The sequence below is a fragment of the Macaca nemestrina genome, chromosome 9 (genome assembly GCF_043159975.1).
Source record: "Macaca nemestrina isolate mMacNem1 chromosome 9, mMacNem.hap1, whole genome shotgun sequence".
NCBI lineage: Eukaryota > Metazoa > Chordata > Mammalia > Primates > Cercopithecidae > Macaca > Macaca nemestrina.
Window position 1 is genome coordinate 76,262 of NC_092133.1, and position 63,058 is coordinate 139,319.

General features: G+C 46.6%; 1 protein-coding gene and 1 pseudogene across 1 annotated transcript; both read left to right on the plus strand.

Moving 5' to 3' along the window:
- Positions 1 to 40,274: 40,274 nt before the first annotated feature.
- LOC105471377 (shadow of prion protein-like) lies at positions 40,275 to 42,641 on the plus strand (annotated as a pseudogene).
- Positions 42,642 to 43,317: 676 nt separating this feature from the next.
- Positions 43,318 to 54,076, plus strand: LOC105471364 (synaptonemal complex central element protein 1). The gene is made up of 13 exons (XM_011723818.3): positions 43,318 to 43,475; positions 48,762 to 48,824; positions 49,557 to 49,616; positions 49,970 to 50,044; positions 50,709 to 50,756; positions 51,005 to 51,059; positions 51,759 to 51,848; positions 52,095 to 52,158; positions 52,862 to 52,928; positions 53,006 to 53,129; positions 53,202 to 53,312; positions 53,467 to 53,554; positions 53,776 to 54,076. Exons 1-13 carry the CDS (start codon positions 43,403 to 43,405, stop codon positions 53,851 to 53,853), a joined length of 996 nt encoding a protein of 331 aa, XP_011722120.2. The 5' UTR covers positions 43,318 to 43,402; the 3' UTR covers positions 53,854 to 54,076.
- Positions 54,077 to 63,058: the final 8,982 nt, after the last annotated feature.

A 63,058-nucleotide genomic window follows, 5' to 3' on the forward strand; every position in this document is an offset into this window, starting at 1 on the left:
GTTCTTCCAACTCAAGATACAATCAATTTATGATCCTGGGAAAGCAAGAAGCAAGGAGCCAGCAAGTCTGGACACACTCCAGAGGCCACGAGAGGTTTGACGCCCTGAGTCCTGGGTTCCATCCAAGTCATGAGGGTGCCACGAGGGGGTTTAGACCCTGGACCCAGGACATTTCCAAGATTCTTTTACATCATGACAGACAAGCTAGTCCTGTCTCGGCTCTTCTACCAACACCATCCTACTGGAATGAAGGGAAAAATAAAGATATTCTCAGATGAAGGAGAACTAACAGAATGTGTTGCTAGCAGACTTACCCCTTAAGAATGGCTAAAGAAATCCCCCCAAACAGAAATAAAATGAAAACAGAAAGAACATGAAAACAGCAAGATGGAGTTTTCATAAAGGAAAATAATGAAATCAGTAAAAGGAGAAGTATAAATGATAGAATATTCTTCACTTTATGAGTTTCTTTAACCATGTTTTATGTTTGAAGCTAAAGTTCTAATACTACCTTACATGATATTCAATGTATACAGAGGAAATACCCAGAACAATTACATTTTTTCTAAGTGGGAAGGTAAAGGAAGCTGTATTAGTCAGAGTTCTCCAGAGGGACAGACTGATAGGATCTATGTATATATGAAAGGGGGTTTATTAGGGAAAATTGGCTCAAATGATCAAAAGGAAAAGTCCCATGACCGGCCCTCTGCAAGCTAAGGAAATAAGAAGCCAGCAATCGCTCAGTTCAAGTCCAAAAGCCTCAAAAGCAGGGAAGATGAAAGTGCAGCCTTCAGTCTGTGGCCAAAGGCCCAACAGGCCCCTGCAAACCACTGGTGTTTAAGTCCAAGAGTCCAAATGCCAAAGAACCTGGAGGCTGATGTCCAAGGGCAGGAGGAATAGAAGGAAGTATCCAGCATGAGAGAAAGATGAAAGCCAGAAGACTCAGCAAGCCAGCTTATCCTACCTTCTACTGCCTGCTTTGTTCTAGCTGCACTAGCAGCCGATTGGATGGTATCCACCCATATTGAGGGTGGGTCTTCCACTCCCAGTCCACTGACTCCAATGTCAATCTCCTCTGGGAACGCCCTCACAGACACACCCAGAAACAATATTTTACCAGCTATCTAGGCATCCTTCAATCCAATCAAGCTGACACCTGATTTTAACCATCAGAGAACCTAAATGTGATTAATATTTCTATACTTCATTCAAACTGGTAAAACATCAATAGCAGTAAGCTGTGAAAGTTACATTTGTATATAGTAATAGCTACAGCAATCAATAAAATTATGAAAAATAATATACTTGAATATGTAAAAAATGCATCAAAATTGAACTCTATGTCCACATAACCCACAGGCTGATAAGAGAGAAAAGAAAAAGAGGCATAAGAAATAATGCAAACAGATAGAAAACAAAAAGTAAAATGGCAGTCTTAAGCCCTAACATATCAATGATTACTTTTTTTTTAACACGATCTCACTGTGTTGCCCAGTCTGGAGTACAGTGGCACAATCATGGCTCACTACAACTTTGAACTCCTGGGCTCAAGCAATCCTCCCACATCAGCGTCTCAAGTAGCTGGGTCAACAAGGCTCATGCCACCCTGCCTGGCTAATTTTTTTCATTTTTTGTAGAGACAGGGTCTCGTTATGTCTCTACAAAAGGGTGGTAGTTTGAGACTGGTCTCAAACTCCTGGCCTCAAGCAATCCTCCTGCCTCAGCCTCCTAAAGTGCTGGGATTACAGGCATTAGCCACTATGTCTGGCCTCAATAATTTAAATATAAGTGGTCTAAATACACAAATTAAAAGGGAGATATTGGCAGCATGAATTTTTAAAACAGCAAAATATGTGTTGTTTACAAGAAACTCTCTGCCAACATGACATAGGTATGTTGAAAGTAAAAGGATGTAAAAAAAAAAAAAAATGCTAACACAAAAAGCACAAGTGGATATATTAATATGAGAAAAGATTTCAGACAGAAGAAAAGCAGTAGAGAGAAAAAGACATTACACAATGATAAAAGTTGCAATCCACCAAAAATGTAAAGCCATCCTAAAGGTGTATGCACCAAAACACAGAGCTTTAATGTAAATGAAGCAAAAACTGAGAGAACTAAACGGAGAAATAGACATATATGCAATTTTAGTTGGAGATTTCAACATCCCACTCACAGTAATTGATAGACCTACTAGACAAAAAGTCAGCAAGGATTTAGAAGGATTAAACACACCATCTTCAGCCAGTAAGACCTAACTAAGGTTTATAAAACTCCTCATACAACAAGAGCATAATACACATTCATTTCACGCATACATGGTTCATCAAAATGACTTTCTATATCTTAGGTCTTAAAACAGTTAAAAAAAAAAAAGAAATCATACAGAGTGTGTTTTCTGATTATAAAGGAATGAAACAAGAAATCAGTAACAGAAACACAGAAAAAAAATCTCCAAACACTTGGAAATTAAACACCCTTCTAAATAATCTACAAGTCAAAGGAAATAATCCGTGGTCTCAAATGAAACTTTAAAATCACAGAACTGAATGAAAATGAAAACATAGCGCATCAAAATTTGTGGGGTGCAGTTACAGTAACACTGAGAGGAAATTTACAGCACTACAAGTTTACCAAGAGGAAAGACCTCACATCAATCATCCAAATTCCTATCTCAAAAAGCACTAAAAAATAAATAGCTACAGAAAGTCAGAGTATACATAAGGAAGGAAAAATTAAGATTAAGTTATAAATTAATGAAATTGAAAACAGAAAAACAAAATTAAAAAGCCAATTCTTTGAAAAAAATAAAAAATAATAATAAAGCTCAATCAAGACCGACAAACATTAAAAAAAAGAACACACAAATTATCAATATCAAGAACAAAAAAGTGACATCATAACAAATCCTTAAGCCATTAAAATAAGAAAATATTAACAAATTTAAACTAATAAATTCAACAACTTCGAAGAAATGGATCAATTACTTGAAAGCCACAAACTACCAAAGCTCAGTCAAAGTGAAACACATAACCTATGAAATTTGGTAATTAAAATGCTTCTGAGTCCAGGGTCTCACTGTTGGGGTGAGGATTTACAGATGACAAACAGGAGGAGGTTAGTATGATCCAAGTGCTAGTGGGTTCAAGTTGGAGAATCAGTATTAACTCATGTTTTGCTTAAAACAGGCGAAGGGGGCCTCCCCTTCCACACCTGTGGGTATTTCCCATCAGGTGGAGACGAGATACTGAGAAAAGAAATAAGACGCATAAATAATAATAAGATGCATAAATAATAATAAGACGCATAAATAAGTTCAAGGAAAGGTACTGTGCCCGGATGTGCACGTGGGCTAGATTTATGTTTCTCTTTACCCAAACATCTCAGTGTAGCAAAGAGTAACAAAGCAGTATCACTGCTGGCATATCTCGCCTCCAGCCATAGGGCAGTTTTCTCCTATCTCAGAATAGAATGAATGGTCGACTTTACACCAAGACATTCCATTCCCAGGGACATGCAGGAAACAGAGGCCTTCCTCTTATCTCAACCACAAAGAGGCCTTCCTCTTTTACTAATCCTCCTCAGCACAAACCCTTTATAGGCGTTGGGCTGGGGGACAGTAAGATCTTTCCCTTCCCACAAGGACATATCTCAGGCTGTCTCAGTGGGGGGAAACCTTGCACAACACCCAGGTTTTCTCAGGCAGAGGTCCCTGGGGTTTTCCTCAGTGCATCGTGTTAATAGAGAATGGAGAATGGTGATGACTTTTACCAAGCATACTGCCTGCAAACATATTGTTATATTGCAGACCCTGCACACCCCTAAATGCCTTAAACCTTGATTCAATACAGCACATGTTTCTGTGAGCACAGGGCTGGGGCTAAAGTTACAGGTTAACAGCATCTCAAAGCAGAACAATTTTTCTCAGTACAGATCAAAAGGAGTTTCTTATGGCTTCCTTTTCTCCTTTCAGTAACAGTCTGATCTCTCTTCCTTTCCCCTACATTTCCCCATTTGCTTTTTGACAAAACCGCCATCATCCTTATGGCCCATTCTTGATGGTCGCTGTCTCTTCGAAGCTCCTGGGTACACCTGTAGACTTAACAACAGACAGAGCAGGCACACAAGGATTAACACGAAATTTACAATAGTGGAACTTGGAGGGGTGGCCTGCCCCTCCACACTTGTGGGCGTTTCTTGTTAGGTGGAACGAGAGACTTGAGAAAAGAAATGAGACACAGAGACAAAGTACAGAGAAAGAAAAAGTGGGCCCAGGGGACCAGGGCTCAGCATGCAGAGAACCCACGCCAGCACCGGTCTCTGAGTTCCCTCAGTGTTTATTGATCATTATCTTTATCATCTTAGAAAAAGGGAAGTGGCAGGATGATAGGATCATCGTAGGGAGAAGGTCAGCAGTAAGACATGAATAAAGATCTCTGTGACATGAATAAGTTTAAGGAAAAGTGCTGTGCCTTGATATGCATATGCAAACATCTCCATAAACCTTTTTGGTGCGTAAAGAGCAGCCTTACACTAGCAAGTCCCACCTTCAGCCCTAAGGCGGTTTTTTCCTTTCTCAGTAAACAGTACAATCGGGTTTTACACTGAGATGTTCCATTGCCCAGGGGCGGGCGGGAAACAGATGCTTTTCTCTATCTCAACTGCCAAGAGGCCTTCTTTCCTCTTATACTAGTCCTCCTCAGCAGAGACCCTTCACGGGTGTCAGGCTGGGGGATGATCAGGTCTTTCCCTTCCCACGAGCCCATATTTCAGACTATCACATGGGGAGAAACCTTGGACAATACCTAGCTTTCCTAGGCAGAGGTCCCTGCGACCTTTGGCAGTGTACGTGTCCCTGGGTACTTGAGATTAAGAGAATGGTGATGACTTTTCACAAGCATACTGCCTTCAGGCACTTGTTTAACAAAGCACACCCTGCACAGCCCAAAATCCGTTAAACCTTGAGTTACCACAGCACATGTCTCTTGCAAGGACAAGGGTGGGGGTGGGGTCACAGATTAACAGCATCTCAAATACAGAACAAAATGGAGTCTCTTATGTGTACTTCTTTCTATATAGACAGTGGCAGTTACATCTTTCTTTTCTCCACAGAACTTCCAATGGTTTTAATCCAAGTGACCGGGTTAAGATTTGCGAGACCATCAGCAGCTTCTGCAATTGCCTCTGTTCCTGGCACCAAATTGAAATGGGCTTTTGATGCCTCAAAAACTTGTTCTTTTAATTTTGAAATGTCTAAAGTAAGATTATCTTCTCTTCCTCATAGATGGCATCGAACCATGTCCCAGTGATGCTCAGACTCCTTATAGGCTTGGGGTGTAAGGAAAAATTCTGATGTATTTCAGTCACACTGTAACTGAAGACGATGTTCCAAGCTCATGAGCCTGTCTCCCATCCAAATGACAGTTTCTCTAAGATCATTTATTTAGTTTGCCAAGTTTTGATCTATTTGGGTCTGAGAGTTTCACAATTTTGAGGAATTATTTTGCCAATTATTTACATATTCTGCAGTTTGAACAGAGGAGTATAATGCAACTCCTGCCACAGCTGCCATAGCTGTGACTGCAATTAATCCCATAATCACCACAATCAAAGTAAAAATGAATCTTTTGGATCTATTTAGAACTCCTTTTAGTACTTCAGTTAAAATACGGACGGATGGCAAAACCTCCCACGGTCAGTCCATGAACACAGGGATCCACATACCCTCTCTTGCTCTCACTAGTAGAATACGGTGCTGCCAATTAAAAGTTGAATCAATGCAAGTAAACAATCTACAATTTTCACAGGTTATAGTTTGGGAATCTGGGTTAATAACTATGTTTCCTACAACTAGCATATAAGGGGGTTTTACACAACTTTGCAAAGGAATCGTCAGACTGGAATTTAGGTCGATAGTGTAAGATAGCTTATGGTCTCTTGTTCTTATAGCTTGATTTCCAGACCAAATTCTAATGCAGTGCGAGACCACAGTAAGCTTCCAAAGTTCCAGGTGCTCAGGACCAGTAACAGGACTAGCTAACTTTGGTCGAGGTGATGAGATTCCCTTTTCACCCCATTCCCAAGGGTAGAGACTCTAACCTTTAGTACATATTTTTATCTAAACCTTCTGTTAAGTCACTGTTCACAGCCAGACTCACATGTGCACTGGGACACACTTGAGTTTGTCCTGTGCAATTGCGGTAGAATTGACCTTGAGGTGACCAACCTGCAATAGTTCCAAATTCATTGTTTTGTGATATCACCTCACAATCAGCCACACATCCTTCCCAAAGTAAAACTTCTGGGCCTTTTGATCCTTTGGGAATTTCCTTGGGGCAAGTCTTCCCCTTAGGCCTCCTAGATTTTAATGATCTTTGAAAAGAAGGGTCCTGCAAATAATTTACGTGTGGCCTAAGTGACATTCCACTTACGATGTGATGAGTAAACCTACTGGGGGCACTGACAGTAGGTACTCCTACCAACCAATTCTGGGTTGCAGGCATTAAGCATCCTGGTGCCCTCCCTAGGCAAACAGGAGGATAATGATACCCAGTGGAAATATTCATCATTTCTTCTTCCTCGGGTTGGGCAGGGCAATGATCATCTGTGGGGTCAGGCACCCACGGACTATTATTCACATATATTTCAATGGGATTATCCACCCATGTAACTGCCCGAATTAAGGACGGGGAAAGCACATAGGCCCAGTAAGTATAATTAGCTGCAGCTGCTCCTGCAGACATGAGGAGACTTATTACCGTTGATACAATCATCAAAGCTGCAAGCAGCCTATTCTCTGGAGTTCGTGTCACATTTACATTCCCAGGCTTTTTTCAGCTGTGTCCGCTTCTTTAATTGTGCCCAAGTCGGCGGCTCCAACTTCTTGGTGGATGGCAACTTCATCTGTTCTTCTGATATCACCATTTTGTTAACCTGGCAAGTCGATGGTGCTCGATTGCGGTGTTTCGGTCTCCACGGAGGTGTTTTCTTTGCATCTCTGATGGGTTCATTACAGAACTTTAAATGTCTAGTGGGTATCCAAACAGGAACTGATTTTCCCCTGGTGAAACGCAAGCAAAACCTCTCCCCCACGTTATCACCTTCCCTATTTCCCATGTTTTATTTTTGTTGTCTTTCCACAAAATCAGTTTTCCTTCATGTGGGCTGTTCTTTTTACCAGTAAGATGTTGTTCTGCTGAGGTAGTGGTCTGATTTCTGTTTTAAAAAATTTAAAGTATTGAATGCTAGATTAAGTTGCATCTGGGGAGTGTTATACTCCTTACTGTCTCCCCCTTTTCTTTGTTTAACCAATTGAGTTTTGCATGTTCTATTAGTTCTTTCAACTATGGCCTGTCCTTGGGAATTATAGGGAATTCCTGTTGTATGTGTAATTTTCCACTGATTTAAGAATTTTTGGAATGCTTTACTACAGTACCCTGGCCCATTGTCCGTTTTAATTTTTTCTGGAATTCCCATGACAGCAAAACAAGATAATAAACGTCTTTTAACATGGGAAGTACTTTCTCCTCTCTGGCAGGTTGCCCATATGAAATGTGAGTATCAACTGTCACATGGACAAATGACAATTTTCCAAATGAAGGTACATGCATGACATCCATTTGCCATAATGCATTAGGACATAGGCCTCTGGGATTAACTCCTGCCTCTTGAGTGGGCAGGTGTAGAACTTGACACTGGGTGCAATGCTGTACAATATTTTTTGCCTATTTCCATGTAATATCAAATTTATTTTTTAATCATGTTACATTTACATGAGTCAAGGCATGAAGTTCTCGTGCTTTTACGAATGCAGAGGATACCAGCAAGTCGGCCTGTTCATGTGCTTTAACGGCCCTGGTAAATTAGTATGTGCTCGAATATGAGAAATATAAAATGGGAAACTTCTTTTTCTTATAGTTTGTTGTAATAAGTTGAATAGCTGGTTTAACTGATCATCCATACTGTATTTGATTAGGGCTGTCTCAACATCCTTTGTAGCCTGTACTACATATGCAGAATCTGATACAATGTTAATAGCTAATTAAAATCATGTAACACTGTAATGATGGCAACCAACTATGCTCTTTGAGCTGAGTGATATTGAGTTTCGATAACTCAGTCTTTTGGCCTGGTGTAAGCCACTTTTCCATTGCTGGAACCATCAGTAAACACCATCAGCATTTTCTAAAGCTTCATGTTTGTTAATTTTAGGTAAAATCCATGTAGTCAATTTTAAAAACTGGAAGATTTTTGTTTTTAGGTAATGATTGTCAATAGTTCCCACAAAATCAGCAAGACCAATCTGCCATGTACCAGAATTGATAAAGGCTTGTCTAAACTGTTCCTTGTTTAAAGGAACAATGATTTTGTCTGTGTCACTCCCACACAATTTTATTATTCGTAATCTTGCCCGACCAATTAATGTAGCCATTTGATCCATGTACAATGTAAAAGTCTTGTACTGTGAGGAAGGAATGACCACTCCACAAGATCTTTATTTTGAACAATGATGCCTGTTGGAGAATGTGCAGTAGCAAAAATCAAAAATCAAAAGTTGGAGTGGGGCCAAGGGATCTATTATATTTACTTGTGCTGACCAAATTTTTTCTTCAACTAATTCAATTTCTTTGGTTGCCTCTGGAGTTAATGTTCTTTTACTATTTAAGTCTGCATCCCCTCTTTAGAGAAAAAATTTGACATGGCATAAGTAGGAATGCCTAGAGTTGGTCGAATCCAATTAATATCTCCTAGCAACTTTTGAACGTCATTTAATGTTTGTAATGTGTCTCTTCTTATTTCTATTTTTTGTGGTTTAATTTTCCTTTCCTCTACCTGCATTCCCAAGTAATGAAAAGGAGTAGAGGCTTGAATCTTATCAGATGCTACTGTCAGTCCTGCGTTGGCAACTTCGTTTGCAGAAATGTGTGACAGTCAATTAATTTGTCTCTCGTTTCTGCAGCACACAAAATATCATCAACATAATGAATAACAGTCTGAAAACTTGTCTCTAACTGAAGAGCTTGACCTACAAAAGTCTGACAAATAGTTGGACTATTAAGCATTCCCTGAGGCAACACTTTCCACTGAAACCTGGTGGCTGGTTATTATTTATGGCTGGTATAGTAAAAGCAAATCCTGTTTCGCCAGAGGAATGGTAAAAAAGCAATCCTTCAGATCAATTATAATTAAAGGCCAATCCTTGAGGATCATGGGCAACCTGGGCTGGAGAGCCCCCATGGGTGAATTATGGCATTAACAGCTCTGAAGTCAGTTAGCATACACCATCTGCCAGATTTCTTCTGCATTACAAACACAGGAGAATTCCAAGGCAAAAATGAAGGTTCAATATGTCCCTTTTCTAATTGTTCCTTTGCTAATAAGTGTAAAGCCTCCAGTTTTTGTTTTGGTAGCGGCCACTGATTCACCCACACAGGTTTTTCTGTTTTCCAAGTTAATGGAATGGATTTTGGAGGCTCTACAATGGCTGCCCCTAAAAAGGATACCTTATTTCTTTTCTTTCTTGATTTCCCTCAGCCTCAGTTGGGACTTTCATGCTGTCTTCACTCTTTCATAGTCCCTTTCCAGGGAGATATCCCATTTTAGTCATGATTTTTTGACTCGTGGGGCTGTATGGGGAGGCTGGGATAGTAATCTCCGCACGTCATTGTTGTAACAAGGCTCAGCCCCACAAATAGACTGGAATAGAAGTGATCATAGGTTGAACTGTACTTTCTTATCAGGTCCTAGACAATGTAAAATCACGGCACTTTGATACACTTCTGAGGCAGTGCCTAGCCAACAAGTCCTGTAACAGGCTTCTGTTTAGGCCAATATTTTGGCCATTGATTTAAGGTAATGATAGAAACATCAGCCCCAGTATCCACTAATCCTTCAAACTGCTTTCCCTGAATAGTAACTGTACACACAGATCTATCCTCTGAGACCTGACTAGCCCAATAAGTGGCTTTTCCAGCAGGGCTGATACTTCCAAACCCTCCTGTTCTGTTTTGCTTTCCCCAATTCTAATGTAAGGCAAAAGCAGTAATTGAGCAATTCTATCACCTGGATTGGCACTCCAGGGAACAGTGGAGCTGATCACTAACTGAATTTCCCCTTTACAATCTGAATCAATTACCCCCGTATGAATTTGGACTCCCTTCGAATTTAGACTTGATCTCCCTAAAATAAGGCCTACCATCCCTTCTGGCAGCGGGCCACATACCCCTGGTAGGAATCTTTTGTGCGGGCTCTCCGGGGAGTAAAGAGACCATTTGAGTGGAACATAAATCTGCTGCATAGCCTGCTGTGACAGGGGGCAGTTGTTTTATTGCTGTCTCCCTGAAGTGGTGGTATTTGCTGCAGGGGTTGTCATCCCTGAAAACCCTGAGGAACAAACGACTGAATTGGGAATGCCCCAGTTTGTTATGGGGCCTGAGGCTGGCCCTTCTTCCCATTTCCCGACAATCACTGCCCATTTTTATCGAATTTAGAATGACATTAATTAGTCCAATGTTTTCCTTTTTCAAATCTTGGACACAGGCCAGGTGGCTCTTTATTTTTCGCCATAATAGCTTGATTTGTCATATTCTGTTTGAGACTGGGCAATTATTTTTTAGATGACCGATTTGAGCACAATTATAACATTTTCCCCAAGGTGTTCTAATTTGTCCTCCTAAAGCGACCTATCATTGCTTGAGCCACTAGCATTGCCTTACACATAGCTCCTCCATCCCATCACTAGCCTTCACATATTCTGTAATTACATCAACTCCTGCTGGAACTTTTCCTTTTAATGGCTTTATGGCTGATTGACATTCTGGATTTGCATTTTCAATAGCCATTAATTATGCTGTAACTTTTCGGGTGTTATCATCTGTAATAGATTTTTGAGTGGCATCTTGCAATATTGCCACAAAGTCAAGATATGGCTCTTTAGAGCCTTGTCTAATTAAATTAAAAGAAGGGCAGGCGGTTCCTGGGTCCTGAATTTTTTCCCAGGCCCTGAGGCAAATAGCCCTTACTTGTTCAATAGCCTCATTCTGCATTACTGATTGTTGGTTAATGGTGCTCCAGTTTGGACCTGTTCCTAACAATTGGTCTGCATCTATATTAACAGTGGAATTAGCAGCCCGATTTTTTCACACCTGTTCTTTTACCCCCTCAATCCACTAGGTTTTAAACTGTAAAAACTGAGAAGGTGAAAGGGAAGATTTGACCAAAATTTCCCAATCATAAGGAACAAGTCTATTTCCATGAGCAATGGAATCTAACAATGTTCTCATATAAGGGGAGTTGGGTAAATATTGTTTAACTCCTTCCTTCATGTCTTTTAAAATTTTCATGGTGAAAGGTTCATATCTAGCCTCAGCTCGGGTAGGCGCTCCTGCTTGGGTCCATTTCTCGGCCTTTACCAGTTGTAAAATCACTGGGAACTGCCACGCCTCAAGATCTCCCCGTTTTCTGGCTTCATCAATGACCACATGCAGTGTACTACCTTGTCCACTAGGTGGTAGTGGTGTGTAATACGCCACCGCCGTGGGTTGCCGGTATGGTGCCATGCTATTTGGTGCAGGACACACAGCTTGAAGTCTCTATTGAACCTCTGGAAGCGGCTGATGTTGATAAGCAACAGATAGTTGAATTTTATTTTCCATCGAAATAGGGTGATATTGTGGATGCTGTATTTGTGGCACACTGGTGGAGTAGTAGTTGTTCCCCTTTCTTTTTCTCTCTGATATGCCCATGAAGCCTGTGTTAACAATTGCCTATTCTGCGATGGGGGTGGAAGTACTGGAGTATCTATCGGTCTAGATGAAACAAGTATCGGCACTGTGGGGGGAGGAGCTGACCATCTTGCTTTAGATCTGACAGCCCCAATTATTTTGGACCTTCCCTCCCCCTTCCATTTTGATGATTCAGGATATATTACCTCCTGTAATTGATTGTAGTCAACATTTTGCATTGACCAGGCCATTACAGACTCTGCTACATTTTTACAATGTGAACTTTCCATTCCTTTCTTGAATTCTGTCTCTGACTCTTCTTTACAATCTATTACACAGCTTTCAAGGGCATCAGAAACTGAAACACTATATTCTCCTGTTTGAAATGGTTCTAAAGTTGCTTTAATAATGGCCCAATCATTCCATACTGTAAGTGGGATGATTTTACCTTCCCTATTTGCTTGTTTTATTTGCCAATTTATCTTTATTTTTATTTTTATTTTTTACCAATCTTTTAGATCTAAAGTTCCCTGTTCTGGAAACCACAGGCAGAATTGTTCTATTGTTTGAAATAGCATAATTAGATTTTCTGTAGAGGCTCTAACTCCCCCTCTTCTTAAAATAATTTCAATAAAGCCGAGATAAGAAGCATATTTGCTTTCAGTTTGACCCACTGTTACCCTGGGTTCCTCCGAGTGCACAAGCTTACCACAAGGCTGACCGTGGACATGCCCAAGAATCTCTCACTGACTTGTCCTCGATGACCACACTCTAGCGTATCTTCACCTTAGAGAAAGGAACCCATGTTGGGCGCCAGATGAAGGGGGCCTGCCCCTCCACATCTGTGGGTATTTCTCGTCAGGTGGAAATGAGAGACTGAGAAAAGAAGTAAGACACAGAGACAAAGTATAGAGAAAGAACAGTAGGCCCAGGGGACTGGCACACTCAGCATGCAAGGACCTGCACTGGCGCTGGTCTCCGAGTTCCCTCAGTATTTACTGATTATAATTTTCACTATCTCGGCAGGAGAACAGGGTGATGATGGGGAGAAGGTCAGCAAGAAAACATGTGAGCAAAGGAATCTGTGTCATAAATAAGTTCAAGGAAAGGTACTGTGCCCAGATGTGCAACTAGGCCAGCTTTATGCTTCCCTCCACCCGAACATCTCAGTGTAGCAAAGAGTAACAGAGCGGCATTGCCACCAGCATATCTCACCTCCAGCCACAGGGCAGTCTTCTCCTGTCTCAGAATAAAATGAATGGTCGGCTTTACACTGAGACATTCCATTCCCAGGGCCATGCAGGAAACAGAGGCCTTCCTCCTATCTCAACCACAAAAAGGCCTTCCTCTTTTACTAATCCTCCTCAGCACAGACCATTTACGGGTGTCAGGCTGGGGGACAGTAAGGTCTTTCCCTTTCCACGAGGCCATATTTCAGACTCGTTTGTACCTGGGAGGCAGAGATTGTAGTGAGCCAAGATCGCGCCATTGCACTCCAGTCTGAGCCACAAGACCGAAACTCTATCTCAAAAACAAAAAAAAAGTGATGGGGATATGTCAAAGGTAACTGAAAGATTTGCAAGTGGCAAAAAACTGAATTAATTTGAGCAACAAAATAATAAAATAGTACTGGATTATAACCAAAAATATGAAATATTTGTGAGCCACATAATGTAAGTAAATGATTGAATGAACAAATAAATATAAATAAATGGGGAGAAAAGACAAATCTTTTGAATTCCAAATAATTTGTTCTCCACTCTCAGGAGGCAGAGATTGCAGTGAGCCAAGATCGTGCCATTGCACTCCAGCCTGAGCAACAAGAGTGAAATTCTGTCTCAAAAAAAAGAAAAAAGAAAGCAGTCTGAGAGAGAGGGTTAGGGTTTGCCACCAGAGATCTCGCCCCATAGTCTTTAACAGTGTGTTCATGTTGCTTCCAATATTCTCTTCATGATGATACGGGTATTCTCTGAGATGGCACAGGCTTTCTCCACAGCTCTTATCTTTTATTTATGAGCCCTCACCAGAATTGCCTTTAATGTCCACGTACCTACCAATAGTCCCTTCATGGAAATCTAGGCTTTTTCCACCATGTATCTCAAAATTCATCCAGCCTCTGCTCACTGCCCAGTTCAGCTGGTCCTTACCATTAGGTATGTTTCACAGCAGAACTCCAGTGTAACAAAATCTGCATTAGTCAGGCATTAGTCAGGGTTCTCCAGAGAAACAGAACCAATAGAGAGGGGTGTGTGTGTGTGTGTGTGTGTGTGTGTGTGTGTGTGTGTAAACATTATAAGGAATTGGCTCATGCACTTATGGAGACTGATAAGCTGAAGACCCAAGAGAGCTGATGGTGTGGTTTGATCCACAAGCCTGAAAACCAGGTGAGCTAATGGTGTGGTTTCTACATGAAGGTCAGCAGGTCCAGGACCCAGGAGGAGCTGATATTTCTGTTCAAGTCTCAAGGCAGGAAAAAAAACAATGTCTCAGCTCAAAGGCAGGCAGGAGGAATTCCCTCCAATTTGGGAAAGGGTACGTTTTTGTTCTATTTAGACCCTTGTCTGATTGGATGAGGCCCACCTTCAGTGGGGAGGGCAATCTGCTTCACTCAGTCTATCAATTTAGATGTTACGCTCATCCAAAAACACCTTCATAGAAACACTCAGAATAGTGTTTGACCAAGTATCTGATACCCCATGGGCTAGTGAAATTGACACATGAAATTAACCATCACAGCAGAACTGTTAGAAAGACTTTTAAAAAATAGTGGTAAGATCAAATGCTGGCAAGGAGGCTGAGAATCGCTAAGTCATTCACTCATCGCTGGTGGGAATGCAAAATGGTACAGCCATATTCACTCCTGAAAACAGTTTGGCTATTCTTTTTAAAGCTAAAACTAGACTCACCCTATGACCCAGGTATTGCACAATTGGGCTTTTATTCCAATGAAATGAAAACTTGTTTTCATGCAAAAACTCTGCCTAGCAGCTTTATGCACAGTGCCCAGAAACTGGAAACTACTTAAATGTTCTTCAGTGGGTACAGGAGTAAATAAACTATGGTACATCCTCACCATGGAACACTACTCAGCAATAAAAGGGAATAAACTGTTAATACATGTGACAATTTGAATGAAGCTAACGAAACTATGTTGAACGGGCGGGAAAGCCCATTTTAAAAGGATGCGTACTTCATGAATCCATTTATATAACATTTTTAAATAACACAATTACAGAGATGGAGAACATATTAGTGGTTTCCTTGGATTAGGTGTGAATGTAAAGAGGTAGCATGAGGAGAGGTCCGAACATGATGATATAGTTAAATAACTTGATTCTCATGCTGATTATATGAAGCTATACATGTTAAAATCACAAGTTATACCCACATACAGAATGCATACATAAATAGAGAAACCTGAAAAAGCTCCATGGGTGGTATCAATGTTGATTTCCTGGTTTTCCATTGCATATAGTTATACAAGATGCTAAGACTGGAGAAGGATAGGTAAAATATACCTAGGAATTCCCTCTGTATTTCATTGCAACTTCCAATGACTCTACAATCTTCCAAAATATATTAAAAAACAAAAAAGAGGACCCAACTATATGCTGTCTAAAGACATCCACTTTAAGTATAATGACATACATCAAAATGTAAGAATAAAAAAAGATAAACCATGAGATACTAACAAAAAATGTGGGCTAGTTGTATTAAGTCAAATAAAGCAGAACTTAGAAAATATTACAAGAGATAAAAAACACTACGAGATAAAAGAGAGCATTACATATAATAAAAGAGCCAATTTACCAAGAAGATATCACAACCCTTAAATGTGTAGGCACCTGTCATTAACAGAGTTTCAAAATACATGAAAAAAAAAAAAAAAAAAAAAAAAAAAACTGGCTGGGCGCCGTGGCTCACGCCTGTAATCCCAGAACTTTGGGAGGCCAAGGTGGGTGGATCATTTGAGGTCAGAAGTTCAAGATCAGCCTGGCCAACATGGTGAAACCCTGTCTCTACTAAAAATATAAAAATTAGCCTGGCGTGGTGGTGCATGCCTGTAATCCCAGCTACTCAGGAGGCTGAGGCAGGAGAATCGCTTGAACCCAGGAGGTGGAGGTTGCAGTGAGCCGAGATGGGGCCACTGCACTCCAGCCTGTGCCACAGAAAGAGACTCTGTCTCAAAAAAACAAAACAAAACTGATAACTCAAAGGAGAAATATTCAAAACCACAATTACATTCGGGGAATTTAACAGTTCTGCCTCAGTAACCAATAGAACAAGTGTATAGAGAAACAGCTAGAATATGGAAGACCTGACCAACACAATCACTCATTTGGACTTAATTGGTCAAATCTTTAATTAACAACATCAGACTATGCTTTATTTCAAGTGTACATGAAACATTCACCAGTATAGAACATACTCTAGGTCACAAAACAAATCTTAACAAAAGTTAAAAAACAAATAGAAATATAAATTGTATAAAGTGCATTCTCCAGTCCTATCAGAATTAAACTCAATAACAGAAAGATGTCTGATGAATCCCCCAAATATTTGAAAATTAAACCACTCACCTCTAAATAATCCATGGGTCAAAAGTGAAATGTCAGGGAAAATCAGAAAACCTTTTGAACTAAGTAAAAATGGAAACACAGTATATCAAAATGTGTGTGATACAGATTAAGCAGGATTAGAAAATTTATAGCATAAAAGAATTACATTCAAAACCAAGAAAATTCTCAAATCAATAATTTAAGTTCTTCCTTTAAACAACTAGAGAAACAAGAGAAAGTAGAAGGAAGTAGATAATAAATATAAGAGTAGAGATTTGCAAAATTGAAAACGGTAGAATAGAAAAAATTGATGAAACTGATAATCAGTTCTTAAGGAAGATCAACAAAGTGGATATACCTTTAGCAAGAATGTTGAACAGAGGAAAAAAAAAGAGAGAAGACACAAGTTACCAACATCAGGAATTAAGGAGATGAAATCATTTTAAAGTCTATAGACACTTAAAGATAATAAGGAAATACTAGGAACAACTCTATGCCCATAAATTTGACAACTTGGAAGAAATAGACCAATTTCTTAAAAGACACAAACTACCGGTCAGGTGCGGTGGCTCAAGCCTGTAATCCCAGCACTCTGGGAGGCCGAGACGGGCGGATCACGAGGTCAGGAGATCGAGACCGTCCTGGCTAACACAGTGAAACCCCCTCTCTACTAAAAAACACAAAAAACTAGCCGGGCGATGTGGCGGGCGCCTGTAGTCCCAGCTACTCGGGAGGCTGAGGCCGGAGAATGGCATAAACCCGGGAGGCGGAGCTTGCAGTGAGCTGAGATCCGGCCACTGCACTCCAGCCTGGGCAACAGAGCGAGACTCCGTCTCAAAAAAAAAAAAAAAGACACAAACTACCAAAAGGCACAAAGAAAAACCATATTTCCTGAATAGTCCTATAGCTATTACAAAATTTGAATTCTTAGCTAAAATCCTTCCAAAAATAAAAACTCCCAGCCCATATTGTTTCACTGGTTAATTCTAATCACATATTTAAGAAAGAAACACCCGGCCGGGCGCGGTGGCTCAAGCCTGTAATCCCAGCACTTTGGGAGGCCGAGACCGGCGGATCACGAGGTCAGGAGATCGAGACCATCCTGGCTAACACGGTGAAACCCCGACTCTACTAAAAAATACAAAAAAAACTAGCCGGGCGAGGTGGCGGGCGCCTGTAGTCCCAGCTACTCGGGAGGCTGAGGCAGGAGAATGGCGGGAACCCGGGAGGCGGAGCTTGCAGTGAGCCGAGATCGCGCCACTGCACTCCAGCCTGGGTGACAGAGCCAGACTCCGTCTCAAAAAAAAAAAAAAAAAAAAAAAGAAAGAAACACCAATTTCATACAATCTCTTCCAGGAAATATGAAAAGATACAATAATTCTTACCTCATTTTATGAGCCATCATTAATACTAAAACCAGACAAAAATATTACAAGAAAAAAATTACAAATATTATCCCTGATGAACAAAGATGTAAGAATCTGACAAAATATTAGCAAATGAAGTCCAGTAGTATCTTAAGAAATAACACAGGAATGATGGCAACGTTCTAAAACTGGATTGAGGTAATAGACACATAACTCAATAAATTTACTTTAAAAATCATTGAACTGGACACTAAAAATGGATGAGTTTTATTGCATGTAACTTATACTGCAGTAAGTCTGCTTTCAAATAAATAAACAAGATGATACAATACTACCAAGTGGGACTTATCCCAGGAATGAAAGGCCATGCGACAATTGAAAATGAATAAATATAATTCACTACACACTAGCACAGTAAAAAAGAAAAGCCATGTGACCATCTCAAGAGATGTGGGGAAAGCATTTGACAAAGTTCACCAATTGACTTACGATAAAAAAAACCGTCAGCAACCTAGGAACAGAAGGGAACTAACTTAATCTGACAAAGAGCAACTACAAAAATCTGCAGCCAACATCCCACCTGATGGTGGAAGATTAAATGTTTCCTACCTAAAATAAGGAACAAGGCAAGGAGAGCCACTCTCATCTCTCATTTTCAAAATTGTAATGGAAGTCCTAAACAGTACCAAAGAGGGAGAAAAAAATTAAAACTTAACAGATTGGAAAGGAAGGAATAAAACATTTTATTCCCAGACCAAATAATTAAGTAGGAAATCTCAAGGAATCTACAGAAAAACTCCCAGAATAAGTGAGTTTAGTAAGCTCACAGAATACAAGACCAAAACACAAAAAGCCATTTTATTTCTATATACCAGCAATGAACAATTGCTTTAAGTGCCATTTACAATAGCACTTAAACACGAACTACTGAGGGATAACTCTAACAACATATGTGCAAGATCTGTATGTGGAAATCTATAAAGCCCTGATAAAATAAATTTTAAAAATCCAAATAAATAAGATACACCAGGTTCATTGATTGGACAACTATAGAAGACACAGATAGTTCAGATGCTTATTGTCCCCAAACTTCTCTGCAGACATAATGCAATCCCAACCAAAATTCTAGTAGGATTTTTCACAGATACCAATGACTGATTCTAAAATTTCTATGGAATGGCAAAGAAACTAGGATATCCTAAATAAATTTGAATAAGAATAGCAAAGTTAAAGAGCTTGCACTGCCTGATTTCGAGACTTACCATAAAACTGCAGCACTGAGGCCTGTCTACCGGCAAATGAATGAACATGTAAGTGAATGAAACATGCAAAGTCCAGAAATAGACCCACACAACTATAGTATATTGATTTTTTTTTAAGATGCAAAACTGGTTCACTGGAAAAATGATAGTCTTTTCAACAAATGGTGTTGGAAAAACTGTATGTCTGTATGCAAATAAAACTTGATTCATAAATCACATTTTACACAAAAATTAACACAAAAAATGATTGAACTTTTAGAAGAAAATACTAGAGAAATATCTGTGACCATGCATTAGGCAAACACTTGTTAGGTAAGACACCAAAGCATAATCTATAAGAAAAAATTGACAAATTATGGTATGTAATTTATACTGCAATAAATCTATTTTAAAATAAATAAATAAATAAATAAATAATACATTATGACCAAGTGGGATTTATCCCAAGAATAAAAGTCTGTACAACAATTAAAAATGAGTCAAAAAAATCAGCCAGGCGCAGTGGCTCACACTTGTAATCCCAGCACTTTGGGAGGCTGGGGCGGGCAGATCACTTAGGCCAGGAGTTCGAGACCAGCTTGGCCAACATGGCAAAATCCCATCTCCACTAAAAATACAAAATTAGCTGGGTGTGGTGGCATATACCTGTAATCCCAGCTACTCGGGAGGCCGAGGCAGGAGATCATTTGAACCAGGGAGGCAGAGGTTGCAGTAAGTGGAGATCACAACACTGCACTCCAGCCTGGGTGACCAAGTGAGACTCTGTCCCAAAAAAAAAAAAAAAAAAAAAAGGAAAGAAAAGAAAATGAATCCAAATCCAAATTAACTGTATCAAAATCTAAAACTTTTGTTCTACAAAGGAAGCTCTCAATGTGAATGAAAAGACAAACCGGCCAGGCGCAGTGGCTCACGCCTGTAATCTCAGCTCTTTGGGAGGCCAAGGTGGGCAGATAACGAAGTCAAGAGTTCAAGACTAGCCTCATCAACACAGTGAAACCCCATCTCTACTAAAAATACAAAAAAATTAGCCGGGTGCGGTGGCACACGCCTATAATCCCAGCTACTCAAGAGGCTGAGACAGGAGAATCGCCTGAACTCTGGAGGCAGAGGTTGCAGTGAGCCGAGGTCACGCCACTGTACTCCACCCTGGGCAACAGAACGAGACTCCATCTCAAAAAAAAAGGCAAACCACAGAGAGAAAACATCTGGAAATTACACATCTGACAAAATACTGCCTAAAGAACCCTCAACACTCAATGAGAAAACAAACCCAAAAGAAAAATGGGCAAAAAATTTAAACAGACACTTGACCGAAGAAGACACACAGACAGCAAATAAACACATGAAAAGATGTCCAACATTGTTAGCCTTTGGGGAAATGCCAATTAAAACAACTACACATCTATTCAAACGCAAAACAAAAAAACCTGATGATACCAAGTGGTAACATGCACACAGAACAACTGGAACACTCATATATTAACAGTGGAAATGAAAAACTTGTCCAGCCACTGTGGAAAACAGCTTGGCAGTGTCTCAGAACATTGAAAGTCCACCACCATATGTCCCAGGAATCCCATACCTCAAGACAAATGAAAACTTACATTCACACAGAAACTTGTACGCAAATGTTTATAACAGCTTTATCCATAATCACCAAAAACTGAAACAAAACACTCCAAATGTCCTTCACTGGTGAGTCAGTAAACAAAGGGCATGCATTTAATGGCAATTTTTCCATTAGACATAAAAGGAGCCAGTCTCAAAAGGCTATGTGCAGAACAAGTCCATGCATGCGACTTCTGGCAAAGGCAGACCGCCAGGATGCAGAACAGAGCTGAGGCTGCCAGTGTGGCGGCAGGGAGCAGGCGGTGAGGTTGGTCTGCATCTTGATTGGGAGAAGATTACACGACTCTGCCTTTGTCAAAAGTCCTACAACTGGACACCAAAAAGAGTGAATTTTACTGACTCTAAGTTTTAAAAATATTTTTAAACACCCAAAAAAGTTATTAACACAACTTTGTCAACACTGGTTTTTATCTTCACTTTAGATGAGTGGCACGGCTTTGCACGGTTCTTGGCTCTCTTTGCTGATCACGGACGAGTATTTCTGTGGGGGCGAGCAGCTGGGTCCTTCTCTCCCTCTGCTCAGATGTCATGAGCACACATCCCCTGCCTCTGGCACCTGGACCACCTATAACCAAGTTTTTACTAGCATCGTCTTTCTATTTTGGCTTTAGTTGTGTACTTTTTTCATCACTGAACATTTTTGAAGTTTTTCTCTAGTCAAAGGTGTTGACATTTTTGTGGCTTTCATAATTTTGAAATTAAGAAAATCATCATTCCTCTACATAAGTTTTATATTTTCTACTGACTTTTCTAATATTTTCTTTTCGTATCCAGACATTTGATTCACTAGGCACTTTTCTGCAGTAAGGTATAGGATCAGAGTAGTTTCTTCCAAATGTAAACCCACTAACAACAGTGTTTATCAACCTCCATGCCTCTCTGTCTTGGGCTCATGTTGTCATGGCAGAAATAACTGTGCACATTTCTGGTCTCTGTGCTCAGGGCTAATACTGTGCCAGACACATGGAGCAGGCCACCAAGAAACTCGCTGGCTCACTCAGCCCAGTGTGACAGCACAACTCCAGCATTTAATGCAGAACTGAGTGGCAGATAACTGCAGCCAGGCAGGAAAGGTGCCTTTGCGAATTCTGGGTCCAGCTAGTTCTGGACTGATGTCTTGCACACACACACACACACAGACACACACACACACGGCAGGCAGGTATGTATCATGCCTGGAGTCACCACCACTCCAGGATGGTTTCCCTTGAGCCCCTGAGACCAGAGCCCTCTCAGAGCCACTGTTCCCTTCGCTGAGGTCTGCATCGCTGGGTCCGTACTCATCGGGAGAACCCCTAGACCCACTTTCCCTGGAGCTGTGGGGGTGCTGCAGAAAGATGTTACCAAAATGCCAAGGGTTTGGTCTAGGACCTGTTGCTTGCTGCACAGAAAGCCAGTCAGTGAGACAACGGGCTTTAATCAGGGGCTGCAGCCGAGGGGATGGGAGGTCAGTGTCAAATCCATCTCCTCAACCAACCAAAATGAGGAACTTCTCTAGCAGGGAAGAGATGTAACGACGTGTAAGAAAACAGGAATGAAGGGAGGGGTGAGGAAGAGGAGTCGGTCAGCAGGCAGCCAGTGGTCAGTTAGGCAATCATGAGGGGCGAGGGGCCCAGAGTCTCACTGTCCAAGTGCAGTGATCTGGGGAACTTCAGCTCCTTGATGCTATCTAGGGGCCTGACGGTCGGTTTCCTGAGAAAGGAACTCAGATGAGACAAATGTAAGTTTCTCAAGTTTAAGACTAGGAGGGTCAGTTTCTATGTGTATTCAAAAGAAACCGTAAACGTCAATTCTATGGGACAATGAGGCCAGTTTCAAAGTGACTCCACACTGGCCCCAACAATGTGCTGTCTTGTGTTGCTGAGAGACACACAGGACACTCCCGGAAAACAAGTGCTGCCTAAGCCTCCAGGGCCTCTGAGGTGGCCAAGCCACTGCCTTACCCCGACTGTCCCTGCACCTTGTGGGCAGGTGGCCTTTGGGCCACCTCTGTCATTGACGGTCCCGACTCAGCAAGCCCGTTCCCCTCGCATCTCACAGAGGCTGTTCCTCCCGTGGCCAAGAAGGTTTTAAGTGAGCACTGACTCTTGCAGCATACAAGGGTGAGCTTTCTTTCTGTCAGGGTGAATAGAGATGAACGGGAAGGCAGGTGGCCAGGAGTCACCCAAGCATCCCCTTTCACCGTACATAACACAATGGCTAGGTGGGGGTGTCCTCCTGCAGCCAGGGTGTGAGCCCCTTGACCCCTCCAAGGCAGCAGCGTCCAGCTACGTGGAGCAGAGGATGCAGGAAGGGCCCTTGTCTGTCTAGTCCCATGCAGTAGGGAAGAGGCTCCAAACCTGGAGGAAACTAGTTCCTGGGCCTCTGGACACTTCCATCAGAGCCAGGCCAGACCAGGGCCCACATGGCCCCAGCTCCAGGATGCCACAGACACGCTTGCCCAGCAGCTTCCACGCACTGCAGAGGTGCAGCTGTCACACAGCAGGGCTGGGTGAGACTGGAATAAACCTACAGTGTCCAAGGACAGCCCTGGTGCCCTCTGGGCAGCCCCAGTGCAACCCACCAGGCAGGGCAGCCACCGGGAGCATGTGGGGCGCCGTCCACCCCAGGGGCAACCACTGAGGCCCTGCCCAGGAGAGGGCCAGGCCTTGGGGCTGGAAGCAGGAGGCTCAGAGGGATCTCTCCCTGGGGCTGCTTCTTGCCTGTGAAAGTGAGAGCAGGCCCCCCAGCAGGCTCAGGGAAGATATGGGCCCTTTGGGTGTCCAGGAGGCAGGGTCCTTGCCCAGTACCTACTGTGAACATTCTCCAGTCTGTCTCACCCTCAGGGTTTCAGGGTGCTGCATTTTAGAACAGCGTTCCCTTTTCCTGCAGTAGATGAGTAAGCAAATCACAGTGAACAAGGGCCGTCTAAAACAATAATACTTATGTATTGCGGGGTTTCAAATACCTAGAGCATGAAAATGTGTGATTTAAAAATATGTGATAAAATAGCTAGAAAAGAAGAACCGTAATGTTCCCAACACAAAAAAAAGATGAACGGTTGAGGGGATGGATACCCCATTGCCCTGATTTGATAACGGCACACTGGATACATGGACCAAAATATCACATGTGGCCTCCAAGTGTATACAACTGTGATATATCAATAAATATAAACACATTTAAAATTTTTAACTGTGGTAACAGTGGAATGTAAGTCAGGGCCGAGTAATGGAGGGAATGTGTCCCAGGAGAGCAGAGAGGCGGCCATGGAGAAGGCGATGAAGACGGACCCTCACCCAGCACAGCAGCAACTTCGTTAACATCAGACTAGCTAGATGCTCCAATTAGATACAGCTTGGGTAGCTGGTAATTTGTATCAACACTAATACGCAAAGTAATTTAAAAGCATTACTAGGGATAAAAGAATTATTTTATAATAATAAAATGGTTCAATTCTCCAAGAGATAATTATATTGTTACAAGCACATAAGAGAATGACCTAAAAACATGTTTGTGTGCTTGTGTGTGTGCTTGTGTGTGTTTGTGGGTGTGTTTATGTTTGGGTGTGTTTGTGTGTTCATGTGTATGTGTGTGTGTTTGTGTGTGTGTTAAAAACTGACAGAAACACGAGGTGTTACTAGTGGGAGATTTTAACACATCTATCAGCAAGTTACACAGCAAGCACAGAAAAATCAGCAGCTACTCAAAAGATTTGAACAAAGCAATTACGAACAAGTAATGTTTGTGGACACTGGATCCAGCACCTGCAGATACACATTCATTTCAAATTCATGCAGACGTTAATAAAGCACCACAGCAATGCGTCATCACGCCAGAGTCTCAAACTGTCAGGCTTTGAAATCATACAGAATATAGGCTCTGACTACAATGCAATTAAGTGAGAAATCAACAACAGATAACAAGAAAACTCCCATGTGCCTGGAAATACAGAAACATAAATACCTCACAAAGCGTTTCTTAAATTGAGGTATAATTTATCTTAAACCCAATGCACAATAAGTATACAATTTGTCAATTGCTTTCATCTTTTCTTTAAGCAAACTTGGCCTTCCTGAGGTTGTGAGGGTATTCTCCCACATTTTCTGCTAGATACTCTCTCGTTTCAGCCTGTCCATTAAGGTCCAGGATCCATCTCAAATCATTTTTGTGCACGGTGTGAGGTGGATGCCAGGGTTTTTGCTTTTCGCAAGTGGATATCTAACACAGTGTGCCTGAGTGTTTCCTTTCCCCTGCTCTCTAGCTGAAGTCCAGCTGGGTCTTTCCTTTCCCCTGCTAAGACGCCTTTGCTCTCTGGCTGAAGATCAGCTGGGTGTCCTGCACGCGTTTATCGACGGACCTCTGTTTGCTCCATTCGTGCACTTGTCCATCTTTACACATACACATTGTCATTGCTTGTGTAGCTGTATGATAAATGTTAAAATTAAATATTCTAAGTCTTGACATTTTGTTCTTTTTCAAGATTTTTCTGTGGCCATTCTAGGTTCCTTGTATGTCCACGTAAATCTTAGATTCAACATGAATAAGTATTGAATTTTGTCACATGGATTTCCTGCATCGATTGTGATGATCTTGAATTCTTTCCTGGGCAAAGCCAAGAACCCTCCTGGGCTAAGCCCCAGTTTTGGGGCTTGCCTGTCCTGCATCAATACCACCAAAAATACGAAATACTTAGAGATACATGAACAAAACATACGAAAGATCTATCTATACACCAAAAGCTACAGATACCTGCTGAGACTAAGATGCACCATGTTCACGGACCAGAAGAACTGGTATTGTTAATGGGTCAGTTCTCGTAAGACTGATCTACAGATTAAATTCAGTGACAATCAAAACCCCACAAGTTTTTTGTGGAAGTTGACAAACTTATTCTAAAATTCATGTGGAAATTCAAAAGATCTAAAATAGCCAAAGCAACTTTGAAAAAGAATAGCAAATTTGGAGGATTGATACCACAAGATTTAAAGACTTATAAAGCCACAGTTATAAAGAAAATGTGGCACTGGTATCAAGATAAACAAATAGAATAATGGAACTATATAGAGAGACCAGAAATTGACTCAGAAAAATATGGACAACTGATTTTTGTGAAAGGGACAAAGACAATTCAATAGAGAAAAAAGAACTTGTGAGCCGTACCTCATACCATAAGCAAAAATGAACTCAAAATACATCATGGACCTAAATAAAAACTCTTAAAATTATACAACTTCTAGAAGAAAATATGGGAAAAAAAATCTTGGATTATGCAAAGATTTTTTGAATATAACTTGAATATAAAATACAAACTATAGATGGATTGTACTTCATCAAAATGAAAACCTCCTCCTAAAATACATTAAGAAAACAAAAAGATAAGCCATAGACTGGGAAAAAAATGCACATTATGTATCTAATAAAGGACTTATATTCAGAAAATAAAATGAAAGCTCATGCTCAAGAATAAGGAAACAAATAACCCAATAAAATAACAGGCAAAATATTTGAGCTTCAACAAAGATGATACATGAATGGCAACTAGGCAAGGATCATTAGGCTTTAGGGAAATGCAAATTAAAACCACTGCACTTCTAGTACAGTGGTTAAATTAAAACATGGACCACACCAGTTGTTGGAGAGGATGTGGAGAATCTCGAACTCAAAATCATAAATCCACTTTGGAAAATGGTTTGGAGGTTTCCTAAGTAGCTACACATGCACCTACCATATGATCTAGCCATTGTACTCCTAGGAATTCACCCAAGGAAATTAAGACAACTGCATGTAAAAAGACTTGTACATGAAGATTCACAACGGCATTATTGACAACAGCTCCCAACTGAAACAACCCACAAGCCCACCAGCAGGCAAATGGATTATACACACTGTGGGGCATCCATATGATGGAACGCACCTCAGGAATGGCAAGGAACGAGCAAGCAATACAACAGGAACATGGATGAGTCTCAAAACACTGTGTCGTGAAACCAGAAGAAAGAGGGTGCAGGCCACAATTCTGTGACTATAAATTCCAGACAGCGCAGACTGACCTGTGGTGACAGAGGCACATCAGCGGTTGCGGGAGATGGGGTGTGGGGAGGGGCAGGAAGGAGGGTAAAAGTGGGGCAGGAAGTGGAAGCTGTGATGAGACATTCACTGCCTGGATTGTGTGATGGCTTCACTGGCGTGTGCATGTCAGAACTTATCAGATGGTCCACTTTAAATACACCAGTTTATTGTACATTGATCATACCTCAATAAAGCTCTTTTTATTACTTTTTATTTTCTTTCAATAAAGCTGTTTCTAAAGAAAGAAAAGGTTCCCACAGAGAAAACTCCAGACACAGGACCCACAGAATCAGCAATGCGTGCAAAGCACACCACTGATGCCAAAGCTGGTTTTTTCCAGGACTGCAAAGTTGCATTTAGAAAAAAAGTTAACACTAGAAAATCAGTCACTGTAAATTGCCACACTGAAACGCTAAGGGAGAACAATCATATTGTCATCTGAAGAGACGTAAAATTTTTAATATACAATTCAGGATCCATTTCTGATAATAAAGTGTTTGCAAACTAGAAATAGGAAGGAACTTCCTTAATCTGATAACAACAGCATAGAAACGCAGCTCACAGCAGCGTCCCCGTCCCAGCTCTCACCGCCCCACCCGCGGCCCACTTTGCCCTGGGGGCCAAACCCAGTGCAGAAAGATGAAAAGGAGAAGGCAGGATGCTTGGAGAATGAAAGTGAAGACCAGCAGGACTCACAGACACGCCGCTGGGAATGCCAAGACCCACGGGAACCGCAGATCACTTAGCCACACGGGACAGTAGCGAGTTCACTGAACATAGACAAAAGTCACTTGTTTTTCTACATATAAGCAATGAACAGAAAATGACTTTTTAAAAATAGCTACCACGTATAAAGGCAACAAAACTACCAACGATCTAGGAATTAATCTAGTGAAAGACGTGGAAGGCGTTAATGCAGAAAGCTGAGAGGCGTCACAGGAAGATCTAAGTAAACGCGGAAACGCACCACGTTTCTGGGTTGGAAGCTTTCCTGTTGCAAAGATGTGAAATTTCCCCCAGAGTAAACTCTGGGAGGGAGACAGGACTTGACGAACTGACTTAAGATTTCCCTGGAAACCCAGCCCACAGCGCAGGGCGGAGAAGGCCGTGGGTTTCCCAGCCAGGCGGCCGCGGGTTCTCCCTGGGCGGTGCTGAGGAGTGGGGGCGTCCGGGGGCCGCGGTGGGCGTGGGCTCCTCCCTGCCAGCCCGGCGTGGGAGGGAGGGGACCGCGTGGATGGGACCCCAAACGCGCACGGACACAGCCAGGAGGCTGCCCGGGGCGGGGGGGGGATGCGGGCGCTGCGCGGGGCGGGGTCCCCGGGGCGGGGAGGGGGTGGGGGTCGCTGAGGCGGTGGCGCCCCTGTCTTGGGCTCTCAGTGAGGCGGACCCGGAGCCCTGGGAGAGACCCCGAGAAACGGGCGGGACCTGGAGTCCGCACCCGCCCGAGGCAGGGGGCGCGGTGGGGCTGCAGGGCTGGGTGGGCGGCGCCGCCACGCTGTGCGCTGCGTCCAGGAAGAGCCTCCGGCGCGTGCACAGGCCTCAGCCCGGGGCCTCCAGGCGGGGGGCTCTGCCTGTGGGTGGGTGGTCGCCCCGAAAGCTGCCCCGGGAGAAGCGGCCGCGCCAGGGCAGGGCTGGCGGGACTGGGCAGGGCCAGAGCCGCGAGTCTGCGGTGTTCGTGCCCTCAGGGGTCCTGGCCGCCCCGGCAGAGCCTCCTGGTGGGCACCGCAGGGCGGAGCGGGGCTGCGCGGCGGACACAGACCCAGTGAAGCTCCCGGGCTGCCCCCGGCACAAAACTAGAGGAGATGAGAATGGCACCTTCACCGATGGACACCCAGCCTCCGCTCTCCCCCAGCCCACAGCGCCGGCCTTTGGAGCCCCGGCTCCGTCCCGACGCACCCAATGCCCACCTCCAGCCCTGGCCCCTGCTCCACACGCCTGTGTCCACGCCTCTGCCCAACTGTTCCTCCATCTCTGAACTTGCACCCCAAAACCTTACTTCCGACTTCCCCCAGCCCCCAAAACCACGCTGACCCCAGAGCCTTCCGCTTTTCTCTGTTCCACACCCACATCCGATCCATCAGCAAATCCATCGGACTGCACCCCGGCAGGGTCTGCATGATTTCAGCCGCAAGGGCTGCCCCCAACTGGGCCCTGCCCCACGCATGCTCCTCCAGCGTCCACAGGTCGAGGGGGATCCATGAAAACAAAGTCATATCAGTCCCCACTCTGCTCACCACCCGCAGCCGCTCAGTCGGTGACAGTCAAGGACCCACCACAGGCCTGTGTGCTGCCCCCCACCGCTGAGCTCAGCCCTTCCTGCCCACTGCTGGGTCCCCCACCACACACGGCCCATGCCCACCTTCGCCTCTGCAGGAACCGTCCCCTTTCCCAGCACTCTTTTCTCTGACCCCTCCAGGGTGGAACCTGGCCTTGGGTCTTCTGTCCAAGCAGTGGCCCTGATCCCACTCCTTTTCGTGCCTGCCTCTCCATGCCACGCTCCACCCCCACGTGTGGCAGAGTTGACCGCCATTAGCTGTTGTCTGTCCCCCTCCAAGACCTGATCCCCCAGGCAAAAACTCATCCGTCCACTGCTGGGTCGGGAGCCAGTGCAGAGACCCAGGAAGGACCCGCAGACATGACTGAATGTGAATAGATGTGACATTTATGAATGTGGCTTTGGGGCACGAGAACACAGACCAATACATCTGCCTCCAGCAGCCCTGGAGGTCTGTGGCCTGCGTGGATCAGGACCCCAGGCCAGGCTGTATGGACTGATCTGCTGTCCCCAGGGCCAACAAAGTCCCTTCTCCAAGCACACACAGAAGGCGGGGACCAAAGACCCCTCACAGTGGGTCCTGGACACCTTCTCCTCACCTCCCACTGCCCTCTGCCAGCTTGAGCTGTCCAGCCTGGACCGCCCCTCTGTGGAGCATCAGCCAGGCTCAGCCAACCAGGCGGGGAGCAGTCAGTGGACCTTGGTGTCCAGGGAGAGGGCTCTGTCCCAGGGCCATGGTCCTCACGGGTCTAGGTGACGAGGGCAGAGGGTTCAGGTGCCTTTGCCTTAACAGCCCATGAAAAGGTTTCCTCAATTAACCCTGTGCCCCTCACAGTGGCCTGGCCAGAGATCAGGAGGTGAGGGACAGACAATGAGTCAAACCCCAGTCTTAGCCCCGAATGCTCTGAGCAGGCAGGCGGAGTCCACCTGTGGGAGGCCCTGGGGGACTGGCACCCTCTGCTCTGAGTGGACAGGCGGAGCCCTCCTGTGGGAGGCCCTGGGGGACTGGCGCCCTCTGCTCTGGGATGTAGGGGTTGGGAGGCATGCAAGGATCCCCAGGTGGGTTCTTCCTGGTCCCCCTCTGTTCCTCTGGCTGCTGCTGGGGTGTGCAGGTATGTCCGTCAGTACCCCACATCCTGCTCAGGCCAGATCACACCTGCCCTGTCCCACAGAGGCAGCTGGGGTGGGGCCGGTGGGCAGGTTTCCCTTCGGCCTCCAGTTCTGATTCCAGCCACTCTGGCTGATGGGCCTGGTCACAGGGGAGGCAGGTCCCTTGGGCAGGTGAGAGGGACCTATGTGAGCCACCCCCCGGACAGGTGGGAAGAGCCTCTGCTCCCTCGCCCATCCCCAGCCCTCTGAGAGAAGCCCCATCTGAACAGCTTCTCTCTTCTGTGAGTTCTTCTGAGATAAGTGTCAGTGAGGGTGGAGGACAGTTGACTCTGGCCTTGTCCAGACGGGCCTCAGCTCCCAGGCTGCCCAGTACATGGCCACATTCCCTGCATCAAGGGTACAGGACCTGCGTGGACCTGCCCAGGCAGGTAGGCTTCCCCCACACCCTGACTCCTACCCTCTGAAGAACAGGGAGGAGGCCTGCTCGGCCCTGGCAGTTGCACCACAGCACATCTGCACATGCCTGTGCCTGTAACTACATCGGGCAGCGAGCTGTCTGGGGTGGGCTGGTCAACAAGCTTCCCTGAAGCAGGCAGCCATGAGGAGGGGCAGCATGTCTGTGGTTTCACATTTGTCCCTGTTTCATGGCCTTGTTTATCCACTCGTTTCTGTGGGAAGCACGGTGCCCCAGAGGCTGGGGTGAGTGATGCCTGCCTGTCTCCTGGGCAGGGGCAGCATGTCTGCATGGATGTCTGTGTGCCGGGTCTGGATCTGCTGTGTGCATGTTTTTGTCTGCCTGCTGGGAGCCTCTGTCTGCATGGGGGCCTGTGCTGGGGACACATGTGTCCGGGTGGGGATGGGTATAGTTCTGATGCAGGTACCTGGGTGCCCTGTGAGTGAAGCCAAGTGTGGGGTAGGGGATGCGATTCTGCACTTACGGCAGGTGTGGGGGGCATATGGGCTGTGTGAGAGCATCTCTGCAGGGCCTGCATGCCAGGCTGTCCGTGGGCACCTCTGTGTATAGGGCATGAAGCTCTCCGGCTCCACACTCGGCAGCAGAGCACAGGGTGCTCCACATACCTAAATGACGAGAACTCAAGGTCTCCGCTGCAGATTCCGCCTCAGATTCTATCAGATAAGGCAACGCTGGCTGCATCTTTCGAGAGGGAACCTGAGACCAGAAGAGACAGATGTGCACCTCAAGCCCCACGGCTGCTGAATGGCAGCTTTTAGAGGAAGCTGGTGGTCACAAGTCACAGGAGCCGTGGGCAGTGAGAGGCCTAGATCACCAGGGAGATGGCAGCATCAAGGATGGCGGCTGTGCAAAGGTGAGGGCTTTGGCCACACTGGGTCTGACCTCGCTAAGATCTGACCCAAAACCTCCTGGTGCACAGCTTCACGCCACCCCCGACGGACACCCGAAGCCCCGGAGCGAGCTCGTCCATGGGGGACCAGCACAGGGGCTGCACCGCAGAGACTCCTGACCCCTCCCAATCCACAGGTCCAAGGTCACAAAGCAAGGGTGGGTCTGGAATTTGAATTCCAGCCCCTGTCCCAGAGCCCACACTCTGAAGAGCTCTGCTGCCTCCCATAGTCTTTTCAGGACAAAAGTGCACATTTCTGCTGGCCTCACATAGGCACTGAGCCGGCTGGGGAGGTAAAGGCACAGAGGGTCTGGGCAGCCCAGGCGCAGAGGCAGGAGACGCAGTGGACGAGCAGTGCAGGGTGAGGGTGGGGGCCGAGGCTGGGGGCTGCCCTCCCAAGTCCATCCTGCAGGGTTCTTGGTCCAGGGACCTCCTTGGGGAGTGGCAGGGTGGGCAGAGCTGCTCCCCCTCATAGCATCTACTAGCTGGCCAGCCTCAGAGGCTGCTATGGCCCAGGACTGGAGGAGCCCTCCACACACACCACCCGCCATGCCTCAAGCTCAGCTCTGTGGTGCTTCGTTGTCAGCCATTCCTGGCCCAAATGCGTTCACAAAATTACGCAGCTTGTTTATCAAACTGGCTGAGCTTCACCTTGAGGTTAAGTGGAGGATGCATGGAGAGCTTACCAGAGGCACATACGGTGCAGATAAGCAGGAAAAGCCCAACCACACTACACACAAACAGATTTACTTTAAAACGGGGTGGGGAGAGAGGAGAAACAGGAAAACAGGATATAGGACTCAGGTGGCCAAGAATGTTACCAAACAAAAACCAAGCTGCTGGGTCACCCACTGCCCACCCATGACCCAGTCTCCATGGACGGCTGGCCCCCGGCTCTGTTGGGAGCCAGTGGGTAAGGGAGGCTGGAATCTGAGCTCATAGCCCCAATGGAGCCTGACCCAGACCCCGACGGACGCTGACGCAGACACCTATAGACCCCGACCCAGACCTCGATGGACGCTGACCCAGACCCCGATGGACGCTGACGCAGACACCTATAGACCCCGACCCAGACCTCGATGGACGCCAACCAAGACCCCAAAGGACCCTGACCTAGACCCTGATGGACCCTGACCCAGACCCTGATGGGCCCTGACCCAGGCCCTGATGGACACTGACCCAGGCACTCATGGACCCCATCCCAGGCACTGGGGGTCCCCACAGGGATTCACACCCCACAGGGATGCCCCACCCTTAGGCCCCTCACTGCATCCCTCCCTAACTGGCCCCCAGACCATAGCACAAGGAGCCCATGGAGAGGCTGAGCCGCTCTTCCAGGCAAATATCCTGGTTTCCAGGCACACACACATTTATCAAAACCCATCACCTCAACACTAAGCACATTACTGTGTAAACTTTGCCTCCACAAAGAAATTTAGAAAGGGCTAAAGAATCCCTACAAATCACTTACTAAAAGATGACACCATTGGGAGCAATGTGGAAAAGACACACAGAAGCAGAAACGCGCATTGATACCAAACCTGTGGGACAAGCAAGAACATACGAGTCACCAACACAATGAGACGCTGCTTCTTACCCACTAAAGTGGCCAAGACTGAGAATTCCACGACACCACCTGCTGGAGAGGGTGGGAGATCCACAGGAGCTGTGAAGCCACATAGGGAAAAGAATTTGGTATTTTCTTAGGAAGTTTTGAGTAAAGTTTGACCTCAGCACTCCCATTCTTACGGGTGGATTACAAGAGAAATATTCACACACGACAACCAGGAACCTGGCACAGGAACGTCACCCAGTGCCATTCGCAATGACAGAGGACTGGGGATCGTTCCAGGTGTCGGTGAACAAAGAATGTGTTATGACTTGGGGTGTAGTCACACCACGGAATATTACACAGGTGTCCAAGTGAGCGGAGTGCAGCTGCTGAGAAGAGGGAGAGCCTTGACACCAAAGAGCAAGACCTAGAGGACAGCGCACAGCCCAGCGCTCTGGGTTATGAAGCCTGAATCCCAGCAAAGCTCCGCCTGTATTTCAGGTCATCAACGTGCTTTCAAGAAAGCCGCCAGAGAATCCCAAGGAATGGTACCTCTGAGAGTGGGAGAGGGGAGGAGCTAAGCTCATCGCTTGGTAATTGTCTATGTCCTGTGCTGAGGGATGTTTATGTGCTCTTTGTATTATTTTATAAATAGATGAATAAATGCCATGCATCGAAAAAGAAAGAAAATGAAATGGGTGTTCCGAAGGCAGCTGCTGGGTAGCATTCAGCAGCCCCCAACCTCAAGGGAAGGGCCTTGAGTCTGCGACCTGTCCCGGGTTGGCGTCGCCAGGGTCAGGTCACCGGGACGGAAGGTTGCGTGGAAAGCCCTATTTGCCACTGAGCAGAGTGTGGGGAGGCCTCCCAGCTCGGCGAGTCCCTCCATGGGCCTGCAGAGCACCTTACAAATCGCTCTGGGAGTCCCACCAGAGCGACAATTTGCAATGAGAGACTTCCAGCATGGGGAGCAGATACAGGGTGAGGAGGGCAAGGTCACAAAGGAGCAAATAAGAAACACCAGCGGGGGCGGGTAGAGACGGGGCTGGGGGAGACGCACCTGCGAGGGAGGTAGGTCCCGTCGTGACCTTGGTCTCCACGCAAAGGCCTGGGGAAGGCTGCGAGGACTGCACCCAGGGCCACGGCACTGAGCCTCGAGCTGCCTCGCTGGTGGTTCCACGTCGCCCGGGGCGCTGGCGGGCTGGGGACGATCCTCAGAGCACCGGTGAGGAGGGGATGGTAGAAGGCTGGGTCAAGGGTCACTGGGGAATTTCACTTATCCATGGGGACCCCGCCACTGTCCGGGCGCAGACAGACCCAGAGGCACAGTGCGAGGTAGGGGTCTGGGGCTCATCTCCCCAGAGAGGGGAGGGACCTCCCAGAGGAGCTGCTGTGCGGGCCTGCGGAGCTCCTTCTCCCACCACTGTCCCAGCTCACCCTCCACCCCCCACCTGCCCTCAGACACCCAAATGCAGGCAGGTCCGGGAAACAAAACCCCATGCCACACAGACCCACTGGAAGCTCTGAGTGGATGGCTCCCACCCTTCCCTTGTCCACCCCTTTGCTGGCTCAGAAAGTACAAGATAAAGATGTCAGGGCCTAAAACGTGGGGAGAAGTCTCCCTCACCTCTGCAAAACCCCTGGAAGCTTTGTTCACCCTATAGGGTGCCCCTGGCCCCTGGGGGCCAGCAGGGTTGAGCTCCAGGAAGGGCTGCAGGGCACATAGCCCCTGAGATAGCACATCAGGAAGAATGGGTCTTCCCTTGCGCTGTGTGTGTACATCTGGGGGTGTGCACCTGGGTGCATGTGTGTGCACCAGGGTGTGTGTGCGTCTGGGGAGGGACGTGCACTGGGTGTGTATTGTGTGCACCTGGCCATGTACCTGTGTTGGGGCAGGGAAGATTATGCATCTCAGGGCGTATAGGTGTAAGGGGGGTATACCTGATCATATGAGTATGCACAGGTCCCAAGGCCCCTTGGCCAGGTGTTAGCTCTGGGGAAGCGTGCATGTCGTGCTGAGAGGTGGGGATGACAGATAAGTACAGCGGCAGGTCCCAAAGGTGCATGGTGGGACGATCACCCTCCCTGCCTGTGAGCCTGAGCCCCTGCCCTAAGATCCCAGGAGGGGTTACAGTGCTGTTACCTAGCTCTCACCAGTGGAGCAGGGCTCTGAGGCCATCACACACCACACCCAAGTCTCTCCACTGTTCCAGTGTGCTCAGCAGTGACCTCCCTCACCAGGAGGGCCATGTACAATTCCAGCAATACTCTGGTGACAGAGGTGGTCTTTCTGGGCTTCCCAGAGTGGCGCCATCTTTAAGGGCTGCTATTTGGTCACTCCTCATCATCCATGTGGGGACCATTGGAGCCAGCCACCACCTGCACACATCCACGTACCTCTTCCTGGCCAACCTCTCGGTGCTGGAGACCCTGTACACCTTGGTCACCATCCCGAAGCTGCTGGCCGGCCTCCTGGTACCAGCGAGGACCATCTCACTCCTTCTTGGGGCACCCCACCTGGCTGCTCCTCTTCCTCTCACTTAGCTCCTCTGAGGGCTTCCTCCTGACCACCATGGACTGTGACCTGCCCCCAGTCATCTGCCACCTGCTGCACTACCCAGTCCATTATGGACTCCAGGCTCTGCATGCACCTGGCCCTGAGCACCTGGCTCTGTGGCTTCCCGGCCTCCTTTATGTCCATGGCTCTCAACTCCAGCCTGAGGCTCTGCAGCCCCCAAGTCCTCAACCACTTCTGTGATATCTCACCCCCACTACTGTGGCTCTCTTGCTCCCGCACCACTGCCATGGAAATGCTGGACTGAGGCAGCCCAGGTGATCCTTGTGGCTTTCCTGCAGGCAACCACAGTCTCCTACACCCTTTTCCTGGCCAGGTTGCTAAGAATTCCAGGAAGGTCCAGCAGCCAAAGGCCTTCCCCACCCATGTCTCCCACCTGGAGTGGCGGCTCCTCTGACCTCATCAAGCTGGTGTCGGGGGTCTACTTGGTTAGGATCCCTCAGCTCAAACCCATCATCTACTGCCTGGAGAACTGCAACATCAGGGAGGCCCTGGCCAAATTCCTCCAGGCCCTGCACGTTTAGAACACCAGCTGCAGGAGAGAGGGCTGCCCAATCCCTCTTCCCTTCCCTGTGCTCACAGACACTGGTGACCTCCCAAGGCAGCCACAGCCCACTCCCACCAGGGCAGTCAGCAAGCCCCACCCTCGCCCATATCACCCAGAGTCAGAGTTGCCAAGAGCATAGAGTGGCCATAGGCAAGCATCTCTATGAGCAGGGGAGGGGCAGAGACACCAGACCTGGACCTCAGCACTGCTGGGTCCCAGCCATGGCAGCTGGGAGCCTCCCGTAGGAGAAGCTGGGCCTGGAGTTCACAGGAAGCCCCCTCTCATGGCCACTCCCCTGACCCTCTCAGATGAACAGCTGCTATGGAGGCCAGTTATTTTGCCCACATCTCTGTGATGCTGGAAAAGGGACTTGACAAACTGCATTTCTGCTTTCTGTTGAGAAGTCAGCTGCCAGTCTTACTTTTACTCTTTTGTAGGTAATTTGAGTTTCCCCTGCTTCTGGAAGTTGTTTGGTTTACAGCTGTCTTACTTAGGTATGCTTCTTTTTGTATTTATTGCACTTGGAGTTTGTAACGCTTCTAGAATTAATGATTTAATTCCTTTCATCAGTTTTTGGAAATTATTGGTGATTACTACTTTGAATATTACTTCATTCTTCCTCTTCTTCCATTGGTTCTAATATTACATGGCACGTCAGGCTTTTTTATAGTGTATCCTCTGCCTCCTAACATCCTATTCTCCACACTCTTTTTTTTTCTGAATTATTTTCTGATCTTCCAAGTTACTAATTCTCTCTCTAGCCATGCCTAATCTTCTGTGTTTTAAAATGTATTTTTTGATTCCAGACTTTCCTTTTAGTCCTTTTAGTTTCCCATTCTCTACCAAAATTCTCAATCTTGTTTTATTCCTGTAGACATGGACCGGTTCCTACAGAAGTTTCTTAATGGTATCCTTGTTCTCATGTTGGTCTCTGTCTAATCCTTGCCAAGACTGGGTTGTTTTATTACTATTGCTTTCTACAATGTCTTAATATGACATGGTGAGTTGCTCTTCTTTGATCTTCTTTTTCAAAATTATTTTATTAATAGTTATTTTAGGCCTTTATTTTTCCATATAGAGTTTACAAACGTTTGGGTTCTGCACTATTTTGTTACTACCATAACAAAGTGCCAGAGACAGGGTGGCTTAAACAACAGAAATTTGTTTTCTCACAGTTTGGCAGGGTTGGTTTCTTCTGCAGCCTCTCTTCTTGACTTGTAGACACTGTCTTCTCCCTGTCTTCACAGGGCTGTGCCTCAATTGGTGTCTGGGTCCTACGCTCCTCTTGTTAAGGACATCAAGCTCACCTCACCTCATTTAACTTTAGACACATCTTTAAGGTCCTATTTCCAAATGCAGGTACTAGGGGTTGGAACTTCAATGCATGAATTTGAGGGAAACACAGTTCAGCTCATAACAGCCTTTTAAAAATTATGCCAAGATTTTGATTGTAATTTCATTAAATTTATGGCTCAATTTGTGGTGAATTCTCACCTTTGTAATATCCTGTTCATGCTCCATTTATGCAGATTTTCTTTTATATTCTTTAATAACTTTTTGATGTTCTCCATAAAGGTCTTTTACATTGTTGACTGTGGTGAATGGCTTTTTTTTTTTTTGGAGATGAAGTCTTGCTCTGCCACCTAGGCTGGAGTGCAGTGGTGCAATCTCAGCTCACTGCAACCTCCACCTCCAGGGTTTGAGTGATTCTCGTGCCTCAGCCTCCTGTGTACAGGCACGTGCCACCACGACTTGCTAATTTTTGTAATTTTGGTAGAGACGGGGTTTCACCATTTTGGCCAGTCTGGTCTCAAACTCCTGGCCTTAGGTGATCTGCCCGACTTGGCCTCCCAAAGTGCTAGGATTACAGGCATAAGCCATCATGCCAGGCTATGAATGACTTTTTCTTTTATATTTCCTAAAACTACTTTTTGTTCTGGTAGAGAAATTCTACCATCCTTTAAGTCTAAGGTACACATCTAGCTGCAAGTCTAGGGAGTACCTACTTAAAACAGGGGCGAGAGGTGAGACACCCAGTAGTGCAGAGCAGCCCCACTGTGTGCCCGGGACGACCCCACCCTCCAGCCGCATCACTGTCTTGAGTGGAAGTCACACATCCCCTCCCAGGACCAGGGGAGGGAACAGTCACAGACTTTCCTCATGAGCCAAAAATAAGCAAGGTCTGGCTGTGGCGCTGTCCACTGCTGGCTCCAGCACCAGCGGTTGCCCAAGAACCCCCTTGACTCCTTAGAGTAAGCAGCTCACTGCTGGCTGTTCTTTGTGTGACCGGAAAGGGGGACTTGACCAGAGTGTACAGGTCTATGATGACCCCCATTTCCACCTCCACATCCCACATCCCCTCCTGCCTGATGGGCAGCACCCCCGGTCCGGTCTGGAGTCTCCCGGGGCCCTTCCTGTTCTCCTTGTTAATTTATTTTCTGTCTTGGAGGGAAGCTGGGTGGACCTGCTCAGGCGGCCCCCTAGGGCCAGAAGACCTGTTAGTCACTTTCAAATACATGTTCTTTCCAGAGGTTCTAAAAACACTGTTGTCCCTCTCACCCAGAAAGCTAAGCTTCTGTTCAGTCCTTAACGGTAGCTATAAATGAGAAGCACAGCTTGGTTTCCTTCTAATATCCGGCAAGTTAGAAGACAGAAAGTATTTATTTACTTATTCATCACATATTTGCAGGGCAACCCTACACGGGACAGCAGAGGTCCCACGCGGGCGCTGCACCCGGAGCCAGGCTCAGTTGAAACTCACCGGAGGCGCGGCCGCCCTGGGCTGGGAAGACGCCGTGGGCCCAGGTGGCATCAGAACCCACAGGAGGGAGGCAGCTGGCCCAGGAGGGGCCGGGGCAGGCCTTTGGGGATCGTGAGAGTCGACCCCATCCTCCCTGAAACAAGGTCGAAGATTGAGACGGTCCCTGCCCAGTCCCGCAGCTGACAACAAGGGGAGAAGCCGCACCTGCCAGGGTAGGGACCGCGGGGTCGGCTCGGGCCTCCGTGGGGCCGGCACAGGGACCCTCTCCTCTCAGGACCTCGGCCCTCATCCCCGGGCACCGGGACTCACAGGCGGATGGGCCCAGGTGGAGACCAGGGTGTGAAGGGGAAAGAAGCGGGGCGGGTGGAACGGGGCCAGGTGCGGGGGTCACGGGGGACGGCGGAGCCCGGACTTTGTGATGCAGGAGACGGAGGGGACTGGTGATGGAGGACGGGAGGCCGCGAGGATGGGGAATGGGGACGTCCTTTTCACCTCCCACGGCTCACCCGGATGCGCCTCCGCGACTGCCCGCCCCAATCCTAGGGCGGAGGCCTCGCGCAAAACCCAGGCGCCTCGGCTCCGCGCTCCGGCTGAGGGTCTGCGCCGCCGCCCGCCCGCTCCTTCTCGCTCAGCCGCGGCCCCTGGGGAGGATACTGTGGCGCCCGGTTCCAACTGAGGCCTGTGGCGGGTAAGGCCGGGAGACTGAGGCGGGTACAGAGGCGGGTACAGAGCCGGAAGCGAGGGAGGGGATGCAGTCGTCGCCCAGGTGGCCGCGTCCGGAGGCGGCCCCGCGACTCTACCCTGTCCTATCCCCCGCCAGCTGCTGAACCAGGCGGCCAGGGACTGCATGGAGCACGGGGCTTGCCCGGGAGGGACCGTCCCTGGGGTACTGGCCTGCTGGGGCGGGGTCCCTATGGTGTCAGCAGCCGCTTGTCCGCCGCAACACCCGCAAGGCCCGCACCCAGGCTCTGGCCCCAAAGGTGGGCACCAGGCCCAGGCACTGCTGGCCTGCGCTGCAGACCCTGATCTGAGCCAGCACTTGGTCCCCGCTAACAGGTACTCCAAACACAACACCCCTCCCCTCATGCTGCCCCCCGACATCCTAGCAACGCGTGCAGAGCCCAGGAGCATGGCGGTCCTCCCCCAGGCCTACCTCCCCGCATCCAGGGCCTGGACGCCCCCCGAGGCCTGGACACTCCCACCGCGGGGCTCCATCCCCGCTTCTACGCCCCCAATCCAGGTACACAACCTTCAGCTGCAGAACCCTCCTGCCTCACCTGCCACTTCCCAGCGCCTCCCCCAGGCCTAAGTCCTTGATGCTAGAGGTTAAACCGCACCCCCCTAGGCCTGCGTGGGCCTCCAAGATGCTGAGGGCACCCTGATCCCACAAAAGCCGAGGGTTCCTCTGCTCTCCAGCCCTGAGGCCTCCGCCCCTGGGCACCCGATCTCCATGGAAACCGAGGGCCCCTTCCCGCTCTTCCTGCAGGCTTGGCCCCATGAAGATGAACTAGGCACCCGCGACGTGCTTGGCTCTGCTACCGGCGGCCGCTTTCCTCTGAGTCAGCGGTGCAGCCAAGGGCAGCCGCGGAGGGCTCCGCGGGGGCTTGATAGGGGCCTCGAGGGTGCGTGTAAGGCCGGCCCGGCGCTATGGTGCCGCGGGCTCCTCGCTGCGCGTGGCTGCGGCCGGAACGGCCGTGAGGGCGGCAGCGGGCCTGGCAGCAAGTTCAGGCTGAAGAAGGGCCGCGGGACCCGGGGAAGGCGACCTTGGAGGACGATGAGGACTGGGTTCCTGGAGGCAAAAGGACCGGCCTGGGCAACTACACCTACCGGGCGTGGACTTTGGGCGCTGGACCCACGCGCAGCCCCCACTTCTGTCTCGTACTGGGCGGCGCCCTCAGCACCCTGGGGCTGCTACGGCCCTAGGCCTGGCTGGGCTCAGGGGCGACATCTGGCCCCCAGCCCGCGCCGATCCCCAGGCTCCTCTGACCTGGGCTCCCCCTTCCTCCCTTGCCCACAGTCTTGGAGCCCCAGTTTGTGCAGGAACTGCAGGCTGTCCCTCTGGACCTGCCATCCACCGTCCTGCCCACGCCCCCTCAGCCTCCTACCTCCCACCTAGAGGGGATCATGGGCCCTGCCCCACCCCTTCCAGGATGTTAGGGTACCCTCAGTCAAAAAGGCAGCGGCCTGTGGCTCCTGTACCAACGGCCCAGCCACGCTCCAGAGCTGCCCAAAGGGAGGTGCCAAGACCAGGAACACAAGCCACCCCGGCTCCCCCACCTGCCCTGGGGCTGTGGTGACCCATGGGCAGGGAGGCGACCTCAGGCTGGTTCTGCCCCGAGATCCTGAGGAATCTGACCCTCCCCAAAAGAAGCAATGAAATGGACCAAAGGACTTAAGGATTTGCAGGGAAGTGAGGGGAAAACGATAGGTGCTAACCACCTGCCCAGAAGAGTACACCTCACGGCCCAGAAACACTCTCAAGCAAGAAAACCATCTCTCCAGGAACCCTAACCAAACCCTAAGTGCAACCCCTACCACTAACCCCTGACCCTAATGCTGACCCTTAATCCTAACCCCTCACCCTAACACCTAATGTCAAACACGAACCCTTAATCCTAACACTAACCCCTAAACCTAAACCCTAACCCTAACCGATACTCCAATCCCAAGGAAAAGCACTAAACCCCTAATCCGAAACCTTAAGCCTAAACCCTAAACCTAACCCACAAACCTGAGCCCTGGCCCCAACACTAACGTTAACCTCTAAGCCCCAACCCTAACCCAACCCCAACACAAACCCCTAACCCCTAATTCTAACCCTACCGGGCATGGACTTTGGGCGCTGGACCCACGCGCAGCCCCCGCTTCTGTCTCGTACTGGGCGGCGCCCTCAGCACCCTGGGGCTGCTACGGCCCTAGGCCTGGCTGGGCTCAGGGGCGACATCTGGCCCCCAGCCCGCCCCGCCTAACCTGACACCTAACCCTTAAATCCAAACCTAACCCATGACCCAACACCTGAACCCTAACCCTAACCTCAACCCATAACCTCAACCCCTACCCCTAACCCTAAACTCTAGCTGCAGCCCGAGCCCGAATCCTAATGCTACCATAAACCTAACACCCGAACCCAAACTTGAACCCAACCCCTACCCCTAAAACCCTAAGCTAAACTGAAACCACAAACCCTAACCCCTAACCCTACTGCTACCCCTAACCCCTAACCCCTGAAGCTAAACCTAACCATAACAACGCTAAACTTAAGCACTAACCTAGCCCTACCCCTACACTAAGCCTTAACCCAACTGTAACTCCTAACACTAACCCTAACCTTTAAACCTAACCCCTTACCCTAAACCGTAACCCCTAACCCTAACCCCAAAACCAACACCTAACCCTAACACCTACTCTAAAACACTAACCTCTAACCCTAACAATCCTTAGCCTAACACCCAAACCCTAACCCCTAACCCTGACCCTAATCTTCTATCCTCGAAACCCTAACCCCAAACCCTAACCCTAACATCCTAACCCCAACCCTAAAACCCTGATCCTAACCATTAAACCCTGACCCTAACGATTAAACCCTGACCCTAAATGCTACCCCTACCCCAACCCTCGACCAACCCTAACCCTACCCCTAATCCTTCCCCATCCCTAACGCTAACCCCAAACCCTAACCCCACCCCAACCCTAAAACGAACTTCTAACCCCTAAACCCTAACCCAAACCCTAACTCTACCCCAACTCTAACCTTTATCCCTAACTCTAACCTGTAGCCCTAACCCAAAACCCTAAGGTAACCTTTTATAGGTTGGGATTCGAGGCTTTGTATTTAGGACGGGCGGGTGTTCTGGTGTCTCCCACTCACCCGCACGGGAAGTTCTTCTGTTGGTTCTTCACAACCAGTCACGGTGCATCGCAGCCTCCCCTGGCCGGTGAAGGGCTGGTTCTCCCGAAAGCCTCGGCTCCTCCTCCCTCCTCCCAGTGCCCTCCAGGCCTCCCCGGTGGCCCCAGCGTGGCAGGGCCCGTGCAGAAGGGACCGTGGGCTTGTGGCCGGCATGGGCCGCTGTGGGCATGGAGCTCACGGGAACGCGGCCTAGGGGCAGGCTGCGCTCCTCTGCGCCAGCGGGAACAGCGGGCCCCGCGGGGGCTGCCACAGACGCGTCACTTGCTGGGGTCCGTGCACTCCCGCGGTGGCGTGGCCAAGCAGAGCCGCGACCCCGTGAGGTTGCCGGGGCCATGGCGCCTCGTGGAGTCGTCCGTGAGACACGCACATTTCACAGGCAGTTGCTGCGTGGCACACGCGCACTGGTCGCTCGTGGTGAGGGCCTCCAGAACCAGGGCCGGCCGCCCTCGGAGGCCAGCACACATGCGCGGGAGCACCCAGAACCGGGCCAATCGCGAGCCTGGACGGCCGGACGTGGCCCTCGCGGGCTTTGTAACCCTCGGGCCTTTACGCATGCGCACTAGCTGCCAGGCAGGCCGGCCGAACATTACTTCACATATCCAGAGCGCGCGCGGGGGTGCATTGCGCAGGCGCGCTGCCTGGAGTCCCGCCCCCTGCAGGGGTTGCTCCAATCACCACTGGAGGCTCCCTCCCAAGCCACCTGCGCTGCTGAGCTGAGAGGAAATGGCGGGGAGGTCCCTGGCGTCGAAGGCCGAGCCCACCGCCGGAGCCATGGACGGGGCTGAGAAGGCCGAAGGTAGTGGAGGGAGGCAGGGAACTGTGCGTGAGGGTCTGACCTCGCCGAGGCGGGGCAGGGTTGGGGCGCGGGTGGCGACTACTTCCTGTCAGTCCTGATGGTGCTGACTGAGACTTAGCGGGTTTCTTCAGAAAACTTTCCGCCAAGATGAGGGAGTGCTGGCCCGCACACCCCTCACTTCGTCTTAAAGCATTGAACCTTTATCGTGGTTGCTCCAATTTTGGTTTAGGTAATTAGTCAAAAGACATCCTGTCGTTCCACAGACTTTCCATACACACCTCTTAAAAAGGACATTTTCCTGACGCTCCCAATCCCAAGGGAATTCCTAATTCCACACTCCTCTTTCTAGAACCAGCAAGTGTCCAGATTTCCCGGTCGCACTAACCTGGTTCTTGACAGTGGGTTCCCCCACCCAGCATCCCGACGCCCCGGGGAGCCGGGGGAGGCCGACTCCCCGCAGATCTCCCGTTTGTTTCTCCCCGACCCCGACCTGCCGTAGAGGCTCCTACCTCACCCTGGGAAGGGAGGGACAAGGCAGCTGGTCAGAGTTGTACAGAAGTCCCGAAATTGCAGCCCAACAAAGAGAAAGAACACTGTCCTGGCCGTTTCCACTTCAGGACGCTGTGTACCTCTGGGTGTTTTGGGAGAATTTTCAAACTTACACAAAAGTGGAGAGAATTGTACGGTGACGTCCCTCCTGCTGTCACTCAACTTGTCACTCTGTCGAGCTCATGTGTCCCCCCTGAGTTAAAACGCTGCAATTAACAAACGCCACGGTGGCTGCCTCCAGCCCTACCTGCGTGAATATCATGGCAGGTGCTCTGTCGTGTTCTTACAAAATGAAGGTTTGAATACTGAAACAAGCTTGGCACAGAAAGCATCCCTACAGTGAGATGTGGCACAGTTAAAGCCCCAGTGAAGGACAAAGCAAGTAAACAGGACAGACGCAAACGTATCCCTTTCATTAAGCACCTACTGGCCCACCACTGTGGTAGCCTTTCAGTATCACAGCTCCATGTTCCTCACATAACCTAGTATATTTAGATAAGGTTTAACCAACGTTGCTTGTGCCTTCGTTCAAACTGCTACAACAGAAATGCCATTATTTCTCACAGTTTTCGAGGCTAGAAGTTCAAGATCAAGGTGCAATGCAGCGTCTGGTGGGGGCCTGCTTCCTGGTTGTAGACTTCTGTCTTCTCATTTTGTCCTCATATGGGGGAAGTTGCTGCCGGCCTCTCTGGTTTTATAAGGGCACTAATCCCATTGCTGAGGGCCCTACTCTCATGACCTAATCACCTCCCAAAGGCCCCACCTCCTAATGCAGTCACACTAAGGGATTAGGATTTCAACATACGAATTATGGATGGGGGCACAAACATTCAGTCTATAGTGACCAGCTACAGAAGAAAGTTAAAGGACAAGATTCCAGTTTTAGTCGGGATGTTATCTAGGATCAGTGACACTAGATACATTTTAGTAAAAGGTCTGTTAGTCTCCATCTAACTGGCTGCAGTTATTACTATAAAGGGGAATGACTGGGGAAAACGAATGTTTGTGTTTCAATTTTTTCTTCATGCTTTTTCACACATGCCAATTACTTGAATAATGTAAAACTTAATTCATAAATTTATGAGCAGTGATTTGTGTAAGATTTCAGGTGGGACCAAAATGAGGGGACTCCATAAACTCAAAAATAAGCATTTCACAAAACTCTATGCTTGATTTTTTTTTTTTTTTTTTTTTTTTTTGAGACAAGATTGTGCTCTGTTGCTCAGGCGGGAGTGCAGTGTTACAATCACTGCTCACTGCAGCCTTGACTTCCTGGCCTCAAACAATTCTCCCACCTCAGCCTCTTAAGTAGCTGCAATCACAGGTGCATGTCACCACTCCCAGATAATATTTTTAAATTTGTTATTTGTAGAAATGGGGTTTTGCTGCATTGCTCAGGCTGCTCTTGAACTCCTATGCTCAAGCAGTCCTCCTGCCTCAGCCTCCCAAAAGTGCTGGGATTATGGATGTGAACTACTGAGCCTGGCCTTATGCATGTATCCATGATTTTTAATGGCTGTAAATGATTTATCCTGTGTATGTGCTATAATTTATTTAACAAATTCCCTAAGACATATTTAGGCTTCTTCCAGTTTTTTACTATTATAAACAATATAGTGATGAACACCTTGCGCATTATCCATATCAGAATTACTTAGGACATAGTCTTAGAAAAGAAGATGCACCCAAACTTTTGATATTTACTATCAGAGAGTTTGTAAGGAGACACCTTGATTTTGCATATCTGGTTGACAAAGATGAACACATTTGGAAACACAGGTGGTTGGTAAAAATGAAAAACTGGGCATCTTGTATACATCAGTGGAGGGTAATTTGGTAATGTCGATCAAAATTGTGACAAACTTTGGTCAGGTGCCTCTGAGCCTTCTCAACCATGCCTCGGCCTTGGCCTGTGATATGGTTTGAATCTGTGTCCTCACCCAAATCTCATGTTGAATTGTAATCCCCAGTGTTGAAGGTGGGGCCTGGTGGGAGGTGGTCGGATCACAGGAGACCAGTTTTATTTAGATAGTGACCACCTATCTTTTAACTGGATCTCTGAGCTCTGGGAAGAGGCCACACTGAATCATGGGTGTCCAAAAAGGGAGAATTATTATGAGGCTAGACCACATGGATGCTTTAACAGTGCACTTAAGAAACATTTTTCTAAAAAAATTTCTAAGTGTCTAAAATATACTCTTCCTTAAAAACGCAAGAGTAGCTTCTGTTGCAATAATTAGTAAAAAGAAAAAAATATATATATATATATCAGGTAACACAGTACAAAAGCAAGCAGTTTAAGAGCTGAGATGAATTTGTCTGTTTACACTCTTGGGAATGCATAAGGAAAAGCAGTTTTCTCCGCAAATGGGAGTCTGATGCCTTCTCCATTTTCTTTAAGGAACCTCATGCTATTATAAACTGTTTTAGGTCCCTCATGCAGCAGAGGGTGCAAGAGAAAGGAGAGACAGCAAAACTAAATGAAGAAAATAGCCTTCAGTCAACTGAGAAGAAAAAAAAAATTTTGCTCAAAAAACACAAGGACCTAGGAGAGAGAAAAAAGAAAAATCATGAAAGCCTTTTAAACACACACACACACAGAGACACACACATATCTTGGATGTTAGCTTTTAATTAAGCTGACTTTTAAGCTTTTGAGTTTCTTTCAAATTTTTTTTCTAAATCTCTTCAACATATTTCAGCTAGGACGAATAGCTGCTATTTCAGAAGTACCAAGTATCAAACCAGAAAGGTCTTGATTTAGGAACCAAACCCAGGCTGTTACGGAAAAAAAGAAGACAGAACCTCAGCTATGGAACTGCAGTGTGGGTGACAATCATTTCTCTTTCAGTTTGGCCTGGCTAGCAAAAAGATGGCCTTGTTATGTAAATGAAACCACTTAAGTAGTCAAAATCAAAAATCTTCTCCCCCTTTTTTACTTTTACTGGCCGTTTTTTCTTCCCCCACCACCACTTTTCTGATGGGAATTTAGCCACTTCAGAGGCCTTGTTCCACATAATTTGGAACTTTCCTTTGGATTTGATCAAGTCAGATAGAATTGGCCAAACCCAATGGGAAAAGGACCAAAACAGCAAAAACAGAAAGAAACAACAAAAAAAATAACGGTTAAGCGTAACAAACAAATGATCACACAACTTGTATGATTACTGAACACTGTAATGGTAAGGAAAAATTAAGAGCAGCTGGTTGTTAATCTTACCTTTAGCCAAGACAAACCCCAATTCAGTTACTTACCTAGGGACGGGTCTTAGGCTGAAGACTTGTCTCTATCATCTTAGAAGCAGGAAAAAAAACCCCTCAAACTTGTCTTTCCTGTTGGGAGCGAGTTCAAACTCCAGAAATGAGTTTTCATGGTAGCAGGAAAACTTGCCTTCCTTGTTGAAAGCAAGTAAAACTCCAGAAAAAGAGAAGAGTTGTTCAGAAAATAAACTCTGGCCTTCGAACGAATTTTGGGAAATGAGGGATTCCCTGGATAGGGGACTTCCAGACCTCAGCAACTTGTCAAATTAGTTTGAGCCACAAAGATAGCCAAGCTGCTAGCAGGCACTGGTAGAATGTTTGTCAAAGGTCAGGAGCACCTCTACTCAGAATCCCTTTGTGGTTGCCAAAATGTGAAACCCCAAAATCTGAGACAGGTCTCAGTCAATTTAGGAAGTTTATTTTACCAAAGTTAGGGATGCATGCCTGCGACACAGCCTCAGGAGGTCCTGATGACATGTGCCCAGGATGGCAAGGTAGTCAGAGCACAGGTTGGTTTATATGCTTTTTAGGGAGACATGAGACATGAATCAACATATGTAAGATGAACATTGGTTCGATCTGGAAAGGTGGGTCACCTCAAAGCATTGATGAGACAACTTGAAGCAGGGAGGTTGACTTCAAGATCATAGGTAGATAAAAAACAAATGGTTGCATTATTTTGAGTTTGTGGTTAGCCTTTCCAAAGGAGGCAATCAGATATGCATTTATCTGAGTGAGCAGAGAGATGACTTTGAATTCATTTATTTTCAGATTTTTATTTTACAAAATCAGATACGCATCTATCTCAGCAGAGGGTAACTTTGAATTGATTTATTTTCAAATATTTATAAAAAGATTTATTTTCCTTTCACAATGTTAATGCCATAAATAATTTCTTAGATCTACTAATTTTAGTGTTAAAAATAGGTTCCAATAATTATAAAAAATTAATATGAAATATTTTATGGGGAGATTTCAGGTTTAGTATTGGTTGTATATAGGAAAGCTATTTGTATTTATATATGTTTTTAAACTAACATCCTAAGGCATTTTGCTACTAATCCTTATGGTTTTATAGAAAACTCTCTTAAGAACTTCCTAGATTATGTCATCTGCTAGTTACAGTGATTTTTGACTCCTTGTTCCAGGTTTTTATACCTTCATTTTTTTTCTTGAATTATTATATCAGGAGCTTTGACCTTACTTTGAACAGCCTCAGCAGTGAGAGTATACCCCTGCCCTCACCCAGAGTTTTACAAAGGGCTGCCTGGTATAATTTTACCCTGCAGGGAAAAGCTGACCATGGAGGAGCCTGATTCATCTAGTGTACTGTTCACCTTAGGACAAGGAGCAGGGCTACCACTCTGGCTGGAGACCTGCCCTCAGTCTACCTCAGTCTCAGCCCAGGGGCTGTCAGATCCTTCCTCTGGCCTCTCGCCCTGCTTGATTCTGAAATGTTTGGTTTTGTCTCCACAGGGCAGGACACATCCTCACAGAAAATTGAAGACTTGATGGAAATGGTGAAAAAGCTGCAGAAAGGTCATGTGTCTCCTTTGTGTGAGGCTCAGCCTGAGATTTGGGGCCAAGCAGATGTGGGTTCAATTTCCAGCCCCACAATGTATAAACTTGGGAAATAATCCTCTTCACCTTCTCTTTCTTTTAAAACTTAATTACTTAAACTAAAAATCGGGTCCCATGATTCAAAATTAAAGAAGGAAAAAGGGTAAGGAAGGCAAAGTGTTTTCCCAAAACCCTGTCCCAAACCTCTTGCTGGTCACCCATTTGGCTCCACTGCAGTCCATTAAATCCAGAAGTTGCCACCTTTACTTCCCTTCCTTTCCCCTCAACCCCTACTCCCTCTTTGCTCACTAGGCTCCTGCCAGCCATGTTCCCACCTCAGAGGGGGTCTTTGCACTGACTACCTCCCACCCCAACCCAAAGAGCTGCAGGGCCTGCCCCCCACCACCTGATTTGGGGCTCTCATGATACCTTCCCATATCTGAGGAGCGCTTTCCACTCCTTTGCGCTTTAACCCCCCTTGCCCTACTTTATTTCTCTTGAACACAGTTACCACAGCCCCACTCAGTATCTTATTGTGTCTGTTCCCAGTCTCGCCCACCCAGAACATGAGCCCTGTGAGGGCCCCACACAGCACCTGCTTTCAGTAGGTACTGAATAGATCTGTGTTGCGTGAAAGCAGCAGAGACACAAGGCTGGCAAGCACCCCACCTCTGCCTGCCCTGTCAACTCAACCTCCTTTCCTCCCTGCAGTGGGAAGCCTAGAGCCCCGAGTTGAGGTCCTGATTAACCGGATTAATGAGGCCCAGCAAGGTGAGTTCAGGGGCCTTGGCTGCCAGCTAGTACCAGCTACATGGTTTGCGGGGCTCAGTGCCAAATGAGAATGCAGGGTCCCTTGTTCCAAAGTTACTGGTTATTCACAACAGCAGCAGCAGAGCCTTAAGTACAGGGCATTTCAGCATGCAACTGCCATAGTTAATATACCCATGATCCTAGCCCTGCTATCAGCAGAGCCTGGCAAGGAGAGCCTGGACTCTGGAAGCCTCGTTTCCTACTGTATAAAATCTAGGCCACTATAGATTTTCCTGAAGGCAAATGAGAAATGTCACTGTTGGCAAGAGAATAGAGGCTGCACTCACACAATGTTTTTCTGCTCTCTGGTGAAGCCAAAAAGAAAGCCAATGAAGACCTAGGAGAGGCCCGGACCATCTGTGAGGCCCTGCAGAAGGAACTGGACTTGCGTAAGAGAGCCGGGGGTCACCCAGAGGTCCCCACAGTGTCTCAAGCTACCCCTAACCCTGTATTCCAGATGATAAGCATCCTTGCCATGACCGAGGGTCCTGTACCCTCTCCAGCCTCATGTCCTGCCAGTCTCCCCCTCTCCTCTCTGCTTGTGGAAGTGTTCAAGAAATACCCTCCAACCTCATTCCCACCTCAGAGCTTTTGCCAGGTGCTGCCTATGCTTCCTCAGATAATACAGGTTCCTCTTTCCTCACATCAACAGTTCTAAGTTAGAATGTCCCCAGACAGGATGACTGGCATTCCCCAGTCATCCCATCTAAAGGTGGCACCCTGTCACCATCTGGTCACATGCCCCTTCCTATTTGATGTGTTTCTTCACAGCCCTTACCCGACTTCATGGGTGTTTGTATTTTTTTCTCTCCTCCCCATGTAAAAGCATGGGCATCCTCCAGGGCCCTCACAGCCACCCTCTGTAAATGTGAAGGCCCTTTGGTGCTTACAGGGAATGTGGGCACCAGAGAGTAGGGAGGGGCTCACCTCGAGGGGTTCACATTTGGGTTGGGGGCAAGGCTGTGCCCAACTTCCCATGTGACCGTGAGCAATCCCCATCCCTGAGCGTGCGTTGCATAGTCCCTGATGCCAAAATGTGTCACTGTTTTCCAGTGCATGGAGAGAAAGTACACCTGAAGGAGATCTTGAGCAAAAAACAAGGTATCTGCCACTCCCGTCTCCAGGCTTGTTCCTTTTGCCGGCCCACAGAGGCCCACTCTCCCCCTATGGCAGCTGAAGCCTTTTGAAACCTATCCCAGCTTGCCTCTCGCCTGTGGCTTCCACTAGACGTGTAGTAAATGTTAAAGCTCAATCAAGTGTCCACAGACCTGACATGATCTGGCCGTGTTCCCCTGCCAAAACCTGATACCTTGACAGGTTCTCACAGGGCCCTGTTGCTCTCCCTACAGAGACCCTGAGGATCCTCCGGCTGCATTGCCAGGAAAAGGAAAGTGAGGCACAGAGGTAAGAGCTTCCAGCTGAGCCTAACTCTGCCCCTACCTCTTTATTCTGGTAGAGCAGAAAGAGGCAGGAAGGTGAGTCTGAGATCCACAGCTCTCATTCTCTCCCTCTAAACAATGGAGAGTCCAAAGAGTGTCTTTCCCCTTTGGCTCCAACAGCAGGCAGTAGTGTTAAGGGCAACTCTCTCAATGGCATAGATGTTCATTTGCTAAATTATCAATTAAATTTCTTCAACTGGTTTTTATTCTTTGCCTTTTACTCTTTGTCATAGTCCTTGGATGTCTGTTCACTTGTCTGTTGGCATTGAGCCAACCACTTGTCCATTCTCTCTCCATCCATTATCTTTTCATCCATCCATCGATTTGTCCATGCATTTCTCCACTTCCTGATTTAGCTCATTTTGTTACCAGAGGCCCCAGGCCCTAGCACACTGAGATTTCAGTTCTTTGGGAAAACCAGATGATACTAAGATGTGTGTGCATTTGCTTACTTGACCATGTCCACACTCATCTCTCTTAACCTGACAACATTACTTCCAAGGGGCAAATGCTCACGTCACTCCCTACCCATCACTTGTTACAGAGAAGGACCTTAATGTAGAGGGGGAAAAAAATAGCCTCAATAGAGGGAGGCAGAAGCCCCAACCCAGTGCCCTCCTGGGGCTTAAGAAAACATGGCTGAGGGCTGCCTCACCTCTCCCAGGAAGCACACCGTGCTGCAGGAGTGCAAGGAGAGAATTTCTGCTCTAAGCTTGCAGATTGAAGAAGAGAAGAACAAACAGAGACAGCTGAGGTAAACCTTAGCACCTGAGGCAGGGGGTTTGGATGGCTGGTAGTTGGGGCATAATGTCAAAGATGAGGGTTAGAAGAGCTGGCTACGCTGAGCCTTAGAGGTTCAAGGTGGAGAAGATGCTCCCAGTGGAGCAGAGACCATGAGCAAAGCACCCCAAGGTCTGTGCCTGAAGACCCACAGACTTGGACAGGCTGTGAAGGTGGTGATGTCATCCCATATCACCTCATGCCTGTGGTTGGTCCCCAGGTTAGCGTTCGAGGAACAGCTGGAGGAGCTGATGGGCCAGCACAAGGACCTCTGGGACTTCCATGTGAGTCCCTCAAAGCCATTTCTCCCCTTTCCACATCTACCCTAGCAGCACCAGGCCCAAATGGTCACTTCCTCTCACCTGCCACACCCAGTCCTCGAGCAAGCCCTGGTGGTGCTAAGATCAACATTGCCCAAATCCAGCCCCTTGTCACCTCCTTGTGGCCCTGCTGCTCAGTGGTCAGGGGCATCTCTGATGAGCCAAGGTCAGGTTTTCCATCAGTGTCAGTGGATGTGTCTGGAACCATCACGGGCACAAAGGAGACAACGAGGATAAGCAATCAGTGTTTGCCCGCCAGGAGGACCCTAGGCACTGAACAGGAAAATAGACAGTGAGTGTTAGGAAGGAAGGGCTCAGTGAGGAGGTCACGCCAGGACAGAGGGGAGTGGGGGGAGCTGCAGAGCTAAACTGGTACCTGATCCTCCAGAAAAGAGCCAAGACTCATAGTGTTTGCAGGTTTATCTGTTGTAACAATCCATGAGCCTCCCCACTGCAGCACTGCGGAGATGTGGGATGACAGAAGTGCACAGGGAGGAAATGGCCAGTGCCATGGCCCTAAGGCTGTACTGTGGCTGGTGTGCACAGAGGGGCAGAGTTGTTCGAAGTGAGGCATAGTGAGCAAGTATGAAACAAGATCCAGATAGCCTTCTTTGAGGCATGGGGGAAAGCCAAGAGGTGTTGACAGGCCTCTTTTCTTCCCCCTCAGAGGCCAGAGCGGCTGGCAAGGGAGATTTGTGCTCTAGACAGCAACAAGGAGCAGCTGCTCAAGGAAGGTGAGGCCAGGGAAGGTGGATGGCCCATATCTGACCTCACGTGCCCTCATGTGCTCACCTGCCCCTTCATGCTGCAGAGAAACTGGTCAAGGCAACACTGGAAGATGTGAAGCATCAGCTGTGCTCCCTGTGTGGGGCTGAGGGCCCCTCCGCCCTCGATGAGGGACTCTTTCTCCGCAGCCAGGAGGCTGCAGCCACAGTGTAAGATGTGGAGGTGAAGAGGGTGGGAGGAGGGAGTGGCCGGTGCTGACCACCCCCTACTGGACCCCCCAGGCAGCTGTTTCAGGAAGAGCACAGGAAGGCTGAGGAGCTCCTAGCAGCTGCTGCCCAGAGCCACCAGCAGCTGCAGCAGAAGTGCCAACAATTGCAGCAGAAGCGGCAGAGGTGTGTGTGGAGGCCCTGTCCCCGCAACCCCCACCAGGAAGGTGACTGATGTATCTCCTCTCTCCACTTTCTGTCTCTCTGACTGTTGAAAACCTCTTGTCCCTCCTCCACCCTTCCCTTTCTTCCTTCCCCCATCCTACCTCTTCCTGTCCAGGCTGAAGGAAGAGCTGGAAAAGCGTGGAATGCAAGTCCCTGCCCAAGCCCAGAGCACACAAGAGGAAGAGGCTGGCCCAGGAGATGTGGTAAGTCCCAGAACTGGGTGTCAGGGAACAGAGACAGCTACTGAAGGGATGGCGGAAGGGACAGGAGGACAAGGGAGGGGGTCCTGGGACTCCTCAGAGGATGGTCTGTGGCGAGGGGCTTTCCCATAGTGGGTCCACCCAAGGTGCTGATGGGGCAGGAGGGGACCATGTGGCCATGGGGACAGATATAGATTCCCACCCTGGACACTAACCACCTGCAGGCCAGTCCCAAGCCCCTAAAAGCCCCCGAGGAGAAAGACCTGGAGCTGCACACCGAGCAGGACCTGATGTCCTCATAGGCCAGGAGGACACACTCCACCCCTGACCTTAGCCCAAGGGGCTTTCAGGAAACAAAGGAGTTACTTTGATACAACCCATCTCAGCTGAGTCTACTGGTGAGGAGTAGGGGTTGGGCCCAAGACCCCCAGGCTCCTGTGACTGATTGAAGCCTCGGCTTGACTCTGCCTCTGGGTCTGGGCCAGAGATACATCACAGGTTTTCAATAAATGCTTCCTTAACCTCCTGGTCTCTGGATTGCTCATCTCTGGGACCTGCCAGGCTCTTCTGGGTCCCCAGGCAGAGGGATGCAGGCCTGAGACGCTCTCACAGTGGGCCCAGGAGGTCTGGAACCCACCTCCATACACACGTACACACACCTTGTGATTTATTCTTCAATTCCTTCATTACAGGTCTGGACTATACAGACTCCCAGAAATTAAAAAAATTTAAAAAAATGAGGATCAGTGAGCTGGGGTTCAAAATCAGCCAGTTCCATATGATAGTCTCCACGTGTTAGCTGTGTAGTTTGTGCTCTCAAGAACACAAAATGTATAACTCAGGCACTTTTGGACAGGAACAGGATAGAAATCCTCAGCGTGCAGGGAGTCAGTCAACTAGGATGTAAGTCATGTGCATCTGATGCATGCTTCAAATTCACTGAAATGCATTGACCCAATCAAGACCAATGGTGGGAGTCAAAGTCTGCATCTTCTGAGTCAGAATACATTGAATTCATGACAAAAGAGATCCCTTTTCTTGACAGGCTCCCAGACCAGGTAGACCAGTGACATGGTGGAGTTGAAAAGAGAGGCTCACTGAAGAGCACTGTTTCCATGGAAAAATGGAACATGGCAAAGTGCAGAAATTCTTCAGTCAGTCCAGGACAGACGAGTTCTCTAAGATGCAGTTAATCATGCCTGTTTCAAACAAACTGGTGATACACTATCAAACATGAATTTTAAATCAAGTGGAAGTTAGAAAATATATTGAACTGAATGGCAATGAAGACACCACATTTTAAAACTAATTCAGTTAAGCCCATGATTAGAAAGAACTTTAGCTTTTATTGGTTCACCACAATTTTTAAAAGAAATCAACCAGTGATTGTTCAGTTAATGAATAAAAGGCCTTTGACACAGTTCAACACTTACTCATGTGAAAAAAAAAAAAGACAAACAACTTCCCTTAGATTTATTGGTGAGATGTCTAAACAATTTCATGTTGGAAATAAGGATATCTGCAATATTCAAATACTGTTTATCATACTAGAAGTTCTATACGGTGAAATAGTTAAGACATGGATTTATGATTATATGCTTTATGAATTTCAGTTTACAGATAAATTTCAGGACGTCTAAATGAGTATAAAAGTTTGCTAAATACAGGTCAATATTTCAAAATCACTTTTGTGTCTCAATGCTAGGGCACAGGACCCACAAAATACATCACTTAGCAATCTACAGTTAGTTGATAGAAAAGGATACAATAAACCAGTAACAAAATAATGATATGCATCAGATAAGGATAAGCATCTCAGCCAAAGGCTGCCTCAGTGAAGGGTCAGGAGAGGCTGGCACGAGCTCTATTTTTTTCCTCTCTGCAGGGTTCTGCCAGAATATGCTTCCTCACGTAAGAAATCAGCTGTGTGTGTAGAATAGCTCAGAATGGGAGAACTGTTCTGGTTCTCTACACTCTTATTTGGAGCCATAGTGTAGGAATATAATGTAAACTGGGATTCTTGTATACCCTGCTGATCATGTAGACATACTCTTACTGTAAACCAGCTCCCAACAGAAGATCTCCTATGTTTTCGCCAAGACCAGATGGAAACCTATTTAATAATCAGTTTTACTACTACCAATGGCAATGGTGATGAGATGGTACCAACCACACCCAAACTCAACTTGGATTCACTTATTAATTTGTACATTTGACACCTCAGTTAGGGGTCACTGCCATGCAGGTACATCTCATTCCAGCAACAGAGCTCAGCCCATTGCATACCTGGTAGAACTAATAGCCAGCCACAAAAAGCAAAAATACACTTGAAAATAAATGCAGTATTATAAAAATACCATGTACCAAGGAATTAATGTAGCGACAGATGTATGTTATTTCCCCAAAACAACTTTAGAGAAAATTTAAAAGATCTGAATAAATGGAGAGAAAGGTCATGTTCATTAATGGAAACTCATTACTGTAAAGATGTCCTTCCTGCCTAAGGACATATAAGTCCATTATAATTTCAATAAAATTTTGCAGAAATCTCCTGTATTCCAGACATACTCTTCCTTATGAAAGAGTAGTCCAAATTCCACTCAGTAGTCGGGATCAGCCACCCCAGCCAGTAACTTCCTCTTTGCTGGTGATTCAGAGGCATGAGTAGCCCAAAGTGGCCAGTGGCAGCCTTGCAGTTCAGTGGAATCACTAGGGTGTCTCTGATTGGAAGGATTTCTTCCTTCAGAACTAAGACCTAAGAGCACAGTCATGGGAACAGGATACAAAACCTTTGCTCGTGGGTCACTAGGGGTAATAATGGGGATACCACTCATTTCTACCCTGTGATTTTTGGACCTGTGAATTATGGCTACAAAAGAAACAGTATTCAATATTGGACACTGATTCAGAGCATATACAGTCTTCTAGAGAATCTTGTTCCATCCCTGCAAGGTATTGCCACCTAGCTAGTACTTTGGGTCTTCAAAAGGCCACTCCGTTAGTCTGTCAAACCAGCTGCTTCAGGGTGGTGGGGAACATGGTAAGACAAGTTAATTCCATGAGCATGGACCCACCCTTTGCTGTGAAGAGAGTTCCTTGATCAGCAGCAATGCTGTGTTGTAGTACCGTGGTTGTGGAAATGGCATTCTGTAAGTCCACCAGTAGTAGTAATGGCAGAAGCATTGTCTGCAAGCAAATGTGTATACAGATACATCCTTATCATTCATTATTCCTTCTGGAGTTGGAGTCACTACTGATAATAACCAAGGCACTATAGTAACCATTTCACTTGTCAGGATACACAATGCTGGACTCTTGAAAGAGGCATTGGCCGGGCGCGGTGGCTCACGCCTGTAATCCCAGCACTTTGGGAGGCCGAGACGGGCGGATCACAAGGTCAGGAGTTCGAGACCATCCTGGCTAACACGGTGAAACCCCGTCTCTACTAAAAGTACAAAAAACTAGCCGGGCGAGGTGGCGGGCGTCTGTAGTCCCAGCTACTCGGGAGGCTGAGGCAGGAGAATGGCGTGAACCCAGGAGGCGGAGCTTGCAGTGAGCTGAGATCCGGCCACTGCACTCCAGCCTGGGCGACAGAGCAAAGACTCCGTCTCAAAAAAAAAAAAAAAAAGAGACATTGAATAAAATTTAATTTCCCTGCTAGACCCAAGATAGCTGATTTAACAAAGAGGCATAGTGGTCTCCTAAAACAACCCCTTTTCAAATACCAGTTCAGCAATGGATCTCTAAATAGGTCTCTGTCTTGCCACAAACCTTACTCTCTTAATTGAAGGGTTTTTTGTAGACTCACACCTTATACCAACTTGAAAAACCTTCCCATCACACTTTCCTATCTTTAAATTGGGATATGTTTCATCTCTATGTATACAAAGACTGCTTATAAATGAGGACCTTTAATAATGTCTCCTAGCTTTATGACATTTTCTTCCTGTCCCCACCCCATAAGGGCTAGAGGCCAGATCCATTAACTGTAGAACGTCCCATGGACCAGGTAGCTGCCCATCTGCAATAGGACCCATGTAAGCTTAACTTTCACTGTCCCTAAGTCCTTCCTGAATATTTCTCTTTTTTAATTTTTTTTTTTTTTAAACTAAAGAAATGTGGCATTTTCAATTAAGGTCAAATATCAAGGATATTCTTTTTTTTTTTTTTTTTTTTTTTTTTTTTGGTAAGTTCCAGGGAACGTGTGCAGGATACGCAGGTTTGTTACATAGGTAAACCTGTGCCAGGGTGGTTTGCTGTACCTATCAACCCATCACCTAAGTATTAAGACCAGCATGCATTAGCTATCTTTTCTGATGCTCTCCCTCCCACCATGTCATCCCACCATAGGCCCCACAGTGTGTTGTTCCTTTCCATGCATCTATGTATTCTCATCATTCAGCTCCCATTTGTGAGTGAGAATATACAGTTTTCTGTTCCTGCATTAGTTTGCTGAGGATAACGGCTTCCAGCTCCATCCATGTCCCTGCAAAGGACATGATCTCATTTCTTTTTATGGCCGCATGGTGTTATCCAGACTGTCATTGATGGTCATCTGGGTTGATTCCATGTTTTTGCTATTGTGAATAGTGTTGCAGTGAACACACACATGCATGTATCTTCATAATAGAATGATTTAATGATCTATATTCCTTTGGGTATATACCCAGTAATGGGATTGCTGGGTCAAATGGTATTTCTGGTTCTGGGTCTTTGAGGAATTTCCACAATGGTTGAACTAATTTACATTCCCACCAACAGTATAAAAGTCTTCCTGTCTCTCTGCAGCCTCACCAGCATCTGTTGTTTCTTGACTTTTTAATAATTGCCATTCTGACTGGCATGACATGGTATCTCATTGTGGTTTTGATGTGCGTTTCTCTAATGATCACTGATGTTGATCGTTTTTTCATATGTTAGTTGGCCACATAAATGTCTTTTTTGAAAAAGTGTCTGTTCATGTCCTTTGCCCACTTTTTAATGGGATTGTTTTTTCTTGTAAATTTGTTAAAAATTTTCTCCCATTCTGTAGGTTGTCTGTTTGTGCTGATGATAGTTTCTTTTGCTGTGCAGAAACTCTTTAATTAGAGCCCATTTGTCTATTTTTGCTTTTGTCGTCATTGCTATTGACATTTTTGTCATGAAATCTTTGCCTGTGCCTATGTCCTGAATGGTACTGCCTAGGATTTCTTCTAGGGTTTTTATAGTTTTCAGTTTTACTTCCAAGTCTTTAATCCATCTTGAGTTAAATTTTGTATAAGGTGTAAGGAAGGGTTCCACTTTCAGTTTTCTGCATATGGCTAGCCAGTTGTTTGAGCACAATTTTATTTATTTATTTATTTATTTATTTAAGATGGAGTCTTGCTCTGTCACCAGGCTGGAGTGCAGTGGTGCGATCACAGCTCACTGCAACCTCCACCTCCCAATTTCAAGTGATTCCCCTGCCTCAGCCTCCTGAGTAGCTGGGACTGCAGGTGTGCGCTACCACACCTGGCTAATTTTTTGTATTTTAGTAGAGATGGGATTTCACCATGTTGGCCAGGAAGGTCTCGATCTCCTGACCTCGTGATACATCTGCCTTGGCCTCCCAAAGTGCTGGGATTACAGGTGTAAGCCACCATGCCCGGCCACCAGCACCATTTGTTAAATAGGGAGTCCTTTCCCCATTACTTTTTTTTTTTACCAGGTTTCTTGAAGATCAGATGGTTGTAGGTGTGTGGCCTTATTGCTGAGTTCTCTGTTCTGTTCCACTGATCTATGTGTCTGTCTTTGTACCAGTAGCATGCTGTTTAGGTTACTGTGGCCTTGTAGTATAGTTTGAAGTCTGGTAGCTTGATGCCGCCAGCTTTGTTCTTTTTGCTTAGGATCGTCTTGGCTATATGGGCTCTTTTTTGGTTCCATATGAAAATTAAAGTAGTTTTTTCTAATTCCATGAAGAATGTCAATGGTAGTTTGATGGGAATAGCATCACATCTATAAATTACTTTTGGCAGTATGGCCATTTTTGTGATGTTAATTCTTCCTATCCATGAGCATGGAATGTTTTTCCATTTGTTTGTGTCCTCTCTGATTTCCTTGAGCTGGTTTGTAGTTCTCCTCGAAGAGGTCCTTCACTTCCCTTGTTAGCTATATTCCTAGGTATTTCATTCTCTTTGTAGCAGTTGTGAATGGGAGTTCATTCATGATTTGGCTCTCTGCTTGTATGTTGTTAGTGTACAGGAATGCTTGCGATTTTTGCACATTGATTTTTGTATCCTGAGACTTTACTGAAGTTGCTTATCAGCTTAAGAAGATTTTGGGCTGAGACCATGGGGTTTTTCAGATACAGGATTGTGTCATCTGAAAACAAAGACAATTTTACTTTCTCTCTTGCTATTTAAATACACTTTTTTTCTCTTACCTGATTGCCCTGGCTATAAATTCCAATACTATATTGAATAGGAGTGGTGAGAGAGTGCATCCTTGTCTTATGCTGGTTTTTAAGGGGAATGCTTCCAGCTTTTGCCCATTCAGTATGATATTGGCTGTGGGTTTGTTATAAATGGCTCTTATTATTTTGAGGTGTGTCCCTTCAATACCTAGGTTTTTGAGAGTTTTTAACATGAAGGGATGTTGAATGTTATGGAAGGACTTTTCTGCATCTATTGAGATAATAATGTGGTTATTGTCTTTAGTTCTGTTTTATGATGAATTGTGTTTATTGATTTACATATATTGAACCAGCCCTGCATCTCTAGGATGAAGCCAACTGAATTGTGGTGGATAAGCTTTATGACACGCTGCTGGATTCAGTTTGCCATTATTCTATTGAGGAGTTTTGCATCAATGTTCATCAGGAATATTGGCCTGAAGTATTCATTTTTTGTTGTATCTCTGCCAGGTTTTGGTATCAGGATGATGCTGGCCTCATAGAATGAGTTAGGGAGGAGCCCCTCCTTTTCAATTGTTTGGAATAGCTTCAGAAGAAATGGTATCAGTTCCTCTTTGTACCTCTGTTAGAAATCAGCTGTAAATTCGTGTGGTCCTGGCCTTTTTTTTTTTTTTTTTTTTAGGTTGGTATGCTATTACTGCCTTAATTTCAGAGCTCATTACTGATATATTCAGGGATTCAGCTTCTTCCTGTTTCAGTATTGGAAGGGTGTATGTGTCCAGGAATTCATCCATTTTCTGTTGGTTCTCCAGTTCTTTCAGTTGTGATGTTAGGATGTCAATTTGAGATCTTTCTGGCTTTTCAATGTGGTCATTTAGTGATATAAATTCTCCTCTTAACACTGCTTTAGCTGCATCCCAGAGATTCTGGTACATTGTCTCTTTGTGCTCATTAGTTTCAAAGAACTTGATTTCTCCCTTAATTTCATTATTTACCCAGGAGTCATTGTGAGGCAGGTTGTTCAATTTCCATGTAGTTGTGTGGTTTTGAGTGAGTTTCTTAATCTCGACTTCTAGTTTATGCTGTGATCTGAGAGACTGTTTGTTATGATTTCAGCTGTTTTGCATTTGCTGAAGATTGTTTTACTTCCAATTGTGTGATCAATTTTAGAATAAGTGCCACGTGGTGCTGAGAAGAATGTATATTCTGTTGTTTGGAGGTGGAGAGTTCCACAGATATCTGTCAGGTCCACTTGATCCAGAGCTGAGTTCAAGTCCTGAATATCTTTGTTAATTTTCTGCCTCAATTATCTGTCTAATGTTGACAGTGGAGTGTTCAAGTCTCTCACTATTATTGTGTGTAAGTCTGAGTCTCTTTGTAGGTTTCTAAGAGCTTGCTTTATGAACCTGGGTGCTCCTGTATTGGGTACCTATATATTTAGGATAGTTAGCTCTTCCTGTTGAATTGATTCCTTTATCATTATGTAATGCCCTCCTTGTCTTTTTTGAATTTGTTGATTTAAAGTCTGTTTTGTCAGAAACTAGGATGGCAACCCCTGCTTTCTTTCACTTTCCATTTGCTTGGTAAATTTTCCTCTCTTACTTTATTTTGAGCCTATGTGTGTCTTTGCACATGAGATGGGTCTCTTGAATACAGCACACCAATGGGTCTTGACTCTTTATCCAGCTTAGCATTCTGGGTCTTTTAAATGGGGCATTTAGCCCATTTACATTTAAGGTTAATATTGATATGTGTGAATTTGTTCCTGTCATGATGCTGGCTGGTTATTTTGCAGACTTGTTAATGTAGTTGCTTCATAGTGTCATTAGTCTGTGTACTTAAGTGTGTTTTTGTAGTGACTGGTAACAGTTTTTCCATTCCATATTCAATGCTTCCTTCAGGAGTTCTTGCAAGGCAGGCCTGGTGGTGATGAATTCCCTCAGCATTTGTTGTCTAAAAAGGATTTTATTTCTCCTTCACTTATAAAACTTAGTTTGACCAGATATGAAATTCTGGGTTGGAAATTCCTTAAGAATGTTGAATATTGGCCCCCAATCTCTTCTGGCTTGTAGGGTTTCCACTGAGAGAACTTTGCAATGGATTAGAATATACTTCTTTAGCTCAGCAAAATTGGTTATTATCCACCTTCTGAAGCCTAATTCTGTCAGTTTATCCATCTCAGCGTCAGCCCAGTTCTGTGCCGTTGCTGGAGAGGTGCGGTGATCATTTGGAGGAGAAGAGACACTCTGGTTTTTTGAATTTTCAACTTTTTCGCATTGATTTCTTTCTCATTTTCTTGGGTTTACCTACCTTCGATTTTTGATGCTATTGACCTTTGGATTGGGTTTTTGTGGGGTCCTTTTTGTTGCTGTTGTTGTTGTTGCTTTCTGTTTGTTTTTCTTTTAACAGTCAGGCCCCTCTTCCACAGGGTTGCTGCAGTTTGCTGGGGGTCCACTCCAGACCCTATCTGCTGGGGTCCCTGCTTCACCTGAAGCTATCACCAGTGGAGGCTGCAGAACAGGAAAGATGGCTGCCTGCTCCTTCCTCTGAGAGCTCCTTCCCAGAGGGGCAAAAGCCTGATGCCGGCTGGAACTCTCCTGTATGAGATGTCTGGCAAACCTTATTGTGAGATCTCACCCAGTCAGTCAGCATGGGATCAGGGACCTGCTTAATGAAGCACTCTGGCTGTCCCTTGACAGAGAGGTGCGTTGCACTGGTTGAAATCCCCCATGTCCATGCTGCCTGGACTTTTCAGAGCCAGCAGGCAGGAAAGATGAGTCTGCTGAACTGGAGACCACGGTTGCCCTTCCCCACAGGGGCTCCATCCCAGGGAGATCAGAGTTCCATCTGCAAACCTCTGGCTGGAGTTGCTGAAATTCCCACAGGGAGGCCCCACCCAGTGAGGAGAGATGGACCTGGGTCCCACCTAAAGAAGCAGTCTGGCCACAATCTGCCACAGCCTCTGTGCTGCACTGTGGGGAATTCCTCCCGGTCCAAACCACCCAGTCTCCCTGGCACAAGCAGGGTAAAATGGCCACATGGAGCCACAATGATGGCAGCCATTCCTCCCCCTGGAAACTCAGTCACCTTAGGCAGTCTGCAGTGTGCTACTGCTGGCTGCAACCCAAGCAGCCACC

Coding starts and splice junctions, on each gene's coding strand:
- LOC105471364 (XM_011723818.3), top strand. CDS start 43,403: ATGGCGGGGAGGTCCCTGGCGTCGAAGGCCGAGCCCACCGCCGGAGCC. Junction 50,757..51,004: donor GATCTTGAGCAAAAAACAAG/GTATCTGCCACT, acceptor CTCTCCCTACAG/AGACCCTGAGGATCCTCCGG. Junction 53,130..53,201: donor CAGGAGGCTGCAGCCACAGT/GTAAGATGTGGA, acceptor TGGACCCCCCAG/GCAGCTGTTTCAGGAAGAGC.